We start from the raw sequence: 72089 nt of genomic DNA, 5'->3' as shown, positions 1-72089 counted from the left end.
AATGAGTCTAATTTAAAATTGATTCATTGAGTCAATTTATATTAATGAATTAAGATTCATTAAATTGAAATTGACTTAAATTAAAGGTTGGATTCAACTCAACAAGGAAAGTGGAAGGTCAAGTTTGACTTGACCATTTGCCACATCATTAGTGAGTTGACAAGATGTGGACCAATGATGATGCTCCACATCATCATGGTGTGTCACCTCATGGAGGTTACATATCCCATTCCATTTAGTGTGACCGGCTGTCACGCCCCCAGAAGAGTCCCTGTCCGAGAAAATTTCGGCAGCATCTCCCCTGTACGGCGGACAATCAAAAATTTTCTACAAGCACTAAATACTCAGCCACAGGCGGCTGGAATCATAACAATAATAAAAATCAATCACCACGCAGTTTATATATATATTCAGCCTCTGGCTGACACAACCACGCAGTAATAATACTCTGACTCAAAAACCACCCTACTCAACTACACTCGTAAAGCTCAAAACCGACGAACTCACCTCTTCTGCCAACCAGGCAGGCATGTAGTAGAATAAAAACCAAATCCAAATCCATCGATATATTAAAATCTATATCATGTCCATAAGCAAATAAATCCAGAACATAACGAGTTCAAACAGTCTAGAACAGAAAGAAACCAAAGAAAACCAAACATATCCTGGAGGTCTGCAGGACCAGCACCACGTGCAGTGAGGACTAGCGACTGGAACTCCCTCCTGACAGCATCAACCTGAAAATATAAACAATGGAGGCGGGGTGAGTCCAACACTCAGCAGGTACAGTTGATATGCAAAGTAAAGAAACAACACCTAGTACTAATCATGCGTACAGTCTCCTGATAAGAAAGATAAGAATGCATCTGAAATAAACAGGAGAATACTGTACTAACCAGGTCCTGAGTATAAGGTCAAACAGTCCGAGGGATAAGGAAATCCTGTATGCATGTCAAACATAGGTATCCAAACAATATGCAGCATATAAATGCAGCAAACACAAACACAAGCAATAAATGCATCATGCATATGATGCCAATGATGCGTCCTGGTCACCCCCCAGTCGATCATCTCATACCAAAGTGAGGCCGAGTGGGTAGTGTGACAACCGTGCACTCTGTCGTCACTACTCGCGATGAGTGACCGAGTGGACGGGATCTTGTCGAGTACACCTATCCTCCTACCCCAAATCATAGATGGGGAGCGCAATGCTCTCAACTCCGGGTACTCGAAGGGGGAGGAATCCTGCCGGATAACACGTTGTGTCACACTACCCATGGCGGACCAGCGGTGCCTAACGAGTCCTGCTGCAACACACTCGGCTGAATCGACCACTAACCCATGAGTGGTGGTGTGTGCAGATCCATGTAACTGGCGATGTGCTCAACAATAATGGAGCGGACTATCGCACAGCATGCAATCATGCAAATGGTGCATGGCACTAACCACAAGAATATCCTGACCTAATCCACATATATATAAAAATGCATCATAGGTCAACGAATCCAAAACAATCCAAAGGTATACAGAAGGTATAAAACCTAGGTCCTGAACATGGTCAAGCATGGCATATCACTACCCCTATAAGCATGTATAAACAGGTAAAATATACCTGAGATGCAAAACCAATCAATCAATCAAGCATGTAAGATTTGGGTAGTGATTAACCGAAACAGATAAGAAACACAATTAGTGCAACATGTTAATTTAATTACTACGCATATCAAATGACATAAGTCAAAAGTACCCGCCTCCGATAAAATTGTCCAAATCCTGACTCCGAGATACTCGTCTCGCGTCAAAGTCCTGTAATATTTATAGTTTACAGGTTTAGCTAATTTCATATAGATAAATTAGCTAAATCAAATCTACGAGAGGCTAACATAAATCCAACAATTAACTAGGGTTAATTTACCTTAACCCTAATTATCCCATTAATCGATTAGATTAAAAATCTAAACTTATCCTTAAATCAAATTAAGAACAATTCATGACTAACATTCCCTAGTTTCCATTCCAGGAGTAAGCTACAACGAAATAAACACACACCTTACCTAAACTCGCAACCGATGTTGATCCACAACTAGGGACAGTACTGCCAACACAGATTGATTGCTGCTGGAATCCAAGAAAAGCCACCGAAGCAACACTTCCTGGGATCCTTCACTGAACGAAATAGGATGAAATCAAGAATCCAACCCAAAATCCCAAATTTTCTACTAAGCAACCCCTTACCTTCTAGATCGTAGTTAGGGCACCGAGGAAGGATTGGCCAGAGCTAGGGCACGGGGTGACCGGCAGTGGCGTCGGCTCTGTTCGGTGCGGCGACGACACTCTGCAAAGGAAGAGGCGTCGGCGGTGTGGCTCAGATCCACTGCACAGTGGCCGGCGTTCGCTCTAAGGCACGGCTGGGCGGAGAAGTGGGGTTCGGCTCAGTAGAGAAGAGAAGGAAATGGATGTGCGGCGGTGGAGAAGCGGCTATCGCTGCACTACTTCGTGCGGAAAGAAGGAACTCGGCCGGCGGCAGCGTCGGGTAGAGAAGGTGACGAGAGGAGATGAGAACGAAGAGAAGGGATCGGCGTCTAGGTTTCCTCTCGTGCGGCGCCGGTTAGGGCAGGGGGAAGAAGTCGGGTGGTTTCGGCGTTGAGGGAAGAAAAAGAAAATAAAGAAAAGGAAATGTAAATATAAACATTTCCTCGCTTAAACGGGGTAACCTAAACAGGCTTTTCCAGGCCCCATTTTTGTCCCCGTTAACTCGTCCGTACGAGCTCCGAAAAATACCCGAAAAATTTCTAAAAATTCTGGAAAAATCCCTTATTAATATTCCCTATTTTTCCGGTATTTTACATTCTCCCCCACTTATAAAAATTTGGTCCCCAAATTTCGTTATCTACCATCAGCAAGTACTAACAACAGATATTGAGTATAAATGCTGAACGGTAAATAAATCACATACCTCAAGTGAAAAGATAGGGATATCGAGCTCGGATAGTGTCCTCGAGCTCCCAAGTAGCCTCCTCGTCCGAATGATGCTGCCATCCGACTTTAACCAGCCGGATGGTCTTGTTCCGCAACTGACGCTCCTTCCGGTCGAGAATCCGTACCGGAACCTCCTCATAGGTAATGTCAGGCTGAACTGGAACTGGAATATCTGCCAGCACATGTGTCGGATCAGGCACGTATCTCCTCAGCATCGATACGTGAAATACATCGTGAACGCCTGACAGGGACGGTGGTAGTGCCAATCGGTAAGCTACCGCTCCGATCCTCTCCAAGATCTCGAAAGGACCAATGTACCGCGGAGCTAGCTTACCTCTGAGGCCAAATCTCTTCACCCCTTTCGTGGGTGAAACTCGCAGAAATACATGGTCGCCCACAGAGAACTCTAGTGGTCTACGTCTCCGATCAGCGTAACTCTTCTGGCGGTCCTGCGCCTCTAACATCCTCCGTCTGATAGTACGGACCAACTCTGCATCCTGCTGAACTCTATGAGGTCCCAACAACTGAGCCTCTCCAACCTCATCCCAAAGGACGGGTGTCCGACAAGGTCTACCATACAACGCCTCAAACGGTGCCATCTGGATAGCCGAATGGAAGCTGTTGTTGTAGGCAAACTCTACTAACGGCAGATGGTCCTCCCAACTGCCTCCAAAATCCATAACACATGATCTCAGCAAGTCCTCAAGAGTCTGAATAGTCCGCTCTGACTGTCCATCTGTCTGTGGATGGAAAGCTGTACTAAGTCAGAGCTGTGTGCCCAAGGCCTGCTGCAGACTCTGCCAGAAACGAGACGTAAACCATGGATCTCTATCCGAAATGATACTCAACGGAACACCATGTAGTCTGATGATCTCCCGACAATACAGATCTGCCAATCGATCCAGGGAATCAGTCCTCCGAATCGCTAAGAAGTGCGCTGATTTGGTTAATCAATTAACGATTACCCAAATCGCGTCATGGCCTCGTCGTGTCCTCGGCAACCCTACCACAAAGTCCATGGTAATGTGATCCCACTTCCACTCAGGAATAGGAATCCGCTGAAGTAATCCTGCAGGTTTCTGGTGTTCAGCCTTCACCTGCTGACAAACAAGACATCTAGCTACGAAATCCGCGATGTCTTTCTTCATACCGTTCCACCAATAGGAACGTCTCAAGTCTCGATACATACGGGTCCCGCCTGGATGGATCGCAAATCGAGAACGGTGTGCCTCCTGAAGTAGCTCCTGCAAGACCGGATGAGACTGAGGTACGCATAATCTGCCTCGGAAGAATATAATACCCTCCTCGTCTCGTGTAAACTCGGTCTGCTGTCCGGAAGCTATCTGACTGCTAATAAACTGCAAATGCTGATCACTGGCCTGTGCCTCTCGGATCCTCGTCCTGATCGACGACTGAGCAACCATGGTAACCAGAATACCCTGCTCTGTCGATCCCTGCTCCTCCAGGCCTAACTCAGAAAAACTCTGAATCAAATCCGTAACCGAAATCCGGTGGCAAGCTAAAGTCCCTCTGGACTTCCTGCTGAGTGCATCTGCAACTACATTAGCTTTCCCCGGGTGATAGCTAATGGTACAATCATAGTCCTTCAGGAACTCCATCCATCTCCTCTGTCGGAGATTAAGCTCCTTCTGAGTGAAAATGTATTTGAGACTCTTATGATCAGTGAGAATCTCAAATGTGATACCATATAAATGATGACGCCAAAGCTTCAGAGCAAAGATGATGGCAGCTAACTCCAAGTCATGAACTGGGTAGTTCTTCTCATGCTCCTTCAGCTGTCGAGAAGCATAAGAGACTACTCTGCCGTGCTGCATCAGAACAGCGCCCAAACCCTGTAGAGACGCGTCGGTGTAAAGTACAAATCCATCCTCTCCAGAAGGTAAAACCAAAACTGGAGCCGACACTAATCTCCGCTTCAGCTCCTGAAAGCTTGTCTCGCAATCCTCGGACCATGTAAACTTCACGCCTTTCCTGGTAAGACGTGTCAACGGCATAGCAATACGCGAGAATCCCTCGACAAAACGTCGGTAATATCCGGCCAATCCCAGAAAACTGCGAATCTCCTGAACTGACTTCGGCTGCTCCCAACCGGTGACAGCCTCGATCTTCTGAGGATCAACTGAAATACCTCTACTAGAAACCACGTGTCCCAGAAAACCGACTGAGGATAGCCAGAATGCACACTTGCTGAACTTCGCGTACAGCTGATGTCGTCGAAGAATCTCCAAGACTGTGCGAAGATGCTGTGCATGCTCCTCCTCGGAACGAGAGTAGACCAATATGTCATCAATGAAAACGATAACAAACTGATCCAGATACTCCAGAAATATGCGGTTCATCAAGTCCATAAACACCGCTGGAGCATTGGTAAGCCCAAATGGCATTACCAAAAACTCATAATGACCGTATCTGGTACGGAAAGCTGTCTTCTGAATATCTGAGTCTCTGACTCTCAGCTGATGATATCCGGATCGCAGATCAATCTTAGAATACACTGATGTACCTCTGAGCTGATCAAATAAATCCTCAATCCGTGGTAATGGATATTTATTTCTGACGGTCACTGAATTCAGCTGCCTGTAGTCAATACATAACCTCATGGTACCATCCTTTTTCTTGACAAACAGAACTGGAGAACCCCATGGTGAAACACTAGGGCGAATAAATCCCCTGTCTAAAAGCTCCTGGAGTTGAACCTTCAGCTCGTTCAACTCTTTTGGTGTCATACGATACGGAGCTTTCGATGTCGGCGCGGTTCCCGGAATCAGCTCAATAGCGAACTCCACTGGCCTTCTGGGAGGCAAACCTGGCAGCTCCTCTGGAAATACATCTGGGTATTCCCGGACAACAGGAACGTCGGAGAGCTGCGAACTACTACTGTCCTCAGTACTGATCAACGACAACAGAAAACCATGACAGCCGTGAGACAGCAGCTTCTGCGCCTGAATCGCCGAAATAATCGAGATGCCGTCGTCTCTGATGCTAGTGAAACTCCACGAGGGTTGGTTCGGAGGCCGAAAGGTGACCACCCTCGTCTGGCAATCAACGGTAGCATGATATACTGATAGCCAATCCATACCAAGAATGATATCAAACTCGACCATCTCCAATACTAGAAGATCTACCGTAAGTATCATGTTGCCAAAGTCTAACGGGCAACCTCTGATCTCCTGGGTGACGTCTAAAGTATCACCGGACGGTAGGGAGACAGTCAATCGCCGCAACCTAACAGTAGGTAATCTACCAATCTCCCGCATAAAGGTACGGGATATAAAAGAGTGCGAACTACCAGTATCAATCAAAATATCAGCAGTAAATGCATAAATGGAAATCGTACCGCGGAAAACGGATCCGTCGGCCCGCTGAGCATCCTCTCTGGTAATAGCATGAACACGACTAGTCTCTGGTGGAGGAGGAGGTGGTAATCTGCCGGTCAGCTCGCCATCGAGGCGCCGCTGACTATGTGCGATAAGACGAGAGGATGGTGGCGTCTTGCACCGGTGGCAGAATCGAGTCGACACGCTTTGAGTCGGATAATAAGGTCCGGAGCAAAACTGGGTGCTACTGATGAGTACTCTGTCCCAAGCATGCCAAATCCGCTGAGGGAGCTGCCTCGCCGACGTTGTGAAGATTGGGCCGCCTCCTCGATATGCCCTCGATCGACTAGGCTGTCCCTCGACTGACCCTCCTGCTCGTGCCGAGCCTTCACCGACACTCTCGGCTCAGGTGTCAGGCGGTTTGCAATAATCGTCCCCAGAGCAAGCCGAGGTGGGGTGATCTCTGATCCACATCTCAAACAATGTGTATCACCGAAGGTGGTTGCTTGCTCGAGAAAGCGGGAACGCGTCAAGAAGACCATACGATTTACGAGGCCTACGAGACGCCCGTAAGAACTCGACTGACCGTCTGCGGACTACTCGAGGCATCACATGCCGCGAGTCTGCTGGACACTCGCTCAAGTCGACCCAGATGCTTTCTTTTCCCGTCCGGATATGCTGTCTCTGCCGAGCTAACTCTATCATCAAAGCTCGATTCAATGCATCGAGTAAGATGAAATCCCTAATCCGGCAAGCCGTATATGCAGATAACCATCCAATCCTCAGATAAAGCGCATCATGCGAGTTCGTCCTCCAACTAACTCGACAAAAGCGAGCCAACCGGAGGAATTTCAGATTATACTCGGTCCGGCGGTTATTCGCCTCGGACTCATAAAATCTCGTGAGACATCCGATAGGACAAGGAAAGAAACGGCTCTCAAAAGCCTCTCTGAACTGTGATGTTGCGCTCACCAATAATAGAACGCTGAGTAACCCACCAGGCATTAGCTTCATCCCGTAAATGGTAAGTAGCCAGCTCTGCTTTCTCCCACTCGGAGCAAGCCATATAGAAGAAAGTCTGCTCCATAGTCTCTATCCATGACAGAGCCATACTCGGATCGAGATCTCCGCGGAAAAGAGTGAAACGAGTCTTCATCGACTCGGCCAGTGCTGGAATCCTAGCTCGTGCAGCGACAATATCAGTGAGCTGTGTCGGGACGGCTGCAGGAACTGGCGGAAACACTGGAGCTGATACTACAGGTGGTACCGCGGAATAAACCGGAGGAGGAACTCCCGGTGCTGCTGTATATACCGGAGCATAAGCCGTCGGTGGTACTGCCTGGGGAACAAAAGTGGTGGCAACTGGAGGTACGGTAGGAAAAGGTACCGGATGTGGAGCAGCTGCTGCTACTGTAGGCACTGGGGGTACAGGTGCCACTGGTATAGGATACACTGTAGATCCAAGTGGTGGTGGCACTGAATACGTCGTAGGCTGCGCTGGAGCAGATGTCGGGTACACCAATGGTACCCCTGATGGTACTGTAAACAGGGTAGGCGTGGATACCGTCGGTGTGGCCAAAATAGGTATCTCTACAGGAGCTATCGGGATTTGAGAGCCCGATGCTCCCGCTGCATCCTGAGTCTGTCCCTGACTGACAGACTCACTAACAGTGGGCATCTCTGGCATATCCAGAGATCCCGTGGTCCTCGCACGTGGTCGTCCAGCATCACGTCTCGCAGCAATACGAGTAGATCATCTCATATCTGTTAAATTAAATTACAGATATCAATACCAATATAACCAACATAAAATAACAACATACCTATTTGCCGTCTGGAGATGTTCCGTCGCTGTCCAGTCCCCAATTTGACCTCAAAATTTCGAACGTACATATCGCCGGAAATCCAAATAAATCCGAAACGGAAATCCGAAACATAACCATATCGAAAATCCGATAATGCCCAGTTTGACTCGCAAACGTGGCTAACCCAAATATCCAGAATACCAACAACAGGTATCCGATAAATCTCCAGAACACCAAAAGCAGGTATCATAACCCGTATCTGATACAATATCAAATAAATTGGTATCAGATAAATCCCGAAAATCCATAATACAAAAATCCAACAAGTATCGCCAAACTTGGCGCTCTGATACCAAGTAAATAAATTGGTATCAGGTTATCCCAAACATCCAAAATACGAAAACAAAAGATCGTATAACTGTGCTCTAATACCACTAAATTGTCACGCCCCCAGAAGAGTCCCTGTCCGAGAAAATTTTGGCAGCATCTCCCCTGTACGGCGGACAATCAAAAATTTTCTACAAGCACTAAATACTCAGCCACAGGTGGCTGGAATAATAACAATAATAAAAATCAATCACCACGCAGTTTATATATATATTCAGCCTCTGGCTGACACAACCACGCAGTAATAATACTCTGACTCAAAAACCACCCTACTCAACTACACTCGTAAAGCTCAAAACCGACGAACTCACCTCTTCTGCCAACCAGGCAGGCATGTAGTAGAATAAAAACCAAATCCAAATCCATCAATATAATAAAATCTATATCATGTCCATAAGCAAATAAATCCAGAACATAACGAGTTCAACAGTCTAGAACAGAAAGAAACCAAAGAAACCAAACATATCCTGGAGGTCTGCAGGACCAGCACTATGTGCAGTGAGGACTAGCGACTGGAACTCCCTCCTGACAGCATCAACCTGAAAATAACAACAATGGAGGCGGGGTGAGTCCAACACTCAGCAGGTACAGTTGATATACAAAGTAAAGAAACAACACCTAGCACTAATCATGCGTACAGTCTCCTGATAAGAAAGATAAGAATGCATCTGAAATAAACAGGAGAATACTGTACTAACCAGGTCCTGAGTATAAGGTCAAACAGTCCGAGGGATAAGGAAATCCTGTATGCATGTCAAACATAGGTATCCAAACAATATGCAGCATATAAATGCAGCAAACACAAACACAAGCAATAAATGCATCATGCATATGATGCCAATGATGCGTCCTGGTCACCCCGACGCCATCGATCATCTCATACCAAAGTGAGGCCGAGTGGGTAGGGTTGTGACCACCGTGCACTCTGTCGTCACTACTCCTGATGAGTGACCGAGTGGACGGGATGCTGTCGGAGTACACCTATCCTCCTACCCCAAATCATAGATGGGGGAGCGCAATGCTCTCAACTCCCGGTACTCAAAGACGGGAAGGAATCCCTGCCGGATAACACGTTGTGTCACACTACCCATGAGCGGACCAACGGTGCCTAACAGAGTCCCTGCTGCAACACACTCAGCCTGAATCGACCACTAACCCATTAGTGGTGGTGTGTGCAGATCCATGTAATGGCGATGTGCTCAACAATAATGGAGCGGACTATCGCACAAAGATGCAATCATGCAAATGGTGCATGGCACTAACCATAAGAATATCCCGACCTAATCCACATATATATAAAATGCATCATAGGTCAACGAATCCAAAACAATCCAAAGGTATAAGGTATAAAACCTAGGTCCCGAACATGGTCAAGCATGGCATATCACTACCCCTATAAGCATGTATAAACAGTAAAATATACCTGAGATGCAAAACCAATCAATCAATCAAGCATGTAAGATTTGGGTAGTGATTAACCGAAACAGATAAGAAATACAATTAGTGCAACATGTTAATTTAATTACTACGCATATCAAATGACATAAGTCAAAAGTACCCGCCTCCGATAAAATGGTCCAAATCCTGACTCCGAGATACTCGTCTCGCGTCAAAGTCCTGTAATATTTATAGTTTACAGGTTTAGCTAATTTCATATAGATAAATTAGCTAAATCAAATCTACGAGAGGCTAACATAAATCCAACAATTAACTAGGGTTAATTTACCTTAACCCTAATTATCCCATTAATCGATTAGATTAAAAATCTAAACTTATCCTTAAATCAAATTAAGAACAATTCATGACTAACATTCCCTAGTTTCCATTCCAGGAGTAAGCTACAACGAAATAAACACACACCTTACCTAAACTCGCAACCGATGTTGATCCACAACTAGGGACAGTACTGCCAACACAGATTGATTGCTGCTGGAATCCAAGAAAAGCCACCGAAGCAACACTTCCTGGGATCCTTCACTGAACGAAATAGGATGAAATCAAGAATCCAACCCAAAATCCCAAATTTTCTACTAAGCAACCCCTTACCTTCTAGATCGTAGTTAGGGCACCGAGGAAGGATTGGCCAGAGCTAGGGCACGGGGTGACCGGCCGTGGCGTCGGCTCTGTCCGGTGCGGCGACGACACTCTGCAAAGGAAGAGGCGTCGGCGGTGTGGCTCAGATCCACCGCACAGTGGCCGGCGTTCGCTCTAAGGCACGGCTGGGCGAAGAAGTGGGGTTCGGCTCAGTAGAGAAGAGAAGGAAATGGATGTGCGGCGGTGGAGAAGCGGCTATCGCTGCACTACTTCGTGCGGAAAGAAGGAACTCGGCCGGCGGCAGCGTCGGGTAGAGAAGGTGACGAGAGGAGATGAGAACGAAGAGAAGGGATCGGCGTCTAGGTTTCCTCTCATGCGGCGCCGGTTAGGGCAGGGGGAAGAAGTCGGGTGGTTTCGGCGTTGAGGGAAGAAAAAGAAAATAAAGAAAAGGAAATGTAAATATAAACATTTCCTCGCTTAAACGGGGTAACCTAAACAGGCTTTTCCGGGCCCCGTTTTTGTCCCCGTTAACTCGTCCGTACGAGCTCCGAAAAATTTCCAAAAATTTTGGAAAAATCCCTTATTAATATTCCCTATTTTTCCGGTAATTTACACCGGCCACATTAAATGAGGGAAGTTACAAGATGTTGCCGGCCACACTAATGTGTGGAGAGGTTTTCATTTTGTGGCATTGATGTGTGATTACTCATTCCATCATTTTCCTTGGTCCTTCTTCCTCCTTCTCTACTGTTGCCGTGGGTTTCAAGTAAGGGAGAAGGAAGGTGAGTGAATCTAATCCAAGAAGAAAGGTTAGTGAAAGTCACATAGAGATTTTAGAGAAGTGTGTTCTCTTCTTTTCTTTTCTTCTTCTTCCAATCCCATCCGAGAGCATCAAGAAGTGCTAGCACACTTGTGGTGTTCTCTTCTCCATCCTTGAGTGTTAGAGAACATTTCTTGTTCATGTGGATACTTCTAGAGAGTTGTCTACTTTGACAACTTGAGATCCGGCACTTTGGACGAGTGGGATTCGCGAAAAGCACGCATCGAAGGTATAAAAGGTTTTTCCCTTTGTAGATCTACTGTAGATCAAAGTTTGTAATCTCGTACTCGTATTTTATTCTATTTTCTTTGCACAGATCCGGTGGCTGGGGCTTTCGGGGTTTCCGCGACGCGAAAAAGCGATTTTCACGACCCGAAAAATCCAACAAAAATTACCTCAAACACCATGAATTTTGTATGTCACGTTAGTGTGGACGTATACAAATTCAAACATTTGTAAGAGTGGGTTTTACCTAGCTTTATGACAAATTAATAGTTGGTATTCCTTTGGTCACACAAATAATAACAGTGACTCCGTTGGGAAGGATACTATTAGATGCACCTAAGTGTATACCATTACTTAATACTTAGTCCATTAAATAGAATTGTGCCCCTTCAGTTGGAGAAGATCACACACATCATAAATAATTTTCTATAATCATCCATAAAGGAAGTTTGATTTAGTGACCCGCAAACAAACTCATCCGTTATGGAGGTAGGCACTCAAAGACAACACGCAAGTTTGCACACATTCTACAAAAAGCTAGGCTTCTCATCCCTCGAACATCACGTACATTCTGCTGGTCCAACGGTGTACTCATCGGCATCACTTCATCTTTGGGATGCACCGAGCTCGTCGGCTCTCTACCTATGTCATCATTCTCACTAGCTGCGTCTTTCGCTCGACTTCCTTTGCTCCTACGCTCCTACACACTTGGACACAGAGATCAAACTAAATCAGGACCTAACCTAACTTGATTGATCACACCAAAGCAACGACAGGGTCCAACAATAACCTGGTATTATTTTCTATATTAATTAACGATGATGGAAGACTATACAATTGTTAATAAGTAAATAAGAAAATGCATGTAGAATATCAACATATCGATTGGAATCCTAAGCTAATCAAATTTGAGTTAAACAACCAAGAACAAAGGCTTTGAAATCCACATATCTTTATCGGCGAAAACAAACATGGTGTTTGCTGAATTGATTGCAATGTCAATTCATCATCGCACGGCGAAATCTTTATTTCGAGTGTGACAAAGCATTACAAAATAGAGGATAACCATGAATGCGAGAGAGAATCAATGTACGTAGAATCAGAGGAATAATCTCCCTAAACCCTTAAAAAACCACTAGTCTCAAATCAAGGGAAATAAGATTAATCGATGAACGTAGAATCAGAGCAAACAAAGTACCTCATTGCGAGAGAGATCTACAGCGAGAAATTGCTTCACGGCGAGGAACTAAGGTGAGAGAGGTGAGCGAGAGAGTGACGTCGCAACTTGAGAAAGCTCGCTGCGAGAGAGATCTACCTCGTTCCCACCGACAACTGATCATGGAGGGAAGGGTGCTTGTGATGTTTTGTTGTAATGCCCGAAAATTCTCAAATTAATTTTAGAAATATTCTATTATTTTTTTCTGAAATTTTAGAATATTTTTATAGAATTTTTGTAGTAGCAGAAGTAGCAAAAATAAATAAGGACGTAAAATAGCCTAAGCGGGAATTGAACCCAAGACCTATTAGACTCTACGACTTATAGATGACTCTAGTAACCAAGGGGCCCCAGCAAGGGTGTGCTGAAAGAAGAGGAGAACAATTCTATTTAAGATTTAGTTGGATGGTGTTAAGCACTTAATATAAATCGGGAATTGAGAGAGGAGTTATTATTTTTCCAAACGACAACTCTCTTTTCCCCTCACCCGACGCCATCTCTTCTCCCCAAACCCTCTCTTCATGCCCAAGGCCAAGGAGACCTAGGGTTTCATCCCTAGGAGTGTAGGAACACCTTCTGACGACAACTCCGGCACGAGGACGTCCCCCTCCACGAGAAGAAAGCGTAGACGTAAGAAGATCATCGACACGATCATCTTCTCCAGAAATCTAGCGATCAGATTGTAAGGATATTTAGCGCAGGATGTAAGTAACCCCTCACCTGCAGCATAAGTAGCTATTCGCATGCTTTTATGATTCTAGATCGCTTTTATGACCTTAGTGTAGTTATATGCAGAATTAGAGCACACCAAGTGCTCGATAAAATGCCTAGAATAGTTAAATGCTACAGTAAGCATTTTAATAGCTCAGTTAAATGCCCTAGATGCATTTTAATTATCAAATATAGCCTTGCTTCAGTGATATAGGACTACGGTCCAATGGGTGGGCTCCCATAGTCGCCTCTAGGTTCAGATAACCTAGCTCTAGGTTTAGATAACCTAGTAAAAGCAAGATATGATAAATTAGTTTGTAAACAGTATTTTACTTTATCAGTGGCACTGTACTGGACTTCAGTTGTCCATGGGTTGGGCTCACATAGTCGTCCCTAGGTTTAAATAACCTAGTACCCTACTAGATTCGGGACTTGCTACCTCGGGCCTAGTTAGGGATGCGCGCACAGCAAGTACAGTTGTCGGGCCCATTAGCAGCATGTTTAGTATTTTTATCTATTATGGAAATAGTTTTCAAACCTTTACAAATCAGATATATGAATACAGTTCAGTGACAGCAGTAATCTGATACAAGTCTTTGCTTAGCTTATGTATCGGTTTAGCTTCCTTGATGGTACAGTAATTAGTTTATGTTCAGCATGTAATTGCTATGATTTATATGTCCATATACCATGCTCCTAGCACTTTTAGTATGATTCTCATTATGTATATCAGCATAGCATCTTTTAAAGAGCATGATTTCTTGGTATGCATGTTTTTGTGAGATAGATGGTTTCTTACTAAGCTCCCAAGCTTATAGTTTCCCTTTTTCCTTATGCTGCATATAAAGGTAAAGGGAAGATGGATTAGCGGAGGCTGGAGGCGATGCGATAAAGATGTGTGTGCAAGGAACTTGGAATAAAGACTCTTGGGGAGTAGCCCACCTAAAGACTTAGAATTTCAGCTTTTAGTTACTTTTCTGCACTTTTAGGATGTTAAGTCTCATGATTTGTGAACCTAAGGGTTTTGCCGTGCTTAGACTGCTAATTGTCTTGTTAATAGATAGTAAAATGTGAGTGATGTTATGTTTTAGTTATTTCTGGAAGTTCTGTATGAAGTCGGGTCTGATTTTTGTAGAAATCAGAAACCCAATCGATCAGTCGATCGATTGAGCAGTCCTCAATCGATCAGTCGATCGATTGGATGATGTCCCCGCGTATAGAACACTATGGAATCGATCAGCTGATCGATTGAGGAGCCCTCAATCGATCAGCCGATCGATTGAGGAGCCCTCAATCGATCAGCCGATCGATTGGGAAGCGATCTGCCGCATACAGAGAGCTGATGAGTCGATCAGCTGATCGATCGGCCATGGATCGATCAGCCGATCGATCGGGAAATTTGCTCCCGCGAACAGAGAGCTTCTGAATCTATCTCTGGATCGATTAGCCAGACTGGATCGATTAGCCGATCGATCCAGACGGGACCTCCGTGCACAGTAGCACGTGGAATCGATCAGTGGATCGATTAACAACTCCAATCGATCAGCCGATCAATTGGAGAGTCTGATTTTAGCTAGAAGTGTCTACTTCCAGTCTTTTACCGAATAGAGAATTTAGGTTCCCTTCATAGCTTATGTATAACTTCAGAAAGTGTATTATGAATATAAATTTCAGATTTTATAGCAATTAGCATGAAGTTTTAAATTAGTTCAGTTTCCGCACTTTATAGATCAGTTTAGCATAGCGATTGTAACCCCCGACCTTACAGTCTACTTAGTAGGAGGCGGGGCGTTACATTTGTAGCTGCAAGGAATCCATGCGTGGGGAGAGAGAAGCTAGGGCTCTCGTCGGTTGAGAGGCAGGCGACGGCGAGGAACTGAGGTGAGAGAGGTGAGCGAGAGTGGGAGGTGCGGCTAGTTGATCGTGGCGAGAGAAGGAGATGCGGCGATTCGGAGAGCTTCGGCTAGGGTTTTTCGGGAGAGGGAGGATGTGCGACATTTTTAACACATTTAGCTTCACGGGTTAATGTATTTCCTCTCTCATGCGTTCCACGTCAACCTTCAACTCATCTCCGCCGCACCAAACTGAAGGGAAATCACCGCAGGTGAGATTTCCTTATATATATATATATATCTGTGTGTGTGGTGTGTGTGTGTGCGTGTGTGTGTGGGCGCTCAGTATTCCATTCCATATTTCTTGATATGGTATAAAAGTTCTAGGGCTTGTGCCTTGGAGATTTTTATTAGCTTTAATTTCGTTATCAAGGTTTTTCTTTGTCTTTTGTAGGCTTCATTATTGGCCTTCATTGTCAATATATTTTCTCTTCTTCTTGTTATATTAGCTTTCATAGCTGGTATTTTTTATATTATGTGATGTCAAAGATTACATAAACAAACTATTTCCCTCAATCTGTTGAAAGAGAGACAAAACCCTATCTTCATATCAGTGAATTAAAAAATATTCACCACTCTTACATATTCAATGGACAAAATTACTTGCAATATCTCAATTGGTTCATGCCTAACTACAGGGTAAAGGTAAAAATTCGACATCTTCTTTGTGTAGGAACAAAACAGGATCATTTAGATTTTGATTCTTGGGATGAAGAGGACTCCATGATAATATATCCTGGTTATGGAGTTCAATGACACCTGAAATAAGTGATACGTGTATGTTTTCATCACTTGTATTTATGAAGTCAAAGTAAAAAATTATCGCTTTAAAACAAAACAACAAAACTGTAATAGAATATACAAATATATTACAAAATCAATGACAAGAACTCGATCATTATAGAGTCTTTGAGATAAAAATGTCTTGAGGATGTTGTGATCTTAAGAAAAGATTGAGAGTATAATTTTTTTTTTATTAGATTAAATGCAAAATTTGATCACGTCTGCATTCAAATTCTTGACAAGGAAAATCTAGACCTACCCATGGGGTTGGGTTTGAATTAGACTTCGCTCGGGCTCGTAACTAGGTCAATGAGCCAGTTACTCTTTGACCCAGTTAGCAAGTTACTCATTGACCTGGTTAGCATGGCTTGAACAGCAATTGGCCCAGCTGACACTACAAAAAAACAATAATTTAGGGACGAAAGTTTGGGACGAAAATTTTCCGTCCCAAAATTGCAACAATTTTGGCAACAAATATAAAATTTGACCCAAATTAGAAACGAAATCTGCAACAAAAAAATTTCATCGCAAATTGCCAACAAACAATATTTTAGTTGCAAAATTCGTTCCAGAATCTGGGACGAATCTAGGATTCGTCCCAAATTCTGGGACGAATTCTGGATTCGTTCCAGAATCTGGGACGAATTCTGGATTCGTTCCAGAATCTGGGACGAATCCAGAATTCGTCCCAAAAATTAGGGACGAATCCAGGAATTCGTCCCAAAATCTGGGACGAATCTGGGATTCGTCCCAGATTTAAAAAAATTAAAAAATAAAATAAATATTATTCGGAAAGCCTAAATATAGACCTAGAGATCTCAGAATTTAATGAAATAAATTTCTATGCGTTCATAATTTTCTCCTGATCATAAAAATATCCTAATCCTGAATTTTAACATAATATATTGAGTGTAGTGATTTTTTAACATGAATATGACCTAATGCTTAATAAAAAATTCACCACAGTCAATATAATATGTTAAAATTATGGATGAGGCTATTTTAAAGATCACAAAAAAATTAGGAACCCATAGAAACTTGTTTCATGAAATTTTGACATCTCTAGATCCATATTTAGTGTCTTAGAATAATTTTTCTTTTATTTTTAAATTTTTTTAAATCTGGGACGAATCCAGGATTCGTCCCAGATTTAAAAAAATTAAAAAATAAAATAAATATCATTCGGAAGGCCTAAATATGGACCTAGAGATCTCGGAATTTAATGAAACAAGTTTCTATGTGTTCATAATTTTCTCTTGATCATAAAAATATCATAATCCTGAATTTTAACCTAATATATTGAGTGTGGTAATTTTTTAACATGAATATGACCTAATGCTTAATAAAAAATTCACCACAGTCGATATAATATGTTAAAATTATGGATGAGGATATTTTTAACATCAAAAAAAAATTAGGAACCCATAAAAACTTGTTTCATGAAATTCCGACATCTCTAGGTCCATATTTAGTGCCTCCGATTAATTTTTCTTTTATTTTTTAATTTTCTTAAATCTGGCACGAATCCTGGAATTCGTCCCAAAATCTGGGACGAATCCAAGATTCGTCCCAGAATTAAAAAAACCAAAAAATAAAATAAATATCATTAGGAAGGCTTAAATATGGACCTAGAGATCTCGGAATTTAATGAAATAAGTTTCTATGTATTCATAATTTTCTCCTGATCATAAAAATATCCTAATCCTGAATTTTAACCTAATATATTGAGTGTGGTGATTTTTTAACACGAATATGACCTAATGATTAATAAAAAATTCACCACAGTCAATATAATATGTTAAAATTATGGATAAGGATATTTTTGAGATTAGGAAAAAATTAGGAATCTATAGAAACTTGTTTCATGAAATTCCGACATCTCTAGGTCCATATTTAGTGTCTCCGATTAATTTTTCTTTTATTTTTTAATTTTCTTAAATTTGGGACGAATCCTGGAATTCGTCCCCAAATCTGGGACGAATTCAGGAATTCGTCCCAAAATCTGGGACGAATCCAAGATTCGTCCCAAATTTAAAAAAAAATAATAAATAAAATAAATATCATTCCGAAGGTCTAAATATGGATCTAGAGATCTCAGAATTTAATGAAACAAGTTTCTATGCGTTCATAATTTTCTCCTGATCATAAAAATATACTAATTCTGAATTTTAACCTAATATATTGAGTGTGGTGATTTTTTAACATGAATATAATCTAATGCTTAATAAAAAATTCACCACAGTCAATATAATATGTTAAAATTTTGGATGAGGATATTTTTAACATCACAAAAAAATTAGGAACTCATAGAAATTTGTTTCATAAAATTCTGACATCTCTAGGTCCATATTTATTGAAACATAGATAGTTTAGTGTTTATTAAGTATGTTAGCGTTTAACGTATGTTTGAATATGTGTCTAAAACTTTAAATATATACCTACATATGTCAGAATTTCATGAAACAAGATTCTATGAGTTTTTAATTTTCTCTTGATTGTAAAAATGTCCTCATCTATAATTTTACCCTAATATTTTGAGTGTTGTGATTTTTTAACTTGAATTTAAAGAATTTGGTTTAAAAAATCACTACACTAAATATATTAGGTTAAAATTATGAATGAGGATTTATTTATGATTATTACAAAATTAAGAACCCATAGAAACTTGTTTCATGAAATTCCGACATCTCTAGGTTCATATTTAATGTCTCCGATTAATTTTTCTTTTTATTTTTAAATTTTTTTGAATTTGGGACGAATCCTGGATTTGTCCCAAAATCTGGGACGAATCCAGGAATTCGTCCCAAAATCTGGGACGAATCCAGGAATTCGTCCCAAAATCTGGGACAAATCCAGGATTCGTCCCAGAATTAAAAAAAAATGAAAAAAAAAATAAATATCATTCGGAAGGCCTAAATATGGACCTAAAGATCTCAAAATTTAATGAAATAAGTTTCTATGTATTCATAATTTTCTCCTGATCATAAAAATATCCTAATCCTGAATTTTAACCTAATATATTGAGTGTGGTGATTTTTTAACACGAATATGACCTAATGATTAATAAAAAATTCACCACAGTCAATATAATATGTTAAAATTATGGAAAAGATATTTTTGAGATTAGGAAAAAATTAGGAATCCATAGAAACTTGTTTCATGAAATTCCGACATCTCTAGGTCCATATTTAGTGTCTCCGATTACTTTTTCTTTTCTTTTTTAATTTTCTTAAATCTGGGACGAATCCTGGATTCGTCCCAAAATTTGGGACGAATCCTGGAATTCATCCCCAAATCTGGGACGAATCCAGGAATTCGTCCCAAAATCTGGGACGAATCCAGGATTCGTCCCAGATTTATAAAAAATAAAAAATAAAATAAATATCATTCCGAAGGCCTAAATATGGACCTAGAGATCTCAGAATTTAATGAAACAAGTTTTTATGCATTCATAATTTTCTCCTGATCATAAAAATATACTAATTCTGAATTTTAACCTAATATATTGAGTGTGGTGATATTTTAACACGAATATGACCTAATTCTTAATAAAAAATTCACCACAGTCAATATAATATGTTAAAATTATGGATGAGGATATTTTTAACATCACTAAAAAATTAGGAACCCATAGAAATTTGTTTTATGAAATTCCGACATCTCTAGGTCCATATTTAGTGAAACATAGATAGTTTAATGTTAATTAAGTATGTTAGCGTTTAACGTATGTTTGAATATGTGTCTAAAACTTTAAATATATACCTACGGATGCCAGAATTTTATGAAACAAGATTCTATGAGTTTCTAATTTTCTCCTGATTGTAAAAATGTCCTCATCTATAATTTTACCCTAATATTTTGAGTGTTGTGATTTTTTAATTTAAATTTAATCAATTTGGTTTAAAAAATCACTACACTAAATATATTAGGTTAAAATTATGAATGAGGATATATTTATGATTATTACAAAATTAGGAACCCATAGAAACTTATTTCATGAAATTTTGACATCTCTAGGTCTATATTTAGTGCCTCCGATTAATTTTTCTTTAATTTTTTAATTTTTTTAAATTTGGGACGAATCCTAGATTTGTCCCAAAATCTGGGACGAATCCTGGAATTCATCCCCAAATCTGGGACGAATCCAGGAATTCGTCCCAAAATCTGGGACGAATCCAGGATTCGTCCCAGAATTAAAAAAATGAAAAAATAAAATAAATATCATTCGGAAGGCCTAAATATGGACCTAGAGATCTCGGAATTTAATGAAATAAGTTTCTATGCGTTCATAATTTTCTCCTGATCATAAAAATATCCTAATCCTAAATTTTAACCTAATATATTGAGTGTGGTGATTTTTTAACACGAATATGACCTAATGATTAATAAAAAATTCACCACAGTCAATCTAATATGTTAAAATTATGGATAAGGATATTTTTGAGATTAGGAAAAAATTAGGAATCCATAGAAACTTGTTTCATGAAATTCCGACATCTCTAGGTCCATATTTAGTGTCTCCGATTAATTTTTCTTTTCTTTTTTAATTTTCTTAAATCTGGGACGAATCCTGGATTCGTCCCAAAATTTGGGACGAATCCTGGAATTCGTCCCCAAATCTGGGACGAATCCAGGAATTCGTCCCAAAATCTGGGACGAATCCAGGATTTGTCCCAGAATTAAAAAAATGAAAAAATAAAATAAATATCATTTGGAAGGCCTAAATATGGACTTAGAAATCTCAGAATTTAATGAAATAAGTTTCTATTCGTTCATAATTTTTTCCTGATCATAAAAATATACTAATTCTGAATTTTAACCTAATATATTGAGTGTGGTGATTTTTTAACACGAATATAACCTAATGCTTAATAAAAAATTCACCACAGTCAATATAATATGTTAAAATTATGGATAAGGATATTTTTGAGATTAGGAAAAAATTAGGAATCCATAGAAACTTGTTTCGTGAAATTTCGACATCTCTAGGTCCATATTTAGTCCTCCGATTATTTTTTTTTTTTTTTAATTTTCTTAAATCTGGGATGAATCCTGGATTCGTCCCAAAATTTGGGACGAATCCAGGAATTCGTCCCAAAAGTAGGGACAAAAATGGCAACAAAATATTTTTGTTTCTAAAAAACCCTATATCCCTTAATCCCACATATGCTCTTTACCCGATCTCCTTCTCGCAGCGGCGGCTGAATCCTTCTCCAGCGGTGGCGGAATCCTTCTTACCACTCTCTCCTCTCCTCTCCTCTCCCATCTCATCTCTCTCTCTCAAGTCTCAATCGCTTCGCCAGCTAAGTAATTCCTCGCGGCGGCTTCACATCGACCAATGGGGATCCTCTCCGTCGCTTCCCCGCCGGCCGCCTCCTCCTCTGCCGCCCGCTGCCGCGCGCACAAGTCCTTTCTCTTCTCCAACTACGTCCTCCTCGGCGCCGCCTCCAGCTGCATCTTCCTCACCTTCTCCCTCCGCCTGCTCCCCTCAGCCTGCGGCTTCCTTCTCATCCTGCTCCACGCCGTCACCATCGCCAGGCGTGTCCTCAACTGGATGCGCCTGGCCGCCGTCGTCGTGCTTGGCCGCTCGTGGTCGCACCTGGCAGCGTGTGGCTGCTCCTGGACGGGGCTGCTCTGGTGGTTTAAATTCTGATACAGTACTTATCCGCTGTTTGTATGCTTATCCAGTTATAATGATGATTGATTTTGTAACCTTGATTCAATCAACTCATTTTAGGTCAACATTTTATGTTATTTCTTTGAACGGTAAGAATTTGGACTTGCTAAGTCTCAGTAATTTATTTATGCATTGAATTTGTGCTTTCCATCAAATTACGCCTCTGATTTCTCATCCTATCTCCTAAGTAGAATGATAGTTGGCTTGATTTTGTGGGTTCGGCTTATCAACAAGAGTTGTCTACTGAAATTGATCATCATTCATGGCCAAAAAAATAACATTTATAGCTACTAAAAGAACAAAGTTTAGAGAGACTAAAATGTTAGTGAAAAAAGTACAAATGATTTATTATGTTAAGGTATTGACTAAATTTGTAATTTTGTTTGTGCAGGTCTCGCTTGGTGTAGTTGGAGACACTCGTATCATAAAGCACTTGTGTAGATCTTCCCCGTGGTATTCTAGCCTATCTTTAATATGCAAACTTACCAAACTTATATCTCACTGAGTTTTTTATATACTGTCTCAGTTATAATTTTATTTGTTTTATCAGTTAATACATTGTATTTGTTCCTACAGGTCATTAGAGGTGACATCTAATATTTTTTCCCCCTCTTGTTCTACAAGCTATTTGAAGAAAAATGGTAAGTTTTTGAAAGTTCCTTTTTATGAATCAAATTTGCAATTTACTTTATCTTATATTGGAATTTTAGTTCCGCTCTAAGTCAGATTCCTCCGCGTGACGATGATGATGATGGCGACGATGATAACGATGATGCTGGTGATGCTATTTCATGATTTTAATTATGTCTGATGATTATTTGTCTCATAATTAGTGTTTTATACATTAAACCATGCCATGTTAACTTTTCTAATTTTTATTTTATTTAATATTGTTAATTTGTTTTTAACAGGATTGGTGAGGCGAAATATGTATCGGAGAAAAAAGTAAGTATTAAATAACACACTCGTAGTTGAACATGTTAGACTTTTAATTATATTTATATATTTTTAAATTAGTTATATTTGAAAAGTTAAATAAAGGTATCTTTTTATATATTTGTTGAAATTTGATATTACTGCATTATTACTTCAAATTCCAAATTATGATTAGAGTTTGCCTAACAACCAAGTAACTATGAGTACTTAAAGACTAGTATCAACTAATTGCTCATATATTAGTTTGTGCTTTTTTCATTTCAGACATTTTCATATTATAGGAATTTTAAGAATACATCTCATTCTCTCTATGTTTGATGAAATATAATATTTGTAAAACTTGTTTGATAAGGTGAAATATGGTATATCATAACAATTTGATACAAATGAAACTGTTAGAATTGTGAGATTGTTAGAATTTAAGTTATTATCTTTCTGGTTACACATGATCTGGTTTATTTGTTTGTTTGTATGCAGGAAGAGAAGAGTTGATGGGGATGAAAGCTTTTGTGGAGAAAGAAGATGAGTTGATGTATCTTAGTTTTTTTTTAAATTTAACTCCTTGTTTAACTTCTTGGATTATTAGACTTTATAAATATTTGAGTGTTGAACTTGTATAATATTTTGGAGTCGTTTGAAGAAGATGTTGAGAACTTTGAATTTGTTGTATTGTGATTTGATTTCAATTATTAATATATGTATCTGAAATAGGATGTGTTGAATGTATATATTGTGTTATTTGTGATATTGTTAATTAGGATGTGTTGAAAGTCTATATTTTGTTATTTGAATTTGTTATATATATTTTATTTGAATTTATTGTAGAAATGTATAGTTGCTGGATTTTTTTTTAATTTAGGAACGAATTTGGCAACGAAAATAATTTGTTCCAAACTTATCCATTGATAATTTTGCAATAAAAATATTTTTGTTCCAAATTTCGTCCCAGATTCTGGGACGAATATGCGGATTCGTCCCAGAATTTGGGACGAAACTGCGGATTTGTTCCAGTATTTGGGACGAAATTTGGAATGAATATTTATTTTTTAAATGAAATTAGTATTTTCGTTGCCAAATTCGTTGTAAATTTTGCAACAAAAATAATATTCGTTGCAATGTGTCATGAAAATTAGCAACAAATTTGGCAACGAAAATATAATTTGTTGCCAAATTTGGGACAGATTTGGCAACAGAATTAAATTCATCCCCGAATTCGTCCCCAAATTCGTTGCTAAGTTTGCAACAAAATAAATTTTCGTTGCAAAATTGTATAGTATTTTGGGACAAATAGAGTTTTTTGTTGCAAAATTGGCAACGAATTTGGGGACGAAAATATTATTCATCGCCAATTTTGTCCCCAAATTCGTTGCCAAATTTCCAACGAACAAATATTTGTTCCAAAAGTTGGCATCAATAATTTTGGGACGAAAATATTTTCGTCCCAAATTTTGTCCCTAAATATTTTGCAACGAATTTTTTTTTTCAAATTCGTCCCAAAATTTGTCCCAGAAGCCTTTATTTTTTGTAGTGTGGGGTCAAGCCAATTAATTGATTCATGGGCCAAATTAATTAATCATTGGTGCATCAATTATTTATTTATTTATTTATTTATTTATTTAATATATTTATAATATTTAAGAAATATTAATGGTGTGGTTCAATATTAATTAACTTCATTTCTATTTAAACCATTTTTTTAATATATTTTCTTGTTTGATGTGAGATTATTTTACATATCTATTTAAGCTAATTTTTTTAACCTATTTGCCTTAAACTCATTAACGTGAGAAAATTCTATCTTTCTATTAAAGTTAATTCAAATCCTATTTGTCTTGAATTATTTGATGTGGAACTATTCTACCTTTAATTTATTAAATTTATTAATCTATTTAACTCTCTTAATTACTTAATTATTTTATTTTATTCATTCAATATTAATTTTAAAAATAAATCAATAACTTATTTGGTAAAAACTATTTAACTTGGATAATAACTTTTATGAAATACATACATATATATATATATATATATATATATATATATATATATATATATATATATATATATATATATATATATATATATATATATACTCGATCAGGATTCATAACTAGGTTAACAAGTTGATTTCGACCATTGATTTTTTTTATAAATTTATAACTTTTAAATATTTTTAAAAGATAATAATAATATTGAACCATGAGCATTAATCATCTTAGACAGTTAAAATTATGGGTCGATATTTTAGGAATCGGCAAACCGACAGTTCAGAATCATGGTTAGGTCTAGGAAGATATTTGATCACTGAATGAGGTTATTGCAATAATTTAAGCCGAGGAGAGTCGAAGAGGTATTATGCCTGAACTAGTAACATCTGAAGGATCTGCCATGGTTGCACAAGAGAATACCCATCAAAGCAAAACTAGGGATATATCTTAAAGTGACCCTCAATATAATCTTTGGTGCACTTACTATAAGAAGCCCAAACATACCAAGGACCATCGTTGGAAATTGCATGGAAAACTCACTACTTCAAGCAAAGAATGGGATCTATGTGGTGATCAAAAAAATTCAACAATAAACTCATCAAGTTTTCTATATAAAAGTCTTCCAAAAAATTTCTCCCAACAATCTCCTAGAGAAAATTCTCTAGGTTACCTTAATCAAGCCAAGATTGAGAAACTTCAAAGTTTATTGGGGGCATTGGAGCAACCTAATAGCTCATGTTTACTAGCATTCTATGGTAAATCTCTTTCTCATGGATTACATATGCCTCAAGCCTATTTATACACATTACAAGAAAAACCCTCATAGACATCGGTGGAACAACAGCGGTTTTAAGCAAAAACCGATGTCTTTGAGTATTTTACACCGGTTTTTCAAAAAACCGATGTCTATAAGCACATATTTTCGCTCATAGACATCGGTTTTTTAAGTCGATGTCTATTAGCGCCTTTTTTTCGTTAATAGACACTGATTTTAATAGCGATTTTTAAAACCCGGTGTCTATGATACAATAAAATAATTTAATTTTCCCACCAATACTTAGCCGAAATTTGCAACACTTTACTCTTCTCTCCAAACCTAAATCTATATCGCGTCGTCCCCTTCCTCTCCCGATCAGGATCAAGACGCCCCTTGCTTCATCCAACCACACCGCTCCTCCAACTCCTCCCTCTGGGTAAGAAGAAGAGGAGCCCTTCTCCACCCTCGCTTCTCCCTTGCTTCTCCTTACTTTTTGATGTTTATCGTCGAAATCTGAAGACTTAGTGGAGACTTAGCAGCTAAGGCTTGTTGGAGACGGCAGCCTTTGGTCAAGTCCTCAAGCTAAGGTTGGAGCCGCCCAATCTGTTTGTTTTTATGTCTTGCTTTTGTTGGTTATCGTGGAGCTGCATTATGGAGGTGATGGTCGAGTTGGATCTTTTTGTTGGGCTTTTCGAATCGACCATTTTTTTTTGTTTCCAATATGGTGATTTTATGAGAGAAAGCTGGGGTTTTTGTTTGATTTGCGGCGGTGTTGTGGTTCTTGCTGTGGATTTTAGGTCTAGCGGCTTGTTAGGGCAGTAGAAAGAGTTGATGAGATCCAACTCGATCCGCCACGAACAATGCAGGTAACAATGTTGCTTCCGTGCTCCACGTTCTTTGCTAATCGTTGGTAGAAATGCTTGTTAGAGCTTTGATATGTGTCCTTCCGTTGCACATTTTGTGTGGGAGGCTTTTTTCCCCTTCTGTTTGTTAGCTAGAGCCCTAGAGCCAATCATTTGATGATTGTATTTTGGACTTGTTGTATCATATTCTATATAAATAAAGGCATTTAGTTTTTGATTCACTACAACAAAAACCCTCATAGACATCAGTGGAACAATAACAGTTTTAAGCAAAAACCGAAGTCTTTGAGTATTTTACACCGGTTTTTTCAAAAACCGGTGTCTATGAGCGCAGATTTTCGCTCATAGACATCGGTTTTTTAGGCGATGTCTATAAGCGCCCTTTTTTTCGTTAATAGACACCGATTTTAACAGCGGTTTTTAAAACCCGGTGTTAATGAATCAAAATAAAATATTTTAATTTTCCCACCAGCCAAAAAGCAGAAAAGACGAGTAAAAGTCAGAAAAGCAGGCCAAGGATCCCCTTCAATTAAACCCTAATTGAAATCCCGCCACCATGACTCCCTCTTCCGTCGCCAAAGAAGACCTTCTCTTCCTCCTCCCCTTCGACTCCCTCGTCACTCGGATCCCCTTCTTCACCTCTCCTTCTCCTTCCTCCCTCTCTGCTTTTCCTCGACGTTGTTCCTTTCCCTCGCATAGTAGAAGCTGCAGCCGGCCTGCCACCTTTGCCTCACTTTCCCCCGGTTCCTCCGAGCTCCATCACCTCTGGAGCCACTTCAACCGATTCGTGCGTTTCCACAGCGAGCCCCGTGCCCCATCGGGTTTGCCTCCGCCGGCCTCTCGAACGACGAGATCCATCTGGAGGATGAGAGCCCTCTCATTGCCGAGGACAACGACGCCCCCATTAACGGCGTGGCGGAGTATGAGAGGCCGAAGAAGGTTTTGATTTTGATGAGTGATACTAGTGGTGGGCATCGCGCGTCGGCGGAGGCCATCAGGGTTGCCTTCAACCAGGAATTCGGCGATGAGTACCAAGTGAATTAGAAATTTAATTAGTGGTCTTGTCTCCAAGTGGTCCAGAAAGTAGCTTTTTCCCCTTGCTCTATGGATCAAAATCTTGTGCTAGTGTAGGTCTTTGTGACTAACTTGTGGACGGAGCATACGCCCTGGCCATTTAATCAATTACCGAGAAGCTACAATTTTTTGGTAAAGCATGGTGCTTTGTGGAAAATGACGTACTATGGTACCGCACCTCGCTTGGTGCACCAACCACATTTTGCGGCAACTTCAACGTTTATTGCTCGGTTAGAATGTTTCCTTGTTTTTATCTTTCCGACACCTTGTTTTTATTCTTTTTCAACATTAAAATAGTGTTGGATAACTTCTAGATGTGTGTGTTGGGAAAATTGGTTATTGTTATGAATTAGTATCAATGTTCCTTAAATAGTTTAGCTGTAAGTTTATCTTTCACTTTGGCTTAAAACGATGAATTCCAATATTATCTTATCCTCAATCTCTTTCTTTGTGTTGGCTAACATGAGTTCTTATCCATATTGCAGAGAGAAGTGAAAATATTCTACTTGTTGACCTTCTCTCTGATTGTTTCACACAAACCTGAGAATAAATAGTTTGATGCGGTTTTTGACTACTGAAAATGGATATACCCTTTAATTCAGTGAGAAATGTTGGATCAGAGTGAATCATCAACTTATATTTGTAGTTAAGATCTTCTCAGAGACATTTTTTAGTCTGTTTATCTCTATTATTTGGCACAATCAAAAGCCACAGTCACTAAACACTAGGAAGAACTGTGTGCCTTGGTCAGTGATGGTGCAAAAAAGAGGATCATTATCATTATCATGCCTAGTAATTTCAATTAAAGTCCATGCTGCTTTTATCTTAGGCGTATGAGATAATCAATGAAATTATATGGAAGTGATTTTTTTCAATTAAAGTACTAGAACTATAGACTTGTCCTCTGCTCATTTTACTTTCTTAATTTGAGAGCAAATCAGGAGAACCCTATTTAAATTTAAATAGATATCTTGTTTCATCATCGAGTGGATAGATGCATAAATCTTTATGGTATACTGTACTTGTGCAGATTTGCCATGAGTTTGAGCGATTCAGCACGTACTTACCATACATCAAGATTGCTTATTGTATACTGTACTTGTTGTCCAGTAACTTATCTTTGAACTATTAATATTATATCGTGATATAGGTTTTACATCATAAACCAAAGAAGACACTGAAGGAGATAACCAAAGATTTATGCCCAGTTGAGACCACTTATAAATATTCAAAGTTTCAGTCATTTAGATTGTCAGTAACGAACTGTTTTTTTGATTTGATTTGGTTTTCAGGTTCTTAGCATACAATAGTTATACAGAATCAGTACTATGTACTAAGATGACAAGTATGGCACGCAGAGTGTTACATCAGAGGTATGATTTTACTTAGATATGTTCTTAAGTTGCATTCTGTTTATATATATATATATATATATCACATGCATAATTTTCATATTCACAATGGAATAGCTAAGTGTGGTACCAACTAAGTTTGTGTGGGGACAAAATAGAGAGCAATTAAGGCACCAAGATGGGGCCAGTCTAGTGACGCAATAATGGTGCGTTTCTAGCATCTAGTAATATTCTTGTTGACATAACCAACTGATGGAAGACAATTGGGAATAAATATATTGGCCTATACCAAGTCTTCCATCTCATAGCTTGCCTTTGGGATAAATGGTATCAACCTTATTTTGCAATGACTTCAAACTGTTCTGTTGCACTTTTAGGTCTTTCCAAGTAATGACGTAGAGTTTTTTTTTCCCTTTTCAATTTTATAGATCATTTCAAGTATGAGACTTGTGATGGCCGAGGGCTCAAATAATTCTTCCAATAATTCTTTCTTGTTAGATGATGATTCCAGGTAGGCCTTAAACTTTTTCTTCCTCTGTTCTACATATTAGTTACTATAAATAAGATTTACATTCTCCTTTGATGCAGCATTCCATTTTTGGTCGATGATATCTCAAAGTCAATGACAGAAATAGATATAGCAGATATCGATCCACCGCCTTTCCTTTGTCAGAGTTCGGGCTTTGCATTTTTGGCACAATGAAAGTAGCAAATGTTACCGTCCTGTTTATCCACTGCTAATCCCCCTGTGCCTGTGCATAAATTTCTGCCTTCCATCCTGTCCATATCATCAAGTAAACAGGGTAGTATTATAGCAGATATAATATCATTCTTTTATGATATGATCTACACATGCACATTATAAACAATATACAATAAGCAATGCTGATATACGGTGAATTTACTTCTTTACTTATTTCTTGTTTTACTTGACGTATTATTGAGCATCCTCATCCATATATTATAGGCCTTGAAAATTATATACAGTTATATATTGACCATAATATTAGTAATTTGATTATCAAGTTGATCTCATAGTTCTGTTGGTTCTAAAGGAAATTTATTCTTTGTCACTTTTTATACGTACAAGAGTTTTGGATTGTTTAGGGGAGAGAATTACAAGTCAGAAAAGCTCAAGTTCTTTAGTGGATATATACAGTTGTTTGTTTCACCTTTCTTGATCTCAATGCACACCAATCCCTTAGTTTAGGGAGATAATACATTTTGTTGAGTTGTTGTTACAAATTAATCCCTTATATTTATGTGATAATTGATGAATGTTTCTTTTTTTAAGCATTTCAGTTAGTCATCTTGTTACCTGGTGCCCTTACTGCTTTTTCAACTATGATTTTTGGTCTTGGTTTACTAATATATTATTTATGTATTTTTACAGTTTACAAATCTCAAGTACTCCAGAGTTAAAATTGATGAAGTGCGGATCGAGTGGGTTGAATACATGCTAGATTACATTTGAAGTGCGGTTCTACCTTGATGTGTTGTTAAAAGAATGTTCTACCTTAATTTTGATATCTATTAGCTAGCTTTTGATGTAAAAAGAATGTTTGGGTATTTTATGGATACTGTTGTAAGAAGATTATTTATATAATTTGTGAATATTTGTGTATTTTATGGATATTGTTGAATGAAGAATATTTGTATAATTTGTGAATATTTGTGTATTTTTTTTATTATTGTCGGTTTTTCATTATTTCGGAAATCAAATTGTTAAAAAATATCCATATTACATCGGTTTTCCACCGCTGCAAAACCAGTGTTATTAATTAATATTACAGCGGTCATTTACCGCTGCCAAAACTGGTGTTATTAACATACAATATTACATCGATTTTACACCGTTGATGAAACGATGTCGTTAAATGATACTACACCGGTTAATAACCGATTCGAAGACCGGTGTCGTTAAGTGATACTACACCGGTTTTAAACCGATGTCTAAAATGGCAGACCTTTTACATCGGTTTCATAGACATTGGTCGAAAATGAAATAGACGCCGGTGGAAAACCGATGTCTATGAGGATTTTTGTTGTAGTGGTTATTATACTTACTTGTATTGGTGCCAAATAAACTAAGTATAATAACGTCCTTGAGTAGACGGTTCTCACCTATATCAATCGGTTAGTTGAACCGATAGTGAGATGATATAGGGAACACTACTCTTAATCATTCCTAGTCGAGTATTAACATTCAGGGACAATGTTAATGCAATAAGACTAGCATGTAGGTCAACTCGATGACTTGATCTCACAAGTCATGGATATAGAGATATCATGTTGACACATGGGTATGCATTAGAGAATGTATACTGAATGACCCGCCATGAGAAAGTATCATGGATCGTTATATGAGTGTCATATACTTTCTCATGTGGCTATTAGTATGACTACTAGTCCTTAGACCTGAAGTCATCATGGTTCCCTACATAAGGAGTTATGTACTTTGGTTTCGTCAAACGTCACCCGTAACTGGGTGGACCATAAAGGCGATTACTGGGTATGTAACAAATTATGCGGAGGGATGTGAGTGATGTAGATGGGATCTATCCCTCCTATATGACAGGAGAGACATCGGTATTCTTGATAGAGTGAAACCACGAAGTGCATGGCCATGCCCAAATGAGTCAATATAGGATATTGAGCTCATTTGATTGAGTGAGTCTACTTGGAGTTCAAGATTTAGATTGATTAGAGGATGACACGGTCTATGCCTCACATTGATCAATCTAGATGTCTAGGATAGAAGGACACTTGTCATATATTGTGAGGAGTCACAATTAGTAGTCACAAGGTGATGTTGGATCTCAACATTCTTGTAACTTGGGTAGTAATGATGTATTGCTAGATACCGCTCATTACTTATGTTTCTAAATGAGTTTAGGGGCATTGCCAACATTACAAGAACCTATTGGGTCACACACAAAGAACAAGTGGATGGAGATTAGGTTCATATGATGAACCAAGACGAATAGATTCATTTGATAAATCAAATTGGATTAAGAGTAATCCTAATTAGGCTACTTGAGTTGGACTCAAGTTGATTCATGTGTTCAATGAGTCTAATTTAGATTATGACTCATTGAATCAATTTAATTAAATGAATTAGATTCATTATATTAAATTAGCATGAATTAAATGGTTGGATTAGATCAACCATGAGAGAGATTAAGTCAAGTTTGACTTGACTTGAGAGGAAGATGAAGAGTCAAGTTTGACTTGACTTTATGCCACCTCATTGGTGAGTTGGCATTAAGTGGACCAATGATGATGCTCCACATCATCATGGTTACTTAAGTGAAGTGCCACCTCATGGGAGTTACCAAGAGTTGTGACTCTTGGTATCCCATGGAGGTTACAAACCACTTAATTAGATGAAAAAAGAGTTTCATTTTGGCATAAGTAACTCTCATTCAAGTGATCTTCCTCCTCCTAAGCTCTCTTCTTGCTCCTTCTCTTCTCTTGGTCGTGGGTTTCAAGCAAGGAGGAAGAAAGGAGAGTGAATCTAATCCAAGAAGAAAGGTTAGTGAAAGTCACATAGAAATTTTAGAGGAGTGTGTTCTCTTCTTTTCCTTTCTTCTTCTTCCAATCCTACCCGAGAGCCCTAGAGAGTGCTAGCACACTTGTGGTGCTCTTCTTCTCCATCTTTGAGTGTTAGAGAACACTTCTTGTTCGTGTGGATATCACTAGAGAGTTGTCTACGTTGACAACTTCGAGATCCGGCGTACCGTTGGACGAGCGGGATTTGCGAGGGCACGCTTCAAAGGTATAAAATGTTTTTCCTTTGTAGATTTACTGTAGATCATAGTTTGAAACTCGTACTTGTATTTTCGAAAGTTTTCTCCGCACGGATCCAATGGCTAGGGGGTTTCGGGGTTTCCGCGACTCGAAAAAGCGGTTTTCGCGGTCCGAAAAATCCAACAGTGGTATCATAGCCACGTGCGAAGCTTGTACGAGTTTAGTTTTTGTTTTTATGACAAAAATTCAGTTCTCTGATATTCTGTAATTTTATGGTTTTTAGAGTTTTTATGGGTATTTTTCTCGTAGAAGCGAAGCACAAGTGTTTCGGCACTTGTAGGCTTCGACTACCGAGAAGAATTTTCCAAAAAGGGCAAAGTTTCGCCCCAAAATTTTTTGGGACAGAGGGCTTAGGCGCTGTTAGATCGCAAAGGAACCCTCGCGATGGTTAGATCACGGGTAGGGGCGCTGCCCCTGGCCCCGCAAGGGGATTCGTTCCGCGATTGCGCCCGAAAACGCTAAACGGGACCGCCGGGAAAAATTTACTCATAAAATTGTAAAAATTATAAAAAATTACATAAAATTATGAAAATATATAATTTTGAATTATATATTAATTTTGTGATAGTCATGGCCTAAAAAGACCCAATGTGATTGGATTTGTGTTGTAATTCATAATACGGCCTGCGTGTCGTCATGTGATTTGTGTGCTGTATTTTGATTCGCGACCTGCACGTCGTGCCTTCTATTTTATTCTTGTTGTAAATTAGATTTAGACTCGAATGTAACTCGAGTTTCTAAAATTGTAATGTACAAAATTGGAGCGGTGGAAGATCCACTCGAGACGGAGTTACGAGGAAGGCGCGAGCAACACAAGGTGGTCAAAAGGAAGGAGCTTGAGAAGCTATTGACCTTAGGTTGACCATCCGATCTTCTCATTGGCTTGAGAAGATCGTAGTAGGGTCATGACATAATCACAAAATTATTTGATTAATTATTTAATTAATTGTTTTGTGTGTATGTGATGCATGCTAGTTAATTAAGTAATTAATTAGTGCCTTACGATTAGATTAGATCTAAGTCGTGCACATGATGCACCCTTCGATTAGATTAAATCTATCGAGTATATGATACGCATCATCGTTTAGATTAGATCTAAATCACGTCAACTCGTAATGCCTACCATGCCGTGATACCTACCACTACCTCGATCGCATGTTGTTGTTGAATCTGCCAAAGCAGAGCAACACATACTATCTTGGTAGGGTACGGAGGGACAATCTTGGTCCCGCCTATCAACGCATGGGTGAGTACAACTCAATTAGATTGAGTATTCCTAGTTAACTAGGTTGGATCGAGTATAACTATAGGCATTCTTCCAACGGTTGGAAAGATAGGTCAAAATCACATATATATTAACTCTCGGGCGTATTAGCCAAAGCTAACTCAAGTTTTAATATAAATGCGGATATTGATCCTATAAACAAGAGTTGCATAGAGATGTAATTGGTAATCGTTACCTACCGATCATACTAAGTTTTGGGCGTATTAGCCAAAGCTAACTCAAGGGTTAGTATGATGTGGATCTTGTCCCATATGAATTATAGAATTCAGTGGGAGCATCATTTAGTTAAAAGCCTAATTAAATGATTAAGAATATGATATTTATTTCTGCATTTATTTCTGTTGTAGATTACCATGACGTCGAATACGAACACCTTCTCTCTGCGATATGTCCTTAAGAAGGACAAGCTCAATGGAGCAAATTTCCTGGACTGGTACAGGAACCTGAGAATAGTTCTCACCCAAGAACGTAAACTGTACGTTCTGGAGCAGCCCATTCCGGAGGCTCCTCCTGCCACTGCCACGCGAGCAAACCGAGATGCTTACAAGAAGCATCAAGATGACGCATTAGATGTGTCCTGTCTTATGCTCGCGACCATGAACTCTGAGCTTCAGAAGCAACATGAGTTGATGGGCGCTTACGATATGGTTGAACATCTTTGTCACCTATATCAAGGACAAGCAAGGCACTGGAAGAGGAACTCCAAAGAATACCTGGAAGATCTTACAAAGAAGAGAAATAAGATTTCTAATTCAAGTATACATGTTATAGAAGTCAACCTCTCTATTTCTTCATCGTGGGTATTAGATACCGGATGTGCTTCACACATTTGTACTAATGTACAAGCGCTGAGAAATAGCAGGGCATTGACGAAGGGTGAGATAGACCTACGAGTAGGCAATGGAGCACGGGTTGCTGCTATTGCTATAGGAACTTACCATCTATCTCTGCCCTCTGGGCTTGTACTAGAATTAGATGATTGTTGTTATCTGCCTGCTTTAACTAAGAACATTATATCTGTTTCTTGTTTGGACAAGAAAGGTTTTTCGTTTATAATAAAGAATAAATGTTGTTCCGTCTATTTAAACGAAATGTTCTATTGTAGTGCACCTCTAATAAACGGACTCTATATTCTAGACCTTGAGAGTCCTATCTATAACATAAAAACCAAGAGGTTCAAGTCAAATGACCTGAACCAAACCTATCTCTGGCACTGTCGCTTAGGTCATATAAATGACAAGCGCTTATCCCAGCTCCCTAAGGATGGTTTGCTGAACTCATTTGATTTTGAATCATATGAGATATGCGAGTCATGCCTACGAGGCAAGATGACCAAGACTCCCTTTAGTGGGTATAGCGAGAGAGCAACTGATTTGTTAGGACTCATACATAGTGATGTATGTGGCCCTTTCAATGTTGCTGCTAGAGGCGGTTATAGATACTTCATCACATTTACTGATGACTTCAGTAGATATGGTTATGTGTACTTGATGACACATAAGTCTGAATCCTTTGAAAAGTTCAAAGAATTCAAGAATGAAGTACAGAACCAGCTTGGCAAGAGTATTAAGATACTTCGATCCGATCGAGGTGGAGAATACCTTAGCCATGAGTTTCGTGACTACCTAGCTGAGTGTGGGATTCTATCCCAACTCACTCCTCCTAGAACACCACAGTGGAATGGTGTATCCGAAAGGAGGAATCGTACCCTATTAGATATGGTACGATCGATGATGAGTCACACAGATCTTCCGACATACCTTTGGGGCTATGCTCTAGACACGGCAACTTTTATACTCAACCGAGTTCCATCAAAGGCCGTGATAAAGACACCATATAGGATATGGACTGGGAGAGATGCCCAGGTGTCTTTCATGAGGATTTGGGGTTGTGAGGCTTACGTTCGACGTCAAGTCTCAGACAAATTAGGACCCAAATCCGACAAGTGCTACTTTATTGGATATCCCAAGGAAACTAAGGGATATTACTTCTACATTCCCAGTCAGCACAAGGTAGTTGTGGTAAAGACTGGGGTCTTTCTAGAAAGGGACTTTGTTTCTAGAAAGACTAGTGAGAGCGCGTTCGATCTTGAAGAAGTTCAAGATGCTAACAATAGCACTGATGCCTCGATGGAAATTGAACTGGAACCACAAAGTGTTGTGGATGATGCTGTTCTACAAAGAGTTGAGGAACAATAACCAGTTCAAGTAGACATACCTCTTCGCAGGTCTGATAGGGTACGTCGTCAGCCTGAGAGATACTCATTTCTCTTGTCTGACCATAATGACATTGTGCTCATAGATGATGAGCCTACCACCTATCAAGAAGCTGTGATGAGACCAGATTCCGAGAAATGGCTAGAAGCCATGAGATCCGAAATGAAATCCATGTACACCAACCAAGTATGGACTTTGGTTGATCCACCTGAAGGGGTAAAACCCATTGGGTGTAAGTGGGTCTTTAAGAGAAAGACTGACATGGATGGACTTATCTATAAGGGTCTCTTGGTAGCTAAAGGTTTCAAGCAGATTCATGGTATTGACTATGATGAAACCTTTTCTCCAGTAGCGATGTTTAAGTCCATTCGGATCATGCTTACTATTGCAGCCTACCATGACTATGAGATATGGCAGATGAATGTCAAAACCGCGTTTCTGAATGGAAATCTACTCGAGGATGTGTACATGACACAACCTGAGGGTTTTGTAGATCCACAGCATACTAGCAGAGTATGCATACTAGCAGACTATGCAAGCTTCTCGGAGTTGGAATCTTCGATTCGATGATGCGATCAAACAGTTTGGTTTCATTAAGAACGAAGATGAGCCTTGTGTCTACAAGAAGGTTGTAGGGGATATAGTTGTCTTCCTCATATTGTATGTGGATGACATATTACTCATTGGGAAGGACATCCCTATGCTTCAGTCTGTCAAGACCTGGCTAGGGAGTTGCTTCTCAATGAAGGACTTAGGTGAGGCATCCCGCATTCTAGGGATTCAGATCTATAGAGATAGATCTAAGATGTTGCTTGGCCTAAGTCAGAGTACATACATTGACAAGGTACTCCTTCGGTTTGCCATGCAGAACTCCAAGAAGGGATTTCTGCCGATGTCACATGGCGTGAGTCTTTCGAAGACTCAAGGTCCCTCTTCTAGAGAGGAGAGAGCCCGCATGGATCAGATCCCTTATGCCTCAGCCATAGGATCGATCATGTACGCCATGCTATGTACTCTACCTGATGTCTCGTATGCTTTGAGCATGACGAGCAGATACCAATCAGATACAGGTGAAAGTCACTGGATAGCGGTCAAGAATATTCTTAAGCACTAAAGAAGGACTAAAGAATATTTCTTGATATATGGAGGCAATGATGAGCTAGTTGTAAAGGGTTACAGTAATGCTAGCTTCCAGACCGACCAGGATGACTATAGATCGCAGTCGGGGTTCGTGTTTTGCATTAATGGTGGTGTTGTGAGCTGGAAGAGTTCGAAGCAGGACACAGTAGCTGATTCTACAACAGAGGCCGAGTATATTGATGCATCAGAGGCAGCAAAGGAGGCAGTTTAGATTCGCAAGTTCATCACTGAACTTGGGGTGGTTCCTAGCATTACTGACCCCTAATGAGCTCTATTGTGATAAGAATGGAGCTATAGCACAGGCGAAGGAACCTCGCTCACACCAGCGGACCAAACACATACTACGACGCTTCCATGTCATTCGAGAGATCATCGAGAGAGGAGATGTGAAGATTTGCAGAGTACCTACAGAGGCTAACATCGCAGATCCCTTGACCAAGGCTTTGGCACAGAGGAAGCATGATGGTCACACTAGGTCATTTGGGCTTAGAGCCTACACTGATTGGCACTAGTGCTAGTGGGAGATTGTTAGCTAGAGCCCTAGAGTCAATCATTTGATGATTGTATTTTGGACTTGTTGTATCATATTCTATATAAATAAAGGCATTTAGTTTTTGGTTATTATACTTACTTGTATTGGTGCCAAATAAACTAAGTATAATAACGTCCTTGAGTAGACGGATCTCACTTATATCAATCGGTTAGTTGAACCGATAGTGAGATGATATAGGGAACACTACTCTTAATCATTCCTAGTCGAGTATTAACATTCAGGGACAATGTTAATGCAATAAGACTAGCATGTAGGTCAACTCGATGACTTGATCTAACAAGTCATGGATATAGAGATATCATGTTGATACATGGGTATGCATTAGAGAATGTATACTTAATGACCCGCCATGAGAAAGTATCATGGATCGTTATATGAGTGTCATATACTTTCTCATGTGGCTATTAGTATGACTACTAGTCCTTAGACCTGAAGTCACCATGGTTTCCTATATAAGGAGTTATGTACTTTGGTTTCGTCAAACGTCACCCGTAATTGGGTGGATCATAAAGGCGATTACTGGGTATGTAACAAAGTATGCGGAGGGATGTGAGTGATGTAGATGGGATATATCCCTCCTATATGACGGGAGAGACATCGATATTCTTGATAGAGTGAGACCACGAAGTGCATGGCCATGCCCAAATGAGTCAATATAGGATATTGAGCTCATTTGATTGAGTAAGTCTACTTGGAGTTCAAGATTTAGATTGATTAGAGGATGACACGGTCTATGCCTCACATTGATCAATCTAGATGTCTAGGATAGAAGGACACTTGTCATATATTGTGAGGAGTCACAATTAGTAGTCACAAGGTGATGTTGGATCTCAACATTCCTGTAACATTGGATAGTAATGATGTATTGCTAGATACCGCTCATTACTTATGTTTCTAAATGAGTTTAGGGGCATTGCCAATGTTACAAGAACCTATTGGGTCACACACAAAGAACAAGTGGATGGAGATTAGGTTCATATGATGAACCAAGAGGATTAGATTCATTTGATAAATCAAATTGGATTAAGAGTAATCCTAATTGGGCTAATTGAGTTGGACTCAAGTTGATTCATGTGTTCAATGAGTCTAATTTAGATTATGACTCATTGAATCAATTTAATTAAATGAATTAGATTCATTATATTAAATTGGCTTGAATTAAATGGTTGGATTAGATCAACCATGAAAGAGATTAAGTCAAGTTTGACTTGACTTGAGAGGAAGATGAAGAGTCAAGTTTGACTTGACTTTATGCCACCTCATTGGTGAGTTGGCATTAAGTGGACCAATGATGATGCTCCACATCATTATGGTTACTTAAGTGAAGTGCCACCTCATGGGAGTTACCAAGAGTTGTGACTCTTGGTATCCCATGGAGGTTACAAACCACTTAATTAGATGAAAAAAGAGTTTCATTTTGGCATGAGTAACTCTCATTCAAGTGATCTTCCTCCTCCTAAGCTCTCTTCTTGCTCCTTCTCTTCTCTTGGTCGTGGGTTTCAAGCAAGGAAGAAGAAAGGAGAGTGAATCTAATCCAAGAAGAAAGGTTAGTGAAAGTCACATAGAGATTTTAGAGGAGTGTGTTCTCTTCTTTTCCTTTCTTCTTCTTCCAGTCCTACCCGAGAGCCCTAGAGAGTGCTAGCACACTTGTGGTTCTCTTCTTCTCCATCTTTGAGTGTTAGAGAACACTTCTTGTTCGTGTGGATATCACTAGAGAGTTGTCTACGTTGACAACTTCGAGATCCGGCGTACCGTTGGACGAGCGGGATTTGCGAGGGCACGCTTCAAAGGTATAAAATGTTTTTCCTTTGTAGATCTACTGTAGATCATAGTTTGAAACTCGTACTCGTATTTTCGAAAGTTTTCTTCGCACGGATCCAATGGCTAGGGGGTTTCAGGGTTTCCGCGACGCGAAAAAGTGGTTTTCGCGGCCCGAAAAACCCAACACTGTTACCCTTCTCAATTTGCTAAGAATCCCACATTCGGGTCGATTTTTGATCTCTGCTTTTATTAGTTGTCGTTAGCACATTAAATTCATTTATGATGTATGAGTCTATAGCATAGGGTTTCTTGGAATGTTTGGTTGCAATTTGGTAAGGAAAGGTTTGATTTCACCGCGTCTTAGGAGAAAAGGGTCGTGTTAATATAGATGACCTGGGTGAAGATTGGTTGTGAAATGGAGCAGTATTAGGTTTTGGAGCAGATAGGGAAAGGTGCATTTGGGTCAGCTCTACTGGTGAAGCATAAGGTCGAGAACAAGAGGGTGTCCTTTTGTCTCCGAAAACCTAACCGACTCACTCGTCGATTTCAAGCTACGGGAGCTTGCCTCCGTCGGAGCGGGACCTTCTCGCTCTGCCAATTCCAGCGCCGAGCACGAGGAGCTTCTCGAAATCTCCAGGGGCTTCTCTGACTGCTCCAGCTTTGGCTCCGACATCTCCGGCGAGCTCCAGAGGCTGGCCTCCTTTTCCATATCTGAGGTGCCGCAGAGCGTTGTGGCATCCAACGTCGAAGGTTTCGAGGAATCCGGGCTCAGCACATCGTCGGAGAGCCTAGAGTACGTGTCGGTGGAGGGCGTCGAGCCGGTGGTGCGTGCTTGCGTGGAGCGTCTGAGGTCAGTGTCGGTGGAGGCGAAGCGGGAGGCTGCGGCGAGGATCCGGCTCCTGGCGAAGCACCGGTCGGATTTCTGGTCGCTGATCGGGGCGTCGGGGGCGAGCACGGATCCGGCTGCGCAAGAGAATGCGGCAACGGCGCTGCTTAACCTTTTGCTGGAGGAGGCCAACAAGAGGCGCATAGCGGCGACGGGCGCGATCAAGCCGCTAGTGTACGCCCTGCGGACAGGGACAGCCTCTGCGAAGCAGAACGCTGCGTGCGCGTTGCTGAACATTTCGATGATCGAGGAGAACCGGGCAATGATAGGAGCATGTGGAGCGATCCCACCGTTTGCTTGCTACCTCATCTATATAGAAAAAAAGTCAATAGCCATCTTGTTCATATGCTCGTAATAGCATGTGTTTTGTATAGTGTTTGCATGCTATTTATTCATTTTGTTTATCTTTGCCACTATTGCAGATGGAGCTAATTTCAAAAGTAAGAAGCCCATTTATTGTGGATTATAAAGATTCCTGGGTTGAAAAGGTTTTTAAAAGTTTACTTCCCCTTGATTTATTATGATAAGTTTCTTTTCTGTTTTAGCATTTAGATTGTAAATGGATGTTTTATGACTGCATGTTATATGTATTAGAACTCTAGTTATTTAATCTATGTTTATTCATTCAGTCAATATTCTATGATTTCTTAAACTAGCTTTGTTATTGCAACTGAAAAGATATTTTACATGCACTCTTTGATTAATAACTATATTGGTTATAGGAGCAGAGTGAAGAGCTTGCGCATACTTTTGTGGACTAGATTGACTCTGAGAATAGCTGCCTAGGCTATATGGTTTCAGGGTCTAAAGCTAATAGTGCTTCAATTCATCAAAGTGCTGCTATAAATAGCAGTAGAGTTGTCCATGCCCAAGAGTTTGATGTTTCAGTAACAATGTTGAATATTGTATGTAGTTCAACGCATTTTGTCAAAATTTTTCTTTCCATAATTAGTGAATGAGTTAATAAATTGCTCTCTTCTTAGTATTTTTGTTAATTTGGTTCTTCACAGGCAATCATTCTCTACCATATCCATGAGTATGCACATTCATTATCTGTTCTCAAAAAGCTGTTCCAGAATATCGAGCCAATTAAAGAGGTATGCCTTAATTTAATCATCTTATGAGTTATTGATAAGATAATTTTTTTTATTCTGCCTTGTTATTTTTTCCTATGCAGCAAATAGCTCTCCATGATGCCTTCTGCTAAGGTCAACTGCATCTCATCAATTTGTAGACATGTATCTCATCTTCTATGGATGTAAACACTAAGCAATGTGATGTTTCTTTTCTGTTTAACATGAAATCTAATAAGTTGTATGTATCTTTTTTTTTAATATTTTCTAGACATAAAGGAAAAATTATGGAAGCAGTTCCAAAGACAAGAGGAAGGTCAAGAAGTTGTAGCCCTCGACCTAGGTAATGATTTTTTATGTCAATCAGAATTGACATTTTACAATTTTTTTTTTTTTGGAAGTTTGTGTACCTTTGTGGTTTTTCTCTTAGTTAGCACTTCAACTCACATAGTTGATATGGAATGGCTATTATCTTTTTTAGAGTTATCCCTCTTGAAAAAATACAGAATATTTCAAATTTCTGTTCAAGTTATTGCAAGATTACCTCAGTCATATAGATTGATGTCATTTGAACCTAATCTAAGAAATTGCTTGATCAGCGCTACCACATATTCAAGCTATGAGAAAACGAAAAGTCCTTTATGATGAAAAATATATAAGATTTTGGGGCTTAAAAATGGTGAAAAGATGAACAGAGCTTGCACATGGCTTAATGACCTAAGGATATCTTTTATGAAATTGCAGCAAATGCATGACGGATGTAATTCTGCGGTGAGACCAACAAGTAAGAGTAATAGGATTTTAACTTTCTCTGTGGTCAACCTTGCATAACGGAACTTGTAGTTTCCTACTCTGTGTTGTTTGCTATGAAGAAGAGTGTACTGTAATCATGTGTGAACTGTGGATATTGTAGATTTCAGAGTCAAAGTCATCAGCCCGCATTAACTTTAGCGTCCAAATATTAGATGCTAAGTTGTTAAGATTAAACCTCAAGGGGCCCTCCTCACCTTTTCTTGCACCTAACCATTCATAAGACTTCAACTCCTAGGGTGTTTAGCATTTGCATTCCAGATTCATTATATTTCATGCGCAGGAAGTTTAGATTCTTTACCACAAATAAATTCTTAGATTTAGTGTTTTTAGAATGTTTAGGTTCTGTGAACTGTTGTGATAATGGAACCTATTGTCTACTTGTTTATTTCTTCACTTTGATTATCATTTGTCATTGATTTAATCTGTATTTTAGTTGAAATATAATTCAACTTCAACTCATAAGGATTTTACACTGACCATATTTTACTTGGTTCTTCTCCATACGAAGATCAATTGACCAGTTATTATATAAATCAAGAATATAAAATTCCTCAAATTTGTTCTATTTTAATTGAAATCTCATTGCTTCCCAAAGATGACAGTGATCCACTGATTCTTTGTTGGGTTTGATATGAAAGAAGAAATTGCATATTTGGTATCCACACTTCTACTTTTTGTGTGAAGACTTTTACACTGTTTGTCTTTAGGTCTCCTTAAGAGTTGCAACTAAGGGTTTGATGTTGTTTCTCCATGTCAAAATGTATTAATTGGCTGCTATATGAAACATGTCTATTTTTTCCTCTAATTATTTCTATTTTAACGAATATCTTACTCATTTTTAAAGTACATGATGATTTGTTGTTGACTTGCATACAAAAGAAGAGAAGTTTATTTACTATGTGTAGTTCTTGTTTGTGTGAACTCTTAATCATTTTCTATTTATTTCAGGTTCTTCATAACATTGCTATTGCAGAATACTTTCACTGGAATATGCTACGTAATTCAATAACTCCTATTTTTCCACTGGACTGTTAATCTCTTTTTGATTTTGTGGATAACTTTGCTACAAACTATGCTCTGAAGAGAGTTTATTATGTCAACTATGCATTGGGGATATCTGGACGCAGGAAACCTTGCTGGCATCTATTATGAACAAAGTCAACTTGACATGGCAATTCTGCATTACAAGCAAGCTATCAACTGTGATTCTACCTTTATTAAAGCTTACAATAATTTGGTAAGTTGATAATGGTCTAATATGTCAAAATGTGCACTACAACAAAAACTGCAAACGACAACGGATATTATCCGTTGTCGTATGGTCAAAAAACCGTTGTAACTGAGGGCGTTGTAGAATGTATTGCCCTACGACAACGGTTTTGAAACCGTTGTCTTTGTAGACATTTGACAACGGTTTTTATCTGTTGTTGTTTATATGCTCAAAATTTGTTTACGAAGGATACGACAACGTTTTAAAGCCGTTGTGGTAGATAATTTCAACAACAGAAATAAACTGTTGTGATAGACTCTTTTTACAACAGATTAATTTTAAAACCGTTGTGGTAGATAATTTTAATATGTTTTACAACAGATAAAACCGTTGTCTTTTATCACATTTTATAAAAAAAAATCCGTTGTGGTTATTTACTTTTTATAATATTTCTAACCGTTGTCTTTAATGTTCATGTTGTAACATGATAATAACAAACAACCAATCTTTATTTAATATAAACAAACCACCAATACAAAACTAAATATTTACTACATTCAATCCATGAAAATGTTATCTTCAAATTTCAAAAATTAACTACATAAGAAAATTAACAAACAACCAAGCTTTAAGCTTCTGCTTCTATTTCAAGGGGGTCTCTTTATGATCCAAAATTCTCTTCTTCTTCTCTTTAATGAATTGCAGGAACTTCTTGTAGTCCATTTGATACTATACAAGAACAACTTGAAACCTGCATATCCATGAAATGATGTAAGGAAGTGCATCTCACAAAGAGAAAAAATTAATGTTAACTCTTCTAGGATATCATGAGTCAAAACACCAGAGATTCAATGCATCATAAAGCATAATCTTAGTATTTCTCAAATGTAACTACCATAGAGTGCTCAATTTTTCTACCATCTATGTTATACGTCATGTATAAGTGAGAAAACATTTCTAGACAATGATATTGCTAATATTGAAATTTCAGGCAGATACTATATCAATTTTTATCTATAACCACGATAATGACTTTTTGACAACTACCCTAAGATTATAGTTGGCAAAATAATAGATCCCTAAAGTAAATACCCAACATTGGAAATAGTAAATTTTTCATCTATAAACTAACTTTTGGAAAAATAGCAAAGAATCAGACAGATATGTATGTGTTTGAGAGGTATTGAATACTAAAAGATTCATTAGAAAGAAAATTACACACTAAGGAAGAAATATAGGGTCAAATTTTTACCTTATGCAGATGTGAGAAGGCACACTTGAACAAACAACCAATTCACTTCTTGGAACAGATCAATAGGAATCTCTGTCACACAAATACAAAACATGCTTAGAACCTATAGACTTTTAACACTATCAAGTGCAAACTAAATGGCTGAAGAAAAGACATGTAAATGTAACAGAATCCAGCAAATTTGCAAGTGTATTTAAAGGAAAGAACTGTTATGTATCTGCAAATAAAAATTTGAAAGAACTTCCAGAGTCAAATATAGAGCAGAATAAGACTAAGGCACCTAGCTATTATAATAGTGGATCTCCCCAACATGAGAATATCCAGAGCCTCTTGAACAACCTTTTCGGCCTCAAAATCAAGTCCACTTGTGACCTCATCCAGTAGAAGAATAGAAGGATTTGAAAGCACAACACGAGCTATTGAGATTTTTATTTTCTGTTCTTCAGTCAATGATAAACCAGTCCTACCAACCTATATTACATCATGTTCAATAAGTGTAATGCAAAATAGAATATCAAATGAGACTCAACCCAAAATTAAACATGATCAAAAGACAAGCTCAAAATTAAACATGTGCAAGATCAACCTGAGTTTCGTATCCCATTTCAAGAGAAGTTATGAAATCATGTGCATGAATTGTTTTAGCAGCTTCTTCAATCTGATTAGATGTAGCAGATCTTCCATAAGCTATATTATCCTTGATGCTCAAACTTAACAAAGTTGGTTCCTGGGTAACTAGTCCAATTTGGCTTCTCAACCATTCCAACTTCAGATGTTTTATATCTCCCCATCCAATAGAACTTCACCTGCATCAAGAAATCAAGACGAAATTGTCAAGCATCAATGAAACATACATTAGTGTATGATAGGAAAACATAGTCAAAGAAGACAAACCTAAGGTAAGATCATAGAAACGCTCCATAAGAGGAATTATACTACTTTTTCTAGAATCATTCCTACCAACAAGGGTCACAATTCTTCTAGCAGGTATATTTTGGTAAAAGCCACTCAGTATGAGAATTTCTGGACGTGAAAGATAGCTGAAGTAAATATTCCTGAACTCAATATTTCCTTGCATTGTAGCTAAGGTACTTCCATCCTGATTAAGAGAAGAATTTGAACAGCTTATCATCTCAAAAAGTTTGTAAGCAGCAATTCTCCCTTGCTCAAATGAATAGAAATTGATAGCCGCTTGATTAAGTCCACTGAAAATGACAGACTTAATGAGAACAAAAGATATCCTAGAGAGAAAATGAAAAGATATACTGGAGATGAATGTAGGTTTCATAACAAAGCTTACTTACAGACTACTTAAAATTACAACAAACAAAGTTGTAATAATTTCTCCACCATTAGCCTTTCCATTCGAAATCAGGAACCTCCCAACCCAAAGTTGTAAAGCACAAGAACATATAGTAAGACCATATGTGAAGTCAAGACCAAGGCCTTGCACTAGACTAATCGGTATTCCATACCTTAGTGTAGCTTGAAGTGAGGTTGCATAAGAATACTTAGCAAGAGTATCATTTGTAAAGGCATACAATGTTCTAATGTATGAAATCGCCTGCAAAATCAAAAAGTGTGTAAAAAGAACCAAATTGTACGGTTGAACTACAAAATAGACATCATTGTTCACCATTGAAATTATATTGCTATAAATAGGACAAAGCACTGTCAGATTGATAATTTTGAAGATAAATCAACAAACTTTTTCAAATCAGTTTAGGTTTTATCATCATAGTTAAAAGGTCTAAGGTTGGGTATAAATATTTTTACATGTTCAATTGCACTAGTAGCAGTATCTCCATTTTCAAGGCCTAGTGCTAGAGAATACCCATCAATATGACATCAATTAAAGGACTTCATCAAATGGGATCCTGGAAAATAGTTGATAATTTAATTAAAATATCTTCTTCCAATGAAATGAAATGAAATGAAATGAAATTGGAGAATGATTTTTCACCATAAACAGACCTCACCACCTTCTCCAGAATTTGACTTCCCTCCTAATAGGTCCATTACAAATTACAATTGCAATTGCTTCATGTGTTTCCCTTGAAATATCTCTGAGAGGCATTCCACCCGTGGAGAACTGCTAAGCAATGGATGATGCAGATTCAACTTGTTCAAGTGGTATATGCTCTCTATCACCCTCTGTCACCCTTAAGCTCAAGTAGATCACGGAGAACCTAAGAAAGTGAAGTCATTGTCACTGACACACACACAGAGTTGATCGACAAACTTTATAAAGCTTCAAATATGCCATGCTTTTATAAACACAGTTTTAATTCTGAACAATAGATATATATAGGTTTTCTATGTAGTATGAACCATTGTGTTTGGAAGGCATAGATTAGTATACTACTCAATGCACACATCAAGTCTAGTCTAGAAACAATACTAGAACTAGAAGATAAACCATGGATACAACTATTTAATTAACACCAATCACAATTAATCCACCTATAATACCACAATGTGATATTAAGATAACAAGTCTTATTTTGGCATGTACACCTGAATATTTGATCTTATTTCATGAAACAACGAATGTAGTATGGCATGCAGTGCATAGGTGTATGCTCTAATTTTCAATGCAGATTTATGCATTTTCACTCTTTTCCAACCAAAATCAAGTCTAATAGCATTAAGTACAACCACTAAAAAGCCTATTTTATTACCATCAAACATGTTCATGCTGCTTGCTAATGTCAACTAAAGCAAAGAATTCACAACCATATGCAAAGCGAGAAAAAAGAAATATAGATTAACTTAATACCTGTAATACGAACAAGTGTTTTCCTCCCAGACAAATCTGTAACATGCTGCAAGCCCAAAACAGGTGAGAAAAATCAAAGCTTTAATTCCCCTTCTAAACCAACAGATCAGGAAGTGGACTTGTTTGACTCATAATGAAAGTATCATTAAAAGAAGAAAAGATGTGGGCAACACCGAACACTTGCTCCCCCTCCAGTATAGTTGGCCCAAGCATCACATTCTCCTCCTTGGGCTCCCTAGTCTTCTTTCTTCCCGACTACAAAACCAACAGGCAATAAGAAAAAAAGAGAGAGACGAGAGAGTAGTAACAACGAAGAGGAAGACGGCGACGGCGAGAGGCGGATTGAGCTTCGGCGATGGTGACGACGAGAGGAAGGCGGCGACGGCGACGACGAGAGGCGGATCGAGCTTCGGCTGCGACAGGTCGAAGGGAGGATCCCATGGCTTGGGGTCATGCTTCAGAAGGCTGTCGCAATGGTAGAGGAGGAAGTTGACTAGGGTTTTGAGGCACTTGCAGATCTTGCGCAAGTGCTCCATTTGGTGTCATGGCGTGAAGAGATAGTCGAGGAGAGGAAAGAAAAATGGCTTAGGGTTCGGGAATGCTAAGGGGAAAACACGGCGCGAAAAGATTTTTGCAGAGAGGGAAAGCAAAACTGCGAGGGGAAATGACGAAACAAATAAAGTCAAAGACAACGGTTTTATTAAAACTGTTGTCGTAGCCCACAAAAAAGCGCTTAAAGACAACGTTTTAGAAAACCGTTGTAAAAAGTGTTGTTAATTCAAAAAGAAATCGCTCAATGACAACAATTTTCCCAAAACCGTTGTCTTTTATATTTAATGGGGAGTTCAAAGACAACGGTTTTGGCAAAAACCGTTGTCTTTGAGCAAAAACGCAACGCTTTCTCTTAAAACCGTTGTCGTAGGAGTGTTGTCTTTTAACATTTTTGTTGTAGTGGTGGTATCGTTCTTGATGGTGAGCCAGGTTAGTTAATGATCGACTTTCTTGCACATTAAAAGGGGAATGCTCTCAAAGACGCTGGACATGTGGAAGAGGCTATCAACTTCTATAGGGTGACTTTTTAATTTGGATATTTTTATTCTCTTAGGTTTTTTTTCCTTGTTGAATAACTTCATTTTAATAATTTTTCCCAAGTCATGCCTTACTTTACAACCTATCCATCCACAAGCATTGTCAAGCCTTGGCAACATATACAAGGACTAGTAAGCTTTAGAAATGTTTGATGACAACTATGTGGATAGTTTATTTTTGTTCCTTAATGAAACTTCTCTTCATGCAACAACATGATGAGTGTTGCTGCATCATTCTATAAGGCAACTTTAGCAGTTACAACAGGGATATCTGCGCCCTTCAACAACTTGGCTATTATATACAAGCAACCGGTAGAGTACTATATCTGCCTTTTTCATCGCTAGTTTGAGAGTTACTGCATATTGCCTCATTTAATGGAAGAAAGTCATATAATTTGTCTATCTTCTTCTTTGTTGTCTTTGCCCCTAGTTGGAAATTGATAGTTCTCGTGTATTACACCAGGGAAATTATGCAGAAGTGATAGCCTGTTACAATGAAGTTCTTCGCAGACTGCTGCTGATGGTCTTGTCAATAGAGGGAACGCATTTAAGGAGATTGGTAGAGTTACTGAAGCAATTGAGGATTATATACGTGCTGTGAATATCAGACCAACTAAGCTTGAAGCCCATGCAAATTTGGCTTCAGCTTACAAAGATAGGTAATTTCTTCTTTGAATTTGTGCTGGTGTTGGACTATATCAGTATCTTACATCATTGATTCTTCTTTCTATTTATTTGTGGTTGAGATAATTGATGTGCGTTTCTCTTTTTAAGCATTCCAATTACTCATCTTGTTACCTGGTGCTCTTACTACTTTTTCAATTACGATTTTTTGTCTTGATTTACTAATATATTATTTATGTGTTTTTACAGTTTACAAATCTCAAGTACTCCAGAGTTGAAATTGATGAAGTACGGTTCGAGTGGACTGAATGCATGCTAGATTACATTTGAGTAGGAAAGGTATTTGATTGTTGAAAACTTTGGATGATGCATGCATTTGCATGGAATGTAAATTGTGAATATTACCTTGATGTGTACAATATCTATTATCTTTTGATGTTGTAAAAAGAATATTTGTGTATTTTATGGATACTGTTGTAAGAAAATATTTATGTAATTTGTGAATATTTGTGTATTTTATGGATACTGTAAGAAGAAGAATATTTGTGTAATTTGTGAATATTTGTGTATTTTTTGGTTATTGTCGGTTTTTCACTGTTTCGGAAATTAAATTTGTGCTGTTAAAAAATACTGATATTACATCGGTTTTCCACCGCTGCAAAACCGGTGTTATTAACTAATATTACATCGGTTGTATACCGCTGCCAAAACTGGTGTTATTAGCATATAATATTACATCGATTTTACACTGTTGATGAAACAGTGTCGTTAAGTGATACTACACCAGTTAATAACCGATTCGAACACCGGTGTCGTTAAGTGATACTACACCGGTTTTAACCCGATGTCTAAAATGGCAGACCTTTTACATTGCCTTCATAGACATCGGTCGAAAATGTAATAGACACCGGTGGAAAACCGATGTCTATGAGGGTTTTTGTTGTAGTGACAAGACTCTTGGGTTATTGACTTAGGAGCTACATATCACATGACACTTTCTCCAACCCATTTTATAACATATTCACCTTGTCCTATCAATAGGCAAATTATTGTTGTCGATGGTTTTGTTACTACAGTGGCTGGTGTTGGTCACATTTAATTGAGTCCATCCTAGCTATCCTAGCTATCAAAGATGTACACCATGTTTTGAAATTATCCATAAGTCTCTTGTCTATTCATAAACTACCCCGTGATATGAATTGTAATGCCTTGTTTTATCCCTCTCATTATGTATTTCAAGATCAAGTTTCAGGTAATAGGATTAGACTTGCTAAGGAAAGGGTGGTCTCTATTATCTCAATGTACCTATAGTCAAGCATGCTTTCTCAGAGTCTTATTTGTCTATTTCAAGTAATAATCTCATTTGGCATCAATATTTTCGTCTTGGTCATCCTTCATTTACTATTTTAAAGACAAGGTTCCTTTCCTTATTTAATAGTGTTAAGGTTGATTTTCATCATGAGGTATGTGAATTTGCCAAACATAGAAAGGCTACAAGTATTTTCATCCATCTACACAAAAATTTTATATCTATTGATGTCACTTTTGAGGAAATCAATCATTTGTTTCTCACCCTTATCTCCAAGGGAAATCTAACTCTATTGAGGAAGGTAAAAAAAAAAAAAAAGATTTAATCCTTCTTGATCCTATACAAGTCCAAAACTCAACTCCTACTCCTGAAAATGAAAATGTGGTATGCACAAATCTAATTTCTTCTCCTATTTTATTTTATTTTAATTTACCTATTGTCTTTAAAAAGGAATAAGAGAGTGTACTTAACATCTAAAATATTCATTGGTCAAATCAATATCTTTTCACAAATTTTCTGTACCTCACAAAAAGTTTCTTAAATGTCATCTCAGTTCCTAATGCCTTATTTAATGAGAAGTGGAGAGAAACTATGAAAATAGAGATGGAGGCATTTGAGAAGAACAAAACATGAGAAATTGTGGAGCTACCACAAAAGCAAAAACTTGTAGTGGGATGCAAATGGGTGTTCATTGTGAAGTTCAAGTTAGATTGGTCTCTAGAAAGATACAAAGAAAGGTTTGTTGCTAAGAGCTACACACAAACATATGGTGTAGACTATCAAAAAACATTTGCACCGTGACTAAGACGGATATAGTAAAACTTCTATTATCCTTGGTCATAAATTTCAATTGGAATTTACAGCAATTGATGTGAAATATCAGCAACTGATGTAAAGAATATCTTCCTTCATGGAGACTTAGAGAGACATATACACAACAATTCCACTAGGCTTTGGAGGAGAAATCAAAAGGAGCATGGTTTGCAAATTGAAAAAAAAAAACATAATATGTACTCAAGCAAACTCTAATAGCTTGGTTTGGCAGGTTTACAAAGGTGATGCTCAATTTTGAGGGGTCCATTATTATCACCGTATCAAAAATCATAGAATGCGTTTAAAATGATCTTGCATAACCAAACCAAATTCTACAAGTAATTCAAGTAGCCCCCAAAAGTTATCATTATTGCCTTGGTAATTTTTTTCATTATCCCTATAAAAAGCCAAATTATGCTTAGCAAAACATTTCACAATAGAAATAATCCTTACTAAAATAAGTTTACAGTGTTCTTTCTCTTTCTTAATTTTCACCTAGATTTCTTTGTCAATTATTTCAATCTTTTTCAAACTAATTTGCAAATCGATTCAAGTCCTCATGTTGGTAATATGTTCAATGTCATTCTCATATTGTCTAAGTGTGTCACTTAAACATTTCCAATCATTAAAACCTTCATTTGCTAGCAAACTTTTATTGTTCGTTGATTTAAACAATTTGCAACAAAAATAATATACTTTATTCTTATCTTTCGAGTACACAAGCCATTTTCTATCTTGATTCTTATCATTTGGTAATTTTCTTATGTAATAAGAATATTAAAAATGTCTCGAAAGCTCGTATACAGGGAACTTAAGATTAATTACATTCTCTTATAGGACCTTTCTCTACCAAAAGATCTCTTGTTTTATTATCAATGTTATCCCAAGATCTTGGATCATATATATATCCAAAACATGACCAGTCTACTCTAACTCACTTTCTTTCTCAATTATTTTACCAACTTCTACATTCAAATCATTATCATAATTTTCTTTCAATTCTTCTAACGTAACTCATTAGTTGTACGATTATTATCATCATTTTCTTTTAATTCTTATTGCTCATTCATTGCGTTAAAATTGAGTGTTACCATTCAACATAAGAACAACTTTGTTTCAGCTCAACGAGACACAATTGCATTAAATTTTCAACCACTTATTTTCACAAAAGGAACAAATAGAGAGAAAATAATCATGTATAGAGAGACATTGTTTAATCCAACAAAAACGAGGAGACTTTTAAATAAAAAGCAGATTTCTCCTATAAATAATGGCAACAACTAATTTTTATATATTATTCGCCACTTTATTTTTTTGTTAATAAAAACTGTTAGAATTGATGGCATTATATTAATTTTGGAGTTTTTTCCCCAATATTTCTGTGATTACAAGAAGAGAAACACAAGAATTAAAATCATGGAATTTTTCTCCATAGAAAGAAAGAAATAAAAATAGGAAAAAAGGAAAGAAAAATCGAAATCAGCTGTAAAAATTAGGCCGGACGATCGCAGATTCTGCGGCGTTCATGCTGAAAGAAAAGGAAAAATAACAAATATATATATGGTTGAATGATCTGAAAATCGAAAGAAAAGGAAAACAATCGTCGGAAAAACGCGGAAGATATGGATGATGGACCAAGTTATTCTAATCGTCTAAAAGAGATCGACCAAGAAGCATGGCGCACGACGCAGTATAAGAAGTTAGAAAATCCACAAGAAGACGAAACAATTAACAACAAATTAATTAACCTTTTTTTTCTTCCTGCTTCTCTTTCGCTTAAGTTGTTGCAATGGACGAAGGTGATAAGGATGTTAATACCGGCGGTTTCTGCTCGCACGGAGTCAAGGATGCCGATGACCGGAGGAGCGAGTCTTCTTCGTTTTACGGCGATTCGAACGACATCCTGTCGTCGGATCTCGCAGACGACGCGACCTACTCGTCTCCGAGCTCATCGTCGCTGCCTTCTTTTGACATGTCGTCGCTGTCGGTGTCGCTCGAGGCCAAGATCCCAGTCAAGTGAGTATATTGAAGTGTTTGATTTACATGCCGCCGTGTCCTCGGTCACTCTCGTTTCTCCAGCTTATGAGGTTGATTGACACTGTCAAACCTGCAGAAGAGGGCTGTCCAGGTTTTACGAGGGGAAATCAAAATCTTTCAGATGTCTGTCTGAGGTTCGATGCATTGAAGATCTTGCAAAACAGGAGACTCCCAGCGGAAAGAGGTTGAAGGAATCTGGAGAGTATGGGTTCGATTCGACGCAAAACCGGTGCAACGAACCAATATTCAATGGCAGGACAATATCGAAGAAGACGACATCGAAGGGTTCATCTGTCTTGTGGCAAGCGAGGAGGAACAGAAATGCTGGTTTACCAAGCAGCAAGAAAAATGCCCAGCCTACCTCTGCACGTGAACCTGCAGTACCGAAGATGGGCAATACGTTTGCAATAACAGATTAGATTTGACAAGAGAAAGTTCATTATGGTCGGCAATCGTTTTCTTTTTTTATGTCTCTATTTTGAGTCTATCTATTTATGATGCAGCAGAAATTCTCACTGAGTGGGAATGTTGAAATTGACAATGATGAAATAAAGGTTGGACGTTCTAGAAACTGCTGAGGTTGTGTCAGGCCTAAACATGCAACAACCGTCGAACTTGCATATATTTGTAAAAGCTAATGAAACAAAGTAGTAAGGAAAGAAGAAAAGTGAGATTAAGTTCAAATCTCTATCGTGGTAGGCTTTAATACTTATATATGAACAATATCCAAAATCCAAAGGCTGTTTAGTCATGACTCATCTCTGTGAGGACTATGCGACCGTATTCATCTTCGGAAATGAGCTTTCAATTCAATTTCGAGTAGGCACTATAGTAACTTTGTGTTGATCTATTTTGTATCTCTAATGTTGGCAAAATGGAGAGAGAATAACTTTGAGACTATTTGTCACGTCCCCAAAGGAGTACTTATCGAAAAATTTCGACAGCATCTCTTCTATACCGGTGATAATTTGAAGCATACATACATACAAAATACATCAGCCACATATAGCTGGAATATATACACAACTATGCAGTTTATATTCAGCCCACTCAGCTGGAACATAATAAAACACAACTACGCAGTTATATATATACAATAAACAACCCCCTTGGCTGTATTAAAAAAACCAACATGACGAAAAAACGATAACGGAAAGCCTAATACAAAACAAACCAACACACTGCTAGCCGGCTAGGCTTTATACAACAACCACAACAATAAATATAACAACACACCAAATACAGCAAATACCAAATACAAATAAAACATATACAAAACCCGAAATGGTCTTCGGATGTGACGTAGGACCCAACAGACAAGATACTCCGAGCGACACCTGCCCAGATGCAGCAGCCGCTGGCAGTGCTACCACCTCCTCCACCACCAGAGACTGGACGGATTCATGCGGTCACCAGAGAGGATGCGCAGCGGACAGACAGATCCATTTTTCATGGTATGATTTTCATTTATGCCTTATCTGCTGATATGCTGATAGATACTGGTAGCTCGCATTCGTTTATATCTCATACCTTTATAAGGGAGATTGGTAGATTACCCACTTTCAGACCGCAGCGACTGACCGTCTCTCTACCGTCCGGTGATACTTTGGACGTCACCCAGGAGGTCAGAAGTTGCCCATTCGATTTTGGCAACATGATATTTACAGTAGATCTTTTAGTACTGAAAATGGTCTAGTTTGATATTATTCTTGGCATGGATTTGCTGTCAGCATATCATGTCACTGTTGATTGTCAGACGAGGGTGGTTACATTCCGACCTCCGAACCAACCCTCGTGGGAATTCACTGGCATCAAAGACGATGGCATATCGACTATTTTAGCGATTCAGGCTCAAAAGATGTTGTCACATGGTTGTCAGGGTTTTCTGTTATCTTTGATTCATGCATACTGAAGACAGCAGTAGTTCTCAACTCTCCGACGTTCCAGTAGTCCGAGAGTATCCGGATGTATTTCCAGAGGAGCTACCAGGTTTGCATCCCAGAAGGTAAGTGGAGTTTGCTAGTGAGTTGATTCCGGGAACCGCGCCGACATCGAAAGCTCCTTACCGTATAGCACCAAAAGAGTTGAACAAACTGAAGGTTCAACTCTAGGAGCTTTTAGACAGAGGATTTATACGCCCTAGTGCTTCTCCGTGGGGTTCTCCGGTATTATTTGTCAAGAAAAAGGATGGTACTCTGAGATTGTGCATAGATTATAGACAGCTGAATGCAGTGACCATTGGAAATAAGTACCCCTTACCTCGAATCAAGGATTTATTTGATCAGCCCAGAGGTACATCAGTGTATTCTAAGATTGATCTGTGGTCCGAATATCATCAACTGAGAGTCAAAGAATTTGATATTCAGAAGACAATATTCCGTACCAGATACGACCATTATGAGTTTTAGGTAATGTCATTTGGGCTTACCAATGCTCCAGTGGTATTTATGGATTTGATGAACCGTGTCTTCCTGGAGTATCTTGATCAGTTTGTTATTGTTTTCATCAATGACATATTGGTCTATTCGTGTTCCGAGGAGGAATATGCATAACATCTTCCCATAGTCTTGGAGACTTTTCGACGACATCAGCTATATGCGAAGTTCAACAAGTGTGTCTTTTGGCTATCTTCAGTCGATTTTCTAGGTCACATGGTCTCTAGCCGATGTATTTCAGTAGACCCTCAAAAGATCGAGGATGTCACCAGCTGAGAGCAGCCAAAATCAGTACAGGAGATCCGTAGTTTCTTGGGATTGACAGAATATTTCAAACGTTTTGTCGAGGGCTTCTCCCGCATAGCTATGCCACTGACATGCTTGACCAGGAAAGGCATGAAGTTCACGTGGCTCGAGGCTTGTGAGACCAGCTTCCAAAAGCTAAAGCGGAGATTAGTGTCAGCTCCAGTTTTGATTTTGCCCGCTGGAGAGGATGGATTCATACTTTACACTGACACATCCCATCAGGGTTTGGGCGATGTTCTGATGCAGCATGGCAGAGTAGTCTCCTTTGCTTCTCGACAGTTGAAGGAGCATGAGAAGAACTACCCAGTACATGATCTGGAGCTAGCCGCCATCATCTTTGCTTTGAAGATTTGGCAGCATCATTTGTACGACATTACCATTGAGATTCTCACGGATCATAAGAGTCTCAAATATATTTTCACCCAGAAGGAACTTAATCTCCGACAGAGGAGATAGATGGAGTTCCTGAAGGATTATGAGTGTACCATTAGCTAACACCTAGGGAAGGCTAATGTGGTTGTCGATGCACTCATCAGGAAGTCCAAAGGGACTTTGGCTTGCCACCGAGCTTCAGTCACGGACTTGATTCAAGGTTTCTCCGAGTTGGGCCTTGAGGAGCAGGGACAGACAGAGCGAGGTGTTTTGGTTACTATGGTTGCTCAGTCGTCGATCAGGACGAGGATCCGGGAGGCCCAGGCTGGAGATCAACATTTTCAGTTCATTGGCAGTCAGATAGCTTCCGAGCAACAGACAGTGTTCACTTGAGATGATGCGGGTGTTATATATTTCCGAGGTCGATTATGCGTACCTCCATCTCACCCGGTCAGGGGGGAGTTACTTCAAGAGGCTCATCGCTGCAGATTTGCTATCCACCCAGGCAGGACTTGCATGTATTGAGATTTAAGGTGTTCCTACTGGTGGAACGGCATGAAGAAAGACATCACGGAATTCGCAGCTGATGTCTTGTATGTCAGCAGGTGAAGGCTGAGCACCAGATACCTACCGGATTACTTCAGTGTATTCCTATTTCTGAGTGGAAATGGGAATACATTACCATGGATTTTGTGGTGGGTTTGCCTAGGACACGACGAGGCCATAATGCGATTTGGGTAATCGTTGATCGATTAACCAAATCGACGCACTTCTTAGCGATCTGGAAGACTAATTCCCTAGATCGATTGGAAGATCTATATTGCCGAGAGATCATCAGATTACATAGAGTTCCTTTAAGTATTATTTCAGATAGAGACCCTTGGTTCACATCCCCATTCTGACAGAGTATGTAGCAGGCCTTGGGCACTCAGCTCCGTTTCAGTATAACTTTCCATCCGTAGACTGATGGACAGTTAAAATGGACCATTCAGACTCTAGAGGACTTGTTGAAGTCTTGTATATTGGATTTCGGAGGCAGTTAGGAGGACCATTTGCCATTGGTAGAATTTTCCTACAACAACAACTTTCATTCGGCTATCCAGATGGCACCGTTTGAAGCGTTGTATGGTAGGCCTTGTCGGACACCCACCCTTTGGGAGGAGGTTGGGGAGGCCCAGTTGCTAGGGTCGCATAGAGCTCAGTAGGAGGCAGAGTTGGTCCGTACTATCAAATGGAGGATGTCAGAGGCGTAGGACCGCCAGAAAAGTTATGCTGATCGGAGACGGAGACCCCTGAAGTTTTCTACTGGCGACCATGTTTTTCTGCATGTTTCACCCACGAAAGGGGTGAAGAGATTTGGCCTCAGAGGTAAGCTAGCTCCGCGATACATTGGACATTTCCAAATCTTGGAGAGGATTAGAGAGGTAGCTTAACGTCTGGCACTACCACCGTCCCTGGTAGGCATTCACGATGTGTTTCATGTGTCTATACTGAGGAGATATATATCCAACCCGACACATATACTGACAGATATCTCAATTCGTATTCTGCCTGACATTACCTACGAGGAGGTTCCGGTACAGATTCTGGACCAGAAAGAGCGTCAGCTCCGAAACAAGACTATCCGGCTGGTTAAAGTCGGATGACAGCATCATTCTGACGAGAAGGCTACCTGGGAACTCGAGCATATGATTCAAGCTCGATACCCTCATCTTTTTACTTGAGGTATGTGGGTTAATTTTCCGTTCAACATTTATACTATCTATCTATTATTAGTACTTACTGATAGTAAATAACAAAATTTGGGGACCAAATTTTTATTAGTAGGGGAGAATGTAAAATATAAAAACAAATATTAATTAAATAATAAGGATAAACAGAGAAATAACTTTAACAGAATTTTTCATAATTTTTAAAAATTTTCTAAGAATTATTTGAATGTCGTATGAGGTAGGTTAAGGAGATAAATATTGGGCCACAAGAAAACATGTTTAAACTACCCCATTTAAACAAGGAAAAGATTGATTTCTTTAAATCTTTCTTTTTCTTTTCCTCTTCCTTAGTAGTCATGCCCTAATCTCACTCACACCAAACCGATCCTCACACGCCCGATCCCCTCTCCTCCCCTCTCGCAATCCCCTTTGTCTCCTCCCCTCCCTCTCGCGACATAACCCGACCACTTCGGCTCCTCCACCCGACGGCACCGTGCATCACTTTTCCTCCCACGCGGACATAAGGGGTGGCAAAAAGGAAGTTGGACACTTCATCTTGCCCGATTCCTTCTTCGCCGCGTCTTCCTCCTTTCTCTTCCTCCTCTCATTTGTGTCAGCTCGTCTCCTTCCTCTCGGCTTTGCCCCGACTCTTTCTTCTTCCGCGTCCTCTTCCTCTTCTCCAAACAGCGTCGATCTCTCTCTGCGTTGCTACCGGCCACAACGGCTTCACCGCCCGTCGCCTACCACTAGATCCGACCCAGTGCCGCCGTCCTTGTGCCCTAGTACAGTCGCCGATTCCTTCTTTCTATCTGGCTGTTAGCGATTTGGAGATAGGTGCTCTGCCCTAGTTGATCCAGGTGTTTGATTGGGACAGCAAGGTGAGTTCGGTTGTTGTTTGATCCGTAAACTCTACTGCTTGATCTTCTTCTTGATCCGTTTGATTCCAGTGGTGAGGTTCTTATCTGCAGGGTTGTGCGCTATGGATCAACAATCAAGGTTGTGAGGTGAAGTAGGATTGGTTGTGGGGTTGTTCTTGGTTCCGACAGCAACAACCACCTTGTTCCAATAACCTTTTTGGCTATGAATTGAGATATGATGTAAGAATTTTGATACATGATGTCGATGCAATAGGTTTATGTGTGAATTAGGTATGTTTGGATTACATGATTAGTTGTTCATGTGTAGTTGGATTTAGGTTTGGATTTCTAGTCTAATGGATGATTAGGGATTAGGTAACTAACCCTAATTAAATGTTAGATCTAGATTGGGTGGGTTAATGGTTATGTTGATTAGGGTTTTACCCTATTTTAGCCTTAAGGATTTTATTTAGCTATTCATTTGAATTTTAGCTAAACAAAATCTTATATATTGGTGACACAGGACTCTGATTCGAGATGAGCATCTCGACGTCGGATTTGACTGGATTGGACTTTCTATTTGAGACAGGTACTTTGACTTATCTTTTAAGATATTGTTGTTTGATATGCATAGTAATATTTAACGAGTAATAATATTTATGTTCATTTCTGCATTGGTATGTCATTATCTATTACTTGAGTATGTTGTATTTATTTCCTGCTGTTGCATTCATGTTCCTTTGATTATATATAATCTTGAGGTAATGATATATCATGCCTTATTATGTTCAAGACATTGATTTATTTTGTCATACCTGACCTGTATACCTAAATCATATTATTTGATCCATATATCTTTTGGTACACATTTTAGTAGATATGGATAGGATCAGGATATTTCCATACTTAATGTCATGCATCATCTCGTATGATTGCATGCTGTGCGATTGTTGACTCCATTATTGTTGAGCACATCGCCAGTTATATGGATCTACACTCACAACCACTCATGGGTTAGTAGTTTTTATCAGGCAGGTTGTGTTGCAGCAGGTTACTTTGTCAAGGGCTCTGCTGGTCCACTCATAGGTAGTGTGACGTAGCGTGGTAGCATGACAAGGATCCTTCCTCTTGACTGACTCAGGGAGATGAGAGCATTGAGCTCCCCCACTTATGATTTGAGGTAAGGAGGATAGGTGTACTCCGACAACATCTCATCCACTCAGTCACTCAGGAGTAGTGATGGCAGAGTGCACGGTTGTCACATCCCTACCCACTCGGTCTCACCATCGTGTGTGAGACGGCTGACTGACATCAGGGGTGACCAAGACATGTTGCATTATATGCACTGACTACATTTATTGCTTGTGTTTGCTACACCTTATATGCTGCATATTTGGTGGATGCATATGTTTGACATGCATACAGGATTTATGGTACTCTCGGTATGATGACCTTGTTATCCCTATACTCAGGTTCTAGTTAGTATAGATACTCCTGCTCCTTACAGTTTTGCATTTTTCATATGATATATATCCAGGAGACTGTACGCAAATTTATTATTAGTTGTTATTTCTTACTATGTATGTCAGTAGTTACCCGCTGAGGAGTTGACTCACCCCGTTGATATTACTATTTCAGGTTGAGACTGTCCGGAGGATTTCCAGTCGCTAGTCCCCCTCCAGATTGCGAGGATTTTCTGTTTTGAATCTTTGTCTTGGTTCTTATTATATTATCGTCTATGTTTTCAGACTTGTATCTTTTCGGTACTTGGATCTTGTATAGTCCTTTATTATCGATGGGTTTTCATTTGGTATATCTTCGTACATGCCTGCCCGAATGACAGAAGAGGTAGGTTTGGATGTATGCTGGTGATTTGAGTTTTATGGGTGTAGTTGAGTAGGATATAAGATTATTTGAGTTTTATGGGTGTAGTTGAGTAGGATATTTGAGATGATTTCCTTATCGTTGCTTAGGTTAGTGTTTACTATTATACTGCGTGGTTGTCACTTTTATTTTATTGTATGTTTTCGGTCGTGTTGGCCGTGTATGGTTATGTTGTAGAAAGTTTTAGATTGTCACCTGTACAGGAGAGTTGCTGTCGAAATTTTCTCTTGCAAGGACTCCCCCGGGGTGTGACATTCAATCTTTATTCTCTTCATTTGCTAATTTTCTTGTGTAATAATAATATGAAAAATATCTCGAAAACTCATCTAAAGGGAACTTAAGATTGCATTCTCTTATTGGACCTTTCTCTATCAAAAGATCTCTTATTTTATATACAAAACATGATCAATCTACTTTAACTCATTTTCTTTCTCAATTATTTTATCACCTTCTACATTCAAATTATTATATCATTTTCTCTTCATTTTTACAAGCTCGTTGATAAATCGATGTCAACTCTTTTTTATGCAGCAGTTCTTGCTTTATCACCAACAAAAACGAGGAGACTTTTAAATAAAAAAAAACAGATTTCTCCTATAAATAATGGCAACAACTAATTTTTATATATTATTCATCACTTTTTTTTTGTTTGTTAATAAAAACTGTTAGAATTGATGGCATTAATTCTGGAGTTTTTTTCCCCAATATTTCTGTGATTACAAGAAGAGAAACACAAGAATTAAAATCATGGAATTTTTCTCCATAGAAAGAAAGAAATAAAAATAGGAAAAAAGGAAAGAAAAATCGAAATCAGCTGTAAAACATTACGCCGGACGATCGCAGATTCTGCGGCGTCCATTCTGAAAGAAAGGAAAAATAACAAATATATATGGTTGAATGATCTGAAAATCGAAAGAAAAGGAAAACAATCGTCGGAAAAACGAGGAAGATATGGATGATGGATCAAGTTATTCTAATCGTCTAAAAGAGATTGACCAAGAAGCAAGGCGCACGACGCAGTATAAGAAATTAGAAAATCCACAAGAAGACGAAACAATTAACAACAAATTAAACCTTTTTTTTCTTCCTGCTTCTCTTTATCTTAAGTTGTTGCCGCTGCATTGCGAAATGGACGAAGGTGATAAGGATGTTAATACCGGCGGTTTCTGCTCGCACGGAGTCAAGGACGATGATGACCGGAGGAGCGAGTCTTCTTGCGATTCCAACGACATCCTGTCGTCGAATCTCACAGACGACGCGACCTACTCGTCTCCGAGCTCATCGTCGCTGCCTTCTTTTGACATGTCCTCGCTGTCGCTGTCGCTCGAGGCCAAGATCCCAGTCAAGTGAGTATACTGAAGTGTTTGATTTACATCCCGCCGTGTCCTCGGTTAGTCTCGTTTCTCCAGCTTATGAGGTTGATTGACACTGTCAAACCTGCAGAAGAGGGCTGTCCAGGTTTTACGAGGGGAAATCAAAATCTTTCAGATGTCTGTCTGAGGTTCGATGCATTGAAGATCTTGCAAAACAGGAGACTCCCAGCGGAAAGAGGTTGAAGGCATCTGGAGAGTGTGGGTTCGATTCGACGCAAAACCGGTGCAACGAACCAATATTCAATGGCAGGACAATATCGAAGAAGACGACATCGAAGGGTTCATCTGTCTTGTGGCAAGCGAGGAGGAACAGAAATGCTGATTTACCAAGCAGCAAAAAAAATGCCCAGCCTGCCTCTGCACGAGAACCTGCAGTACTGAAGATGGACAATACGTTTGCAATAACAGATTAATTAGATTTGACAAGAGAAAGTTTATTATGGTCAGCAATCGTTTTCTATTTTTTATGTCTCTATTTTGAGTCTATCTATTTATGATGCAGCAGCCAGCAGAAATTCTCACTGAGTAGGAATGTTAAAATTGACAATGATGAAATAAAGGTTGGACGTTCTAGAAACTGCTGAGGGTGTGTCAGGCCTAAACATGCAACAAGCGTCGAACTTGCATATATTAGTAAAAGCTAATGAAACAAAGTAGTAAGGAAAGAAGAAAAGTGAGATTAAGTTCAAATCTCTATCGTGGTAGGCTTTAATACTTATATATGAACAATATCCAAAATCCAAAGCCTGTTCTGTCATGACTCATCTCTGTGAGGACTATGCGACCGTATTCATCTTCTTCGGAAAAGAGCTTTCAATTCAATTTCGAGTAGGCACTATAGTAACTTTGTGTTGATCTATTTTGTATCTCTAATGTTGGCAAAATGGAGAGAGAATTACTGAGACTATTTTCTCCATAAAATCTCTTTGTATAACTGTATATGCAGAGAGGTTTGATTCAAATAATTTCAATAAACTTAAACATGCTAACATATAAAGTACTTAAAAGTATATTCAAAATTAAAATAGTCACGAGAACAAATTGTTGGAAAGATTAACTATTTTAGGATAGTTCATCAAGAATATCTATTGATATAATAAATCTCTTCATTTAGAAATATAATATTTTAATGTATTTTTTTTTCAATTTCTATATACAATAAATGTACCAATTTCATTTCATACGCAGAATTTCCTTCCATATTTCTTTATATAGTATCAGAGCTCTAGATTTGTGCCTCAGAGATTTTCAATTTTTTAGCCTTTTTTGTAAGTTTTTTTGTTCTTTTGTCGGCTTCATTATTGGTCTTCATTGCTAATATTTTTTTCTCTTCTTCTTCTTATATCAACTTTCACAGTTAGTATTTTTTATATTATGTGGTGTCAAAAATTAAAAAACAAACTATCTCCCTCAATCTAATGAAAGAGAGATAACATTACTTGAAATAGTCTCAATTGGTTCATACCTACCTAAAAGGTAAAGGAAAAAATTCTACATCTTCTTTGTGTAGGATCAAAACAAGTTGATTTGGATTTTGATACTTGGGATGAAGAGGACTTCATGATAATATCCTGAAATTAGTGATACATGTACGTTTCTCACCTCTACAAAACATATATGGGATTCTCTTCATCACTTGTGTATATGAAGTCAAAGTAAAAACGGTTGCTGTAAAACAAGATAACAAAACTATAATAGAATATGCAAATATTTTATAAAATCAATGACAAGAACTCGATCATTATAGTCTTTGAGATGAAGAGTCCTGAGGATATTGTGATCTTGAAGAAAAGATTGAGAGTATGATTTTTTGATTGGATTAAATTCAGAGTTTGATCAGGTCTGTATTCAAATTCTTGTCAAGGAAGATCTAGACCTACCCACAGGGCGGGTTTGAGCTAGACCTGGCTCGAACCCATAATCGAGTCGATGGGTCAGTTACATATTGACCCGGTTAGCATGACCTGAACAGTAACTAGCCCCATTGGGGTCAAGTTAGTTACGATTCAAGGGCCCAATTAATTAACCGTCAGTTATCAGTTATTTATTTATTTATTTATTTAATATATTTATAATATTTAAGGAATATTAATGGTGTGGTTCAATATTAATTAACTTATTCTATATTTCTATTTAAACTATTTTTTAATATATTTACGTTTGATGTGAGACTATTTTATATATCTATTTAAACTAATTTTTTAATATATTTGCATTTGATGTGAGACTATTTTACAAACTAATTTTTTAATATATTTGCCTTAAACTCATTGATATAGTATCATAGCTCTAGGGTTTGTGCCTTGAACATTTTTAATTTTTTAGCCTTCGTTGTCAAGTTTTTTTTTGTTCTTTTGTCGGCTTCATTATTGGCCTTCATTGCCAATATTTTTCTCTTCTTCTTGTTATATCAGCTTTCAAAAAATGAATTGATGTATCTGGATATTATCAATTCTGTGAAACTAGCATGGGTTATACTGCTTGATCTAACCAAACAGTTGTTACTCACTAGTTGGAGACAATGAGATGTCGAGAGTTAAACGTGGATACTAGTTATGGTAACAATTCATTAGAATAACCTGATGTAAGACTCCAAATGATTCTCTACATATATGGTTATGTCTGTGAAGTTCTTATGATAGCTCGAGTGTAAGTTTCCTTCAACTTGAGGTATTCAAGTCATCTTGGTCATGGAGATTTATACTTTGACATCTTAAGCAAAGCATCTCCTTGGAGATGTGCACTCAAGATGATTGGATATAAGTCGAAGTGCCCAAAGATGTTTCGATAGCCCACAAAGGATTCACCACTTCCTACGGAGAAATGTATACCCAATGGTCACTTGTTAGGGTTCTTACGCAAAGCCTTTACAAAGTATCATATGTTAAGAATATGAAACTATTAGACATATGATTGGAGTAATTTGAATTCACAAGACGAGTAAATATTACTTGGGCTAGGTGTGACATAGTTAGCCTAGTTGGGACAGATACATAAATCATGTCGTGAACCAAGTGGGTATAAGATGAGTGAATGAAATAATGCACGACTCACTGTAGCTGCTGAAAAATTCAGAACTTATTTTAGAATTAACTATGATTTTCTAGTTAATTGAAGATCATGATGTACTACTAGGTGTCACTCATGATTGAACCATAATTAAATAGTTAATTATGGATGACCAAGATAAATCGAGAACATATTGGGTTACACGTACTACAAGTATCTGAAAGATATAAAATAAGTTTGAGAATTTGATTCTCATATCAAGAGATAAAATATTTAGTTGGACCCAACAAAAGATAAATATGAAAAGATATTTGTCGAAATGGAAGTGTGGATGAGCCTTGACTATTGTCAAAGATATGGTTTCATAATGGTTTGATAATAAACCAAAAGACGTTTGGTTTAATTATGAAATAACTTGGTTTAATAATAAAAAAAATAGGTTTGGTTTAATTATAAACCAAGATAGTTTGATTTTGAACCAAGCCTATTCTTAATGGTAATGGATCAGTTGGTTTTACTTATTAGTTTAAGGAGATGACTTGCTCCCCAAGTCATGTAGAGTTTTATAAATAATCCTCGATTAGGAGAAATATATAAACATAGGTTCATTAGTTTAGATTTTTGGAAAATCCTTACCACCCTCTCTCTCCTCTCCTTCTCTTTACCACCAGCCACCAAGAAGCCAAGGGAGATTTTTCTTGCAAAGCTTCTCTGCTTCTACTTCTCCTCTTGGATCACATCGCCTCCACACCACTCTTGGCTAGTACCAATAAGAGGCAAACCTTATTGCTCACTGGAGTTGTGTTGAAGATCTCAACGTGGATACGAATAGAGGCAAGGTTCATGAATGTTGCTAAAGTTGATGCTCTTTTCCCTTTGCTAAAGGTACACCTAGAATAATTGTTATTCTTTTATGTCATCAAATTTTATTTTGCACTTATGTCTACACATGTTGTATCTTGTATGTGTGAGTGTGTGTGTTATAATAAATTAGGAATTTATTATATGTTTTTTCTGCTACACACGTTTTGTGAAAACATCTAAAGTACGCATCCACATCAGACTCATAACCGAAACACTAACATCAATGTCTTCTATTCTTTCTTTATAGAAGGTTCCACATCTTTGAGCATGTTGATCAATTCTAGAATTATGGATTCAATGCAGTTCATCTCATAGTTCATCACAAGCTATGAATAATTATTAGGTAAACTGTGTAGAATTAAGTCAATACTTAATTCATATATGATCCAATGCAAATCCAAGTGATCCCAAATGCTCACTGTAGTCATTTATCTTTAGCACAAATTGTACCACAAATGAATCATCCTGCATCTTTGAGCAAAAGAGTAGCTTAGTGACCTCGAACCGTTCAAATCTAGCTTGCTCATCAAATAGCTCACATAGATGAAAGACAATTGTATAAGCATCCATATGCTCGTGTTATTTTTATAGTTCAAGATACATCGAGGCCAACATGATGCAACTTACAAGCTAAGAATCAGTCATGTGCTTTTCAAAAGCCAATATTTGATCTAGTGTTGCATCGATCTGCTATATTTATGGGAAGTGTCTTTTCAAGGACATATACTATTTTCTCAACCTTGAAAACAATTATCATGTTTTAAAACCAGTCTAAAAGTTCGACCCAGTCAGTTTGTTCGAGTCCATCAACAAATGCAAATTCAAAGATGTCATAATTAAATGATTAACCAAGGAATACAAAAATGAGAATATATGAGAGAGATGATTTTATTATGTAAGCAATTTACATAGAATAAAATTTCCACTTATTTATCAAATTGAATAGTCTTTACTTTGAATCTGGAAGATTGTAGGCTTTCTCCAAGTGGATTAATATTGACTTAAGATAAGAACAACCTTGGTTTTGGCACAATAAGTCATTCTTAAATGTAGTGGTAAGTATCAAATATACCGATTACATATCACATATATACAACTATCACATATGCTATCAACTAATTGATATTTACATAAATATTGGGTTGCTAATACATTAATAAGTATACATAAAATGCATATCACCCAACTTCACCTCTATCCACGTTGACCTTGGCTTTGGCACAACAAATCAACGCTTCAAGTTAAAACCAACCCGTTAATCATGAGATCATATCTCAATAGTTCGAACATGTTTAATTTTAGGTTGAGCTTGGCTTTGACATAACAACTCAAATAAGTAATTAAATTCTAGTTCTTACCATATTAACGGAAGGTATAAGTTTTAATATTTTATAAGAGATTTTGGTCTCATTGTCATCATGCATATGATCTATCTATATGACATCACATGCATGACATAAATGATATGTCGCATCGCATGCATGACATATTAAATGATATAACACATCACATGCATGACATGAATGACATAACAAATCACACGCATGACAAAATTATGATATGCATATAATACATCTACATGACATGCAAGTACAACGTGAATAATTTCATAGTTGTCATAATTTCGCAAATCAAGATTTCTTTAATTAAATTAGGAAACAAATTTCAAAATTTTAATTACATATTTTACATAAGAAGTAATTCTCTATTAAGAAAATTCAATTAATTAGAAAACATTTTCCTAAATTTAAATTTTCTAACAAATTAAGAAATATATAATTAGAATTCCTTAATTAAAATAGAAAGTTTCAATTTTGAAAATTTTCAAATTTATTTTAGAAAATTTTTAAAATTAGAAATTTCCTAATAATTAGGAAAATTTCTAAAATTAGAATTCTTATTAATAAATTTAGAATATTTTCAAAATTTGAATTTTCTAAATTTATTTTATAGACTATTTTTAAAAAATAAATTTTTTAAATTTTAAAGAAACTTTCTAAAAATGAAATTTTCTAACAAATTAAGAAACTTTCTAAAAAATAAAAATTAGTAATAAAATAGAAAAAACAATTTTAAAAAGTATTATTAAATTTATTTTACAGAATATTTCTAAAACCGAAATTTTTCGAAAATGGTATTGTCTAACAAATTAGGAAACTTTCCCATAAATGGAAATTCTTAATAAAAATTGAAAAAAAAAATCCTGAAAATAAATTATGACTAAATTTATTTTTTCATAGTATTTCCAAAACCAATTTTTTTTTCAAATTTTTTAAGAAACTTTCTAAAAATAGAATTTCCTAATAAATTAGGAAACTTTCAAAAAATAAAAATCTATAATAAAAATAAAAAAATCTAGAAAATAAATTATTACCAAATATGACTTATAAAATATTTTTTACAATTATGTCGAAGCACGGTCAGACTCTGATACTGTTGGTGTCATTTTCCTAACTCAAGATTGACCAGTTTGACTAAGTTTGAGTTTTGATGTTTGAGTTTTGATGTTTGACAGTATATGAAGATTGCAGGTACAATTATCCGTTTAGGGAGATTGTTGGTGTAATTCCCTTCTGGTCAAGGTTTGATTAGTTTTATGTGAAGAAAGTCAAGTAGGTCAAGGTTGATTGGATACTTGACTGGGAAGTCCTAACTGGAGGTTAGACAAGAGCAAGTCCAATTAGAAGGTTGGCAGAAGATAAAAATCCAAGTGCGTCAGAGTTGACTGGACACTTGGTGTGAAAAGCTCTGGTAAGTTAAGTCAAGCAATTAAAAATCCTAGTGAATGAAGCTAGGTGATGAAAAGTTCTGGTGAGTGAAGTCAGGTGAAAAGTCATAGTGAGTGAAAGTTGGTAGTGAGGAAGTCCTGGTGAGTGAAGCCAGACAGATGAAAGTCTAAATGGATTAATGATTGATCAGACATTTGGTGATTAGAAAGTCCAAGTGGGTCAAAGGATTGATCGGACACTTTATACGAGAAAAGTCTAACTGGTCAAAGGATTGACTGGACTTAGCACAAGGAGAAATGTTTAAGTGGGTCAAAGGATTGACCGGACACTTGATACGAGAAAAAAAGTTCAAGTGGATCAAAGGATTGATCGAACACTTGGCGAAGAAGCCCCAGCAGATCAAGGTTGACCGAATCCTAGGGAAAGAGGAGTCTTAACAGGTCACGATTGATCAGATGCTGGGTAAACGAATCCTAGACTTAGATTTAAAAATTAGGGTTTGATAATCGATTACAATGACATTAAGCGATTAAGCATTTTGCCTAATCGCTTAAGAGTTGTTTGACACCTAATACTTATACTCCTACCTTCTCCTTAAATATATTTTGCTTCTTATCCTTTAACTTCCACCACTTAATTCTAGGAGTCATATACATTTTCTTTTTATTGATAATATGCTTGAAGCATATATCTAACACTACTAACCTATGTTGGATAATTAAGGTTTCTCTAGGGATGACCTTGCAATCTTTACAAATTTTTCTATCCTTCTTCCTAACCATAAGAAAGTCAATTTGTGATTTATTATTCCCACTTTTGAACATGACTAAGTGTTTTTCTCTTTTCTTAAAAAATATATTTACTAATATAAGATCATATGTTATCATAAAATCTAATATAACTTTCCTTTTTCATTTCTCGTTCCAAACCTATAACACCCATGCACCCTCTCATATTCCTCATTTTTCACTCCGACATACTCATTTAGATCACCTCCTTTTAAAATCATTTTATTTGGCTGAACATTTTATAATACTTCGTCAAAGTCATTCCAAAAACTTGATTGGGTAGCTTTATCTAATTTTACTTGCGGTGCATATACGCTAATTATATTCATAATTTTTTGTCATCGCTATTATCTTAAATATTATAATTCTATCTATTTTTCTAACTACTCTTATAACTTCATCTTTTAATGAACTATATACAATAATACTCACTCTAATATTTGCTTTACTTTTACTTATGTATAATAACTTAAAACTCGAATCCTCTTTCATCTTTACTTTCTCGCCTACCTATTTTACCTATTGTACACATAAAATACTAATTCTTCTCTTGATCATGATATCTACTACCTCCATTGATTTACCAATGAGGATTTCTATGTTCTATATTCTAAATTTTAGACTATTAGTTTACCAATGAATAATTAAAAGTAACTATTATTGAAATAGATTTGGAGGGATAGACTAACCTAGTTAAATGGCTAAACCTAATTATTTTACATAGGCCAATAAAAGATTGGGATAAATTTATAAAGTATTTTGGAAGATCAAAATATCCCTTTAGAAAAAATAAATAAAACATAGATAAAAAAAATTAGTGATGCCATTTTGAAACGTTGACATCATCACTGGTACCACGAACTACTTCTAATGAGCATGAGAATGACAGACTTATTACCAGGGGATAAATAGAATAAAAATTGTGCATATTTTGGGAGGGAAAAGAAATCCTCTGACTTCTTAATCAATTAGGTAATTTACCAAACAACGCATCTAAGTTTCTAAATTTATTAAAAAATGTATGCTATTTTTGTATTTATCAAAAAGTATATTTTTTAAGTGCACTTCTTATTTTACCCTGCTGACAATCTAACTTTTATTGCTATTTTTCTTTTCTTTATCATTTTTCTCTCTCTTCTTTTTCCTCTCTCCTATACATACAATTTCATATAGATAACATTGTTGGTGGGGGCGTTGGAGACGAGCGTATTCACATTTTGCCATCATATGGATAACATTTTATAAGATTTAGTTAATTTTTTATAATATTTCAATACATTTGGAGAAACTAAAATAAACAATGGATAATATATTTGAACTCCTTGCAACTCCAGAAATTCACAGGAACTAAAATGACTATAATCTGAGATCTCTATATCCATAAGTAGGTAACTGAAATGACTGTAATCTGACAATCTAACTGTAATCGGGCCTAGAAAGTTCCAATTGCACCCAGTTCAGTTCATGTGGATTTCTGAAGTTACAAGGATTTCAAATATACTATGTATTGTTTATTTCAACTATATAGAGATTTTAAAATGTAATAAAAAATTCACTAAAAACCTCCAAGTTGGGCCTGATATGGAATCATATCAGGCTCAATATGGAATCATATCAAGCCCAATATTGACTTGATATCATTTTATATCATGCCAACCTTGGGCCTGATATGATTTCATATCAAGCCCAACTTTTTTTTTTTTTTTTGATGATGATATTTTCTTCTCAGTATTGATTTTACCTTCCTGAGAGTATTGGCAAATGAAGCAACTCCACCAAATATTTACTATTGATTGGTTCATCAAATCTTTGGCATTCTTGTACAAGACCCGCTTCTCATTATAAAGAAATCTGGTTTCTTGTTTATGATGCTTGCGTTTCTATGCCAAACCTATAGGCCGCGAAGTGAAGTCTCCTTTATTAGGGTAATTGCACTCGGCCTACTCTTGATTTTTCTTATGTGACATTGTACTTTTCCCCTCAATTTTTGAGAAATTAGATGTAACATTTGGAACCACGATTATACAATTAGCAAAACAACTCAACTCCTTGTCCCTGCAAAGTCTGTCTAGCTTGTGTTGGATCCGGTAAATTCCGGAGTATGCAAACTGATCGTCGAGGCTAGTGTTCGACACTATCTCCGTAAACGATATTGCTCCGCTACGGTGCTTAACGGATTGTTGCAATTCATTCCCAAGATACAACGACGACAATCGTCTCGGAATCGTAGCACTCCGACTTCCGAGACCAGCGAACCTTCTCGTAGGCTTCTTG

At 38.0% G+C, this 72089-nt stretch overlaps 1 protein-coding gene and 5 long non-coding RNA genes across 6 annotated transcripts; 5 read left to right on the top strand and 1 right to left on the bottom strand.

Annotated features, from left to right (window-relative positions):
- The first annotated feature begins 22453 nt into the window (after positions 1–22453).
- On the top strand, positions 22454–23423 carry LOC121982688. The gene is made up of 4 exons (XR_006112188.1): positions 22454–22508; positions 22578–22645; positions 22779–22812; positions 23281–23423. It is a non-coding gene; the product is annotated as an uncharacterized LOC121982688 (long non-coding RNA).
- A 5399-nt stretch (positions 23424–28822) lies between these two features.
- LOC121982687 lies at positions 28823–29633 on the top strand. Its single transcript, XR_006112187.1, has 3 exons — positions 28823–28858; positions 29266–29348; positions 29426–29633. It is a non-coding gene; the product is annotated as an uncharacterized LOC121982687 (long non-coding RNA).
- An 11266-nt stretch (positions 29634–40899) lies between these two features.
- Positions 40900–41562, top strand: LOC121982686. Its single transcript, XR_006112186.1, has 3 exons — positions 40900–40976; positions 41211–41393; positions 41499–41562. It is a non-coding gene; the product is annotated as an uncharacterized LOC121982686 (long non-coding RNA).
- Positions 41563–43266: 1704 nt separating this feature from the next.
- On the top strand, positions 43267–48854 carry LOC121982684. Its single transcript, XR_006112184.1, has 3 exons — positions 43267–43611; positions 48632–48685; positions 48768–48854. It is a non-coding gene; the product is annotated as an uncharacterized LOC121982684 (long non-coding RNA).
- On the bottom strand, positions 45290–45785 carry LOC121982685. The gene is made up of 3 exons (XR_006112185.1): positions 45731–45785; positions 45423–45642; positions 45290–45307 (listed from the first exon to the last, which is right to left on the bottom strand). It is a non-coding gene; the product is annotated as an uncharacterized LOC121982685 (long non-coding RNA).
- Positions 48855–53238: 4384 nt separating the features above from the next.
- On the top strand, positions 53239–53905 carry LOC121979474. The gene is made up of 2 exons (XM_042531464.1): positions 53239–53465; positions 53563–53905. Exons 1-2 carry the CDS (start codon positions 53239–53241, stop codon positions 53903–53905), a joined length of 570 nt encoding a protein of 189 aa, XP_042387398.1.
- Positions 53906–72089: the final 18184 nt, after the last annotated feature.

Source organism: Zingiber officinale, chromosome 5A (genome assembly GCF_018446385.1).
Source record: "Zingiber officinale cultivar Zhangliang chromosome 5A, Zo_v1.1, whole genome shotgun sequence".
Taxonomy (NCBI): domain Eukaryota; kingdom Viridiplantae; phylum Streptophyta; class Magnoliopsida; order Zingiberales; family Zingiberaceae; genus Zingiber; species Zingiber officinale.
The sequence above is the reverse complement of the archived record's forward strand: the minus strand, read 5'-3'. Positions and strand labels throughout refer to the sequence as shown.

What these genes read in the sequence shown, in the direction of transcription:
- LOC121979474 (XM_042531464.1), top strand. Translation starts at nt 53,239, where the DNA reads ATGGACGAAGGTGATAAGGATGTTAATACCGGCGGTTTCTGCTCGCAC. An exon ending in GAGGCCAAGATCCCAGTCAA is followed by an intron (nt 53,466 to 53,562) that starts GTGAGTATATTG and finishes TCAAACCTGCAG; the next exon opens with AAGAGGGCTGTCCAGGTTTT.